The sequence below is a fragment of the Scedosporium apiospermum genome (genome assembly GCF_000732125.1).
Source record: "Scedosporium apiospermum strain IHEM 14462 chromosome Unknown SEQ_SAPIO_0087, whole genome shotgun sequence".
Taxonomy (NCBI): domain Eukaryota; kingdom Fungi; phylum Ascomycota; class Sordariomycetes; order Microascales; family Microascaceae; genus Scedosporium; species Scedosporium apiospermum.
In genome coordinates this window covers 781052-841999 of record NW_015971788.1, presented here as the reverse complement: position 1 = coordinate 841999, position 60948 = coordinate 781052, and the positions used below count along the sequence as shown (strand labels likewise).

Below are 60948 nucleotides of genomic sequence, written 5' to 3'. Positions count from 1 at the left end.
TGTTCGCCAAATCCAGCATACCACCTCAACCTGGCCTGCCTGACCTCCCCCCTCCATCTCCACCACACCCCTCTCGTCGCGTCGTTGCTTCGCACCTAGGGCGGACGGACTCGTCCTCTACTCGATATCCCCACCTTCCAGCGTTAAACTGAGAGTCGCGAGGGTTGCGGGACGTGGTGGGCGCTTCAATTTTAACGCTCCTTCATTCATTCCCTTCTCCAACCTTTACCTAGTAACTTCCTCATAAAAGTTTCTTTCGTCCCCTCCCTCGCCGCTTCTTTTTAACCCCTTGTCACGTTTCCTCTTCATTACCTTTCCGTATGAATACTGTTACCCGCCTGCTGCCTTGACTTTGTCCACGACGGTAAATCCAGGTACAAAATAACCCACCCTTGTTTCCTGACTACCCTCCCGACTCCCCTCAACCAAGGCATGCCTGCACATTGCAGAGACATGCCGGTCAACTACTACGAAGGGCTTCGTTGTAGTATCAGATAAGGATCCTGTTCCTGGAACCATGGGATCACCGTTTACCGACGAGGAGAAGGTAGGTTAGGCCTTAAGGGTTTTTGCTGGTTTCTTCCTTTCTGAAGTTCTCTTCTCCTCTGACTCATTGGCTTTCCTACACAGCGATTTCTCCTCGCCGAGATGATCAAGGTTAGCAAAGTGGATGTCCATGCTCTCGTAGAGTTTGTCAAGGCCAATCGCGTGGAGCAAAAATGGTATTCCATCCAGGTCCCAACGGGTAAGTGTCAGACAAAACCCCTTCTTCTGTCTTCATTGCTTCCATCACCTCGTAGTGAAGGAGAGTAGTAGGTCTTAACTGGAGATATTGTTGCAGGCCGGAACCTCGAGCAATGCTTTCAAGCTGCGGAGAGCATGTTTGGGGCGCCCATCTCCCCACCGAGCCTTCTGCGAGAAACGCCCTCGACCCAACAGATGCCGTCTTCCTCCTCCACGACAGCTCTCGCCCCTCACCCTTCCCTCCCCACGGTGCCGCAACCACCAGAAGCATTCCCGACGGATTCCTCCCTACCTCCCATATCCGCAGTAACTCCCGGAGTAGCAGTGCCGCCGAATCGAAGCTCGACTCCTCAGCATGTCCCCATTCAGCCGCGGCCCCCGACCACTATTAACGGCGTTCCAAACCTAGCGTCTTCCCTCTCCGCAGAACCGCCCGCAAAGCGGCGTCGCGGCCGACCGCCTCGTCCGAAGACGCTCCATAACCGATCTGGGGCTGGCGGCACGAAGTCTCTCCCACCTCTGGCGCCGCTGCCCCCGTCGTCGACTGCGTCCCAACATCTCTCAACGCCGACACCGATTGCGCCGTTAGCAGAGAGCAGCACCCAGCGCACTCTTTCGCCTGCCTATAGTGTGTCCGCTGGAGCGAATTTCGAGGGCCTATCGGCGCCAAGAGGGCAGAAACGCGGTCCACCGGTCAAGGATGATGAACAGCAGCACGTATGTGCCCATCCCCGCTTCATACCCCCTCTAGGTGACACGGCACCTCTGACACCTTTATCGAAGAGCACGTCAGAAGCTGCAGCGAGCGCCCTGGGCGCGCAGAGCATGTCGTCAACCCCAAGACCAGATAGTACACCCGGTCCGCAGCGTGAATGGCCGCTGCAACCGGACGAGGACAGGAGCAACAGGTTGCAGACTCTGGCAAGACAGGCCACCACGCCGCCACCGCCGAGCACGACTCAATCGCAGCAAGGGGCGAGTCCGTTAAGCGCAGCGAAAGCGACACCCGTGAGGACGTGATGGGATGAATGTGGGTGGCGGGAGAGGTTTCTTTGGCATTTACGACAACGACAGTTTTGTTTTGCGACGAGGCCCGAAGATCATTGTAACGACTACACAGAAAGTACGCGACATCCGAAAGATTTGTCTATTCGAAAGGGAGAATTCTTCTTCTTCTTCTTTACAAGATTTCACCTTTTTTTGGCCCAGAGCCGCATTGGAGGAGGATAACATACATACATGAGACGACAGCAACGCGAGCATATACCCCTGAATGTTTTCGAACGACGTTTCTAAACGCAACCCATCTTGAGCTCCTGGCGCAGGTCGTCTGTTATCAAGGAACTCGAAAACCCTCGACAAAAAACACTCGAAACGACCTCTTTCCCGACCTGGGTACGCCATACTGCTTCTTAATCTCTAGCGAGACAGAGGTGATACAGCCATACTTGAAGGGCGATGTTGATCGCCACGGCATGACGAGCAGGAATTGTAACACTACCTTTTATTTCTCTTTTCACGAGCAAAGCCCGGCGTTTGTTCCGAGCCGCGAAGACATAACTTTGATACTCTATTCCCCGGATGTTAGGCGCAGGTAGCGAAGGGACGGTTTTCTTTCGATTTTTCCCTCTTATGTTTTGTGAAGTGGAGCTTTTTATGTTTCCTTTTTTTTTCTATGGGGGAGTAGGCGTTTTTGTTCCATCACTTGTGTATGACTATTGTACATGTAGCTATGTACGGAATAAGAGGCGGAGAAGGGGGGTGATGGGTGGGATTCGGTATGGAGGATAGAGATGTACAGTAGATGAGAAGAAACGGAAAGAAACTATTCAGTAATGATGGAATGGTCCTTACATGTGTATGCCTGCTTCTCTCCAGTTGTCGTCTGTGTGCGCACTCTCCGTGTTCTCCGAGTAATCCTCGAGATTGAAATTTCGAGATGTTGGGTATTGTGCGAGCTGCCAAGGCATCTAGAGCATTGGTGTACCTTGTTCATTCACAATCTATATTGACTCAATACGGGAGAAAGAATCTTTAGATTAGAAACGATGGATTTCAACACCTATTTATTTCGAGAGCACTTTTTCGTGTCTTCCCAAACCAGACCAGACCTATCCGATCAACCTCCCCCACCAGAAAACCAACAAGGGAAAAAAAAAATATCCACCATCCGCAAATATTACTCCTTGAAAGACAAAACAATCTTCTCCAAAGCATCAACAAGCAAATCCGCATGCCTCTCCTGGAACGTCAACATCGGCCTCAACCGAATAGCCTCCTTACCCGACCCACCAATATTAATGCCAAACTTCTTCGCCCTTACCAGGAACTCGTCGCGCCTGGGGTTATCGAAGGCGATGAACGTGCCGCGGTCCTTGCCGCGGAGGTTCTCGAACTGGCCGGGGTACTTGGCGGCTAGAGCCTCGAGCTTGCCGTAGAGGTAGTTGCCGACGCGGGCGGTGTGGGCGACGAGATCGAGACGCTCGATCTCCTCGATGATGGCGCGGAAGATAATGGCGCGGGCCGGGTCGCCCATCCAGGTGTTGAACTGGCGGTAGGGCTTGTTGGGGCGGAGCTCGGGGTTGCCGAAGTAGTAGCCGGCAGTCTGGGCCTTCTTGGAGAAGGTGACCATGTCCGGGGGCTCGGGGAGGTCCCAGTGCTCGTGGGCCCAGAACTTGCCCGTGGCGCCGACGCCGGTCTGCACCTCGTCGACGATGAGGAGCACGTTGTGCTTGCGCGTCAGCGCGCGGAGCTTGCGGAAGAAATCGGGAGAAGCGTGATTATCGCCGCCCTCGGATTGGATGGGCTCGACGATGACGGCCGCGGGGGGGTTATGGTACGTCTTGATGAGGTGTTCAACCTCGTCCAGCGACGCCTGCTCGGCGGCTCGGTTCTCCTCGACGTGCTTCTCGAGCGGGTACTTCAGCTGGGGGAAGGTGGCCTGGGGCCAGTCGAAGGCGGGGATGTCGACCTTGTGGATGGGCTTGGACCGCGTCGTCGACAGCGTGCCAAAGAGTCGGCCGTGGAAGGCCGTCTTGAAGGAGAGGATGGAGAGGTTGGAGGTTCCGGGCGCTTGGTTCTGCATGGCGCTGTTGAGCTCCTCCTCGGTGAACTCGACGTGGTGGCCGCCGCGCTCGTGGGCGCGGCGCCACATGAAGGCGGCCTTGTAGGCAGTCTCGTTGGCGTCGGAGCCCGCCATGGCGGTGAAGACTTGGTTGAGCCCCTTGGGGGCCACCTTGAGGATGCCCGTCTTGAGGATGTGGGCCCAGTCGTGCGGGGGGAAGGTACCGAGGGCGGGGCGGTTGACGAGACCGTTGATCGCCTCGTGGGACTGGGCGGCCTTGATGAGGGCAGGGTTGTTGTAGCCGACGGGAATCGAGGCAATCTGGGCGTATCTGTATGCTCATGTGTCAATGGGTTTTCCTTTCGTTTCTTTTCTTCTTTCTTTTTCCCCTTTCAACAAGCCACAAGGTCGCCGGCCCCGTCAACAAACTTACACGTCCAAAAGCAAGTTTCCATCACGATCAGCAATGAAATTGCCAAAAGACTTGTCGTAATCCGTCAACAAAGACAAGGCACGAGTATCAAAGACCTCGTTCAGCTGTTCAATCTCCTTCTTCGACTGGGGCCCGGGAATGTCGGTCTTGACGACCGGCGCCTCGGGCTCGCCCTGGTAGAAGGGAGCGGCGTTGGATGGGGCAGCCATTCTGGTGACGGCGGTAGTGCTGAGCAACCTCGACTGGCGGGCGATGACGGGGAGCGGGCGGAGGGTTAGAGCGGGGGTCGCGATCTTGGAGGGGCAGATGAAACGGGACGCCGCGCGGAGAGCCATTGTGTAGGTGGGAGAAGAGAGGAAAGGAACCTTATATACTAAGCTGGGCGTTAGGCTTCAAGCTCCCTTTTGAGTGGCTGTCCCTTGGATATCTACGGCGGACTTACTCGGGGAAGAGGGGTACGGGACGCTAGAGGGGGGGGGCCAGGCTCTAGAAAAAAGGTTCGATACCTTATGATCCGAGTCTGGTAGTCCGAGTCTGATAGCCGAAATTGTTGTGGATTGGGTGGTGTTGCGGCTGGGTTAGAGTCTCGAAGGATGCGGACTAGCTTTCCGACGGAGGCCGGGGGAAGAGAAACATGCACAGAAGCCAACCCAATTGATCAATTCAGATTAGGTACTGAAAAGCCAAAAGGGGACCAGTAGAGAGGAGAAGCTTTCAGTCTGGTTGGGGGTAAGGTGACAGTGGGCTGGATTGACACGATAATGAGGGTGGGAACAAGTGTCTGATATGTGATGAGAGGGGCCGTGGAGTCGAGGAAGGCGTTCCCCGGCCGCGGAGCTCAGTCAGGTCGGGGTACGGTACAATTGAGGGCAGGTGAGGGGCACTGTGGGGTCCGGGTTGTGGCGGCATTGACCGGAGCTACAAAGCTACAAGAGACAAAGCTACAACCATTTGATGGCTTTTGATTCCGTCTGTGTGACGCCATCTGGATTGATCCATCGTCGATTCGTTCTTGCAGTAATCCGCGAGTACTTCGATCATCCCAGCAGCTTCGCCTTGTAGCTTTGTACACTAGCTTTGTAGCTTTGTCACATTGTCCCTTGTAGCTTGTAGCTTATCAAACGGGCGCTCCTCCCGTATTATACCAGCTACTGGCAGCTAGTGCAAGCATGTCTGGACACATTCTTGCCATTTCCGGAAGTTTTTGTGGACACAGCTGGGTTGGGCGCGAGGACACTACTTTCGTACTAGGTCCAGCCCTTCGCCTTCGATGGCAAATCGCCAATGTCAATTGACCAGTGGGAGCACGAGGAATAACAAAGTACCCGAGTCCCAATGTTCCTGATCCTTCGTGCCAATCTCCAAGTCTAGATCTCAACGTATCATTACAGTACGTGAATGTCAGAGGAGTACGTCCCCCAGTACGTCCCCGCATGCGCTGTCACGGGGACCATCCTTCAATCCAAAGTGCATGCAGCTATGACAGGATAGGCAGTACATGTACAGTCGCAGAGCCGCCCCCTCTCCGATGCGCCTCCGAACCGACCCCTCATCAACATCTCTCCACCCTTTTGTCCATGATCGATATCTCGAATCCACCTTTTCTAGAAACTCGATGCGAGGTTGGTTCCTCGTCTCCGATCGGTCCGAGTGTACGACAACGGTCCCCTAACACGGCTGAAACCCAGGCCGGACATCGTGACTATCTTACTCGCCCCTCGATAAATCGGAGTGTCATATCGAACATTCGATTACGAGATTGTATTCAGGGACCCAGCTGTGCTCGCATTACGCTAGTGCGCCCTGAGATCCATCACAATTACACGTTCCTGGTTTCTAGCTTGGCCCGACCGGCTCATAGCCGGCCATCGGAACCGGCAGGGGAACCGGGAGTCTGCGAAGGTACGAACTTTAGTCAGCCTCGGAGATCTCCAACACGAGCTACTACTAAGTGGACAGCCAGAAAGGGAGTGAGAGGTCTGGTGGTAAATTGAGAAGATTTTTGGAATCTAGCATCTTCAGTTTTAAACCTTCACTCAGTTCCTAAGTGCTACACTTGCCGGGTATCATTCGCTTGTAGCTCACAGGCAAGCCTCCTAAGATCATCATCGCTCCTTCCCCTCAACGGCCCTTCTCCCTGTGTCTCTGCCTCTCCCTTTCCTTCTCCTTCTCCACCTTCCTCCTCTCCATAAACTCCTCCATACCAACATGAATCCTCAACCCCTTCACCTCCATAGAACTATACCCCGCCTTCAGCTCCGCCGAGGTCATCCCCCTCACCAGCGTCGTAAATACTTCCATAGCCAGGCCCTTGGCCCACGGACACCGCCCAACCCCGCGGTAATACGCCCGCTTCGCCGAGTCCCTCGGCAAACCCTCCGCCCGCGCCCGGCAGAAGCGGACGTAGCACATCCACAACCACGCGCTCGATGACGAACCGACCGCTTCACTGGTGTCAAAGAGTGCCCGTGAAAAGGCGGCTGCCGCAGAGTACGTCGAGCCGCTAGCGCCAAGTTCGTGGGTGATGGCGCACACGCGGAGAGCTATGCTGTCTTGGTTTCCAATGAGGACTTGGTCATTGAGAACGTTGCGGAATTCGTCGTCGATGCGGAGGGTAGAGGCGACCCAGTCGAAGAGCGCGAGGAAGTTGACGTTGGTTGGGAAGAGTTGGATGCACCGTCTGAATTGGTCGCTAAGATACACTCGCCGATATGGCCTAAAACGAATCAAAAACGGCCGGGTCAGCAGGAGAGGACGAATATAAAAACCAAGGTAAGAGCGTAAAGAAGTAAAACTCAGTTGTCAAACAACTTACCCCATAGTCGTGTGGCGATACAAAAGCATCGAGGCGAACTCGAGGAGCTCTTCATGCTGAGAGCATTCCCCGTGGCCATGAATCAGGAGCCTCTCCGAGTGCTTCCAGATGATATCCATCGCCGCAGAAATGCTCCCTTGTTTCTCAGACTTTGGTTCTGAACTAGCATCTGAGGAGAGGTATTCGGCGAGTGCGAGAAGCTTGGCGTTGACGACGAACCCATAAATGTCATCCCGAACAAACGCATTCTCAGATTCCATCCTGAGCTCCTGCTTCTTCTTCAGCACAAATGTTAGAGGAAGATTTGAATCCCCCTCGTCAGGGATGAGGCATAACCGGCTCAACACGGTAGATGTCTCAGCCTCATTCATGAATTCGATCCAAGCCCATGTGAACCAGAGCTGGCGCGTGGATTCCAAACCTGTGGGCTGGCTAAGCTGGGTGGCTGAGGATAGGACCTTTTTCGCCAAATCAAAGTTGCCGTTGGCCCACTCGAAGAGTCCGTATAAGTTATAAAGCCCGATGTTCTGTGAATACTGCTTGATGAGGGTTCTCGCGGCTTTTCTAACCGAGCCTGCGTCCGCGATCCACTCCAGTGCCAGACAATATCCTGCCAACTCCTCGTAGCCCGCCACCACGAGCGTTTTCAGCGTCAACAGTACCCACGAAAACTCAACCGGGAGCTCGTCCTTATTAACGCCTTTAAACGAATGAAGAAGCGAGCAAATGTGCTTGGGTGCGACTGCCGCCGTTATGGCTTTCTTGAGGAATTCTGGCGGTGATCTTGTAGTTGAGTCGTCTCCCTCGGGGTACTTTCGAGGCTCGGCATGGGATACCAGGTGCTCGAAAGCGAAATCCCTCTGTGAGAGATGGGCATCGGTCTTCCAAGCTCTCTTGGACGAGAGGGGCGGAAACTCGCAAAATGTAAGGTATGCATCCAGGAGCTCCCCCTTGAGCTCAGCCAGAAGATTACCAGGGATGATAAAGGGTAATCCCTCCAAGTCGGAGTACATGATAAGCCTAAAGGGATCCTCCAAATTATCTTCGTCTAGCGTCCGGGCGGGCATTCTCGACCTCCTCGATCTGTACAGCTCCTCCACTGCCCAAGCCTTGTAGGCATCTCTGGATGGAGTCCCCTGTGGACCAGGGTCGGGTGCCGCGGGCTCGGGAACATTCGAGTCGTCGCCGTTCGTGGTGATGAAATAATTCCATCCCCTGGCATCTGGTTCACCTAGCCTCGGAACCTCCGACTCCCAAAATGTCTGAAAACTTTCAGGAACGGGGCCGGAAGGGTTAGGAAACTCGGGACCTCTTAGATTCAACTCGAGGAGCGCCTGCCAAGCTGCCACAGACAGTTCTCTGTAGCCGCAATCATAGAAGAATCTCGTAGCTCGTAAGAAAACGTAGATGAGCTCGCTGTAGAGTGCCTTCTGTTTAACCCTTATAACCTCCTCTGCGACTTTCCCACTTAGCAGCGCTAAACGGTCAAGAAAAATCTTCTTGACCGTACCGTACTGGAAGGACGCGATGTTCGAGAGCTTATAATCGAGATATAATCTCCAGAGCAGAAAGCTGCCATCCACCTCCTTCTGGATCTTCTTCCAATGCGCATCCTGCACAGGCACATCCCAGACCTTGGCGCCTTCTCGCACCTGGCCTACGAGTAGCTGTTCCTTTTGGAAGGGATTCTTAACCTGGGCCAATGCTTTTTCGTACATGGAAAGTTTGATCTCCGCGAAGCTCTTTACCTCATCGATTGGGATGTCTTGGCCACTCCCACCGGCCTTCATGAGAAGGTCTTGGTGATTTATGAGCTCTATCCAGGCGGGGATGTCGTCCGGCTTGTCCTTTACTCGACGAGTGAGCTCGATTGACCTCTCCTTGAGAGGATCAAGTTCCACTACCGTGTCCTCCTCCTCCTCCTCCTCCTCGGCTGATGATTCTAATTCGGTATCGCCGCCTGATGCGCCAGCGGCCTTCGCTTTCCCTTCTATGGACCTGTAATCGGGTCCATGTTCGCATTCATCCTCCTCTGATTCTCTCCCACCTCTCTTCTTCCTCTTCGGAGGCCTAAGAGAAATGAAGTCTTCACTAGGCCCATCAGCCTCAGCCACCGCTCTCTTACTCGCCCTGAGCATCCGCGGCTGGACCTGACGCAGCCTAGTCCTGAAAGCATTCTTATCACGCAACGAAACGCCGTAAAACTCCCCGGGCCGACGAATGCTAAACTGCTCAAGAGGTCCATCGCGGTGAATGTACAGATACCCGTCGGAACCCAAAACAGCCTCGCGGTTCGGACGACGGAACTGTAGCAGCTTGTACCTGTCAACGCCGAATTTCCGAACCATGGGATCCCCCCGCTTATCGATGATGAAGAAATCCGAACCCAAGTCCTTGGTTGGTTGTTGCTGGGCGGCGTGAGAACGGCCGCCGTCAAGATCGTCTCTCCGTCTCACTTCCGGCTCCCTGGTCGTCGGACCTTCGGACCTCTCCCTAGTCCTGGCCCTCTTAGGACTCGGGCTCCTTGATGTGGTTCTCGACCTTTTGTCTCCATGGCGATGGCTACGGTGGTGATGGCGGTGATGCTTGCTAGGGCGATGGCTAGGCCGTTTTACATCATCCTCTTTGGTTTTGGAAGACGCTGGCGCGGGGGTCGGCTCGGCGGGTTTAGGCTTGAAGGATGAGAATTTCGGGACGGTGGGCTTCTTGTCGTCTCTTCCCGACATGTCTAGCTCGAGGGGGGTGAGGGTGTGGGCGGGAATGCATGTGGGGTGGCATCAAATTTCAAGGCTGTTTATGGATCTTCATTGCAGTGTGCGGTTGTGAGTGAGCTGGAGCTGAGTTGCGGCGTCAGCTGGTTCGTGATGTGGCTTGAGATTTCAGGTGCCATTGTCATCGAGTCAATTTTAGTGGATCAAGATTCTGGCTGCCCTGCAATTGAGGTCCCAGCGTCGCTTGACTCAGCAGCACTGAGCAATTGATCCCGCATCAGAGGAACTTTGACAGTATCAAACAGCACGACCAGTCCATAAACCCATCGATTTTAAGGATGGTGAAGCATCAATAAGATCAGTGAAACGAGTTAGTATCGGCATTAACATCAACTATTACCAAAATTAATCCTCTCCCGATTGCTGCTTTGCTTTATCACCCTCTTCTCCCTTCAGGACGCCACCAAGTGATTGCCAGGCAACACGGCTGATAATACCGCGCACCAGGTAAGGATACAGCAGGGTACGCGCCTCAACCCGATCGAATTTAGCCAGGACTCCAGGAGAAAGAAACATCGAATTCTAGCTGTTATCTGCTCATAAATGGCTCTGGTTCTCCCCGACTCTTTTTGTTCCACGTTGCCCGCTCCTTCTGCAACGGGAAACATCGACGCCATTCGCTGCAACTTTCAATTTTTTTTCTCTTCTATTGTCTTTTTTTCATCTCCACTGCTTGTCCGCATGCCTCCACAGCTGAAGCGTGCAGCTCAATGTCACGCGGTGTGTCGTACCGGCACGTCAGCCAGTGGCAGCGTGTGATTTGTGCAGGCCGGAATGGAGATGGATCCGGGCCATGCACAATGGTGGAGGGTCGCTCATGTGTCCCCTGCGTGACATCATTCAGGGTTAAGTGGTGGGCATCCTGATCAAGATATAACCATGAAGGATTCCGAGTGTACTCGGAGGCGGTAAAGTTGGCGTCGTGATTGATTGCAGGATCGAGGCCGCCAATGGTGGACCCTGATAGGAAACGATCTACAAAATATCTCCAAGGATCTGGACCTTGGTTCTTGGGGAACCCTACTTTTTAGACTTTCACGCTTGCGACCAGGCAAAGCAGGAAGGGAAGGGATCACACCTCCAAGGTACGCAGTATAGAGAGCGGGCTGGGGCTAATATCGTCATGCCGCCTGAGCACGAAAACCGGCTGTCAAGTTGGCGGTCTGGTCTGGATGTTCATTGCCCTGCTCCCAACTTCATTTGCCTGTGGAGCACCTAGTAAGATGGCGTGAGGGAGGTTTGGACAGAGGTTGCGCCAAGAATTCCCACAGCCGGTAAGACGTGCTCCGTATATGTCGAGCAAATGCTAGCGCATATTAGGCCCATCGGGTTCGGGACTAAAGCAAGGAAGGTATCAATGGAAGACATTAGACCCGTCGATAATAAAACTTGTGGGGTTTATGAGACGGCGGCGCTGTAAACTGCTCGAGCTATTCGGACGGCTGACCAGATGGAAATTTCTCAATCGTACAATGTTGGTATGAACTTCGTAGCGTACATATCGGCGTTGCAGTTGGCTGGCTGACCTTCGGGAAGTTTTTGCCTGGTAGAACGGCGCGGTACCAAACATTACGAGGACTGGACCAGGACACCGTCGCATCAACGATGAAATCGAGGTTGACATCGCTGGCTTGGATTCATCTAATGAAGCCCTTTTTTAATATTTCGGCCAATCTTTCGGGAAGCCCAGTGATCAGATTCTGGAGAGTAAGGAGGTCACAATGCCTTGAGTCTGGGTCTATTCTCAATGAGGGCGTTAAGTCAGTGATCCTCACGAGGAATGTAGTTCTGGCGAGTCCATACCTTGGAAATATTCTCAAGATAGGTGATCTAGCTGCGTATGAACGCTTGAAACTGCGACTGCTTCCCGTGCTGCATTTGGTTTCGGGCATCGGCCGCCCCTCCAGTAATGGCGTCCACGATCGGCTGATCGCCATCGATGACAGGGAGGTTAGCACCAAGTACCATACTATGTAAGTCCTCCACGACCAGCGCTAAGCCCGTCTATAATGGGGCTGCTAGGCCACCCCCCCATTGAAGCAAAAAAAAAAAAAATTAAATAAATAAAATAAAATAAAATAAAGATTCTCGCACAGAATCTGAAAGCCCGGAGAAACAGATATGGTGGATCATACTGGATATTCGGGCGTGGCTGTCGGGTGTCGAACCTGCCCTGGCTTTCCTCTTAGTGAAGGGACTCACTCAGTACTATACTTCTGCACAAACCACTGCTCCTATTCGATATAATGTTCCTTCCACACAAAATCGGGGATCACTTGGTACTAGCGGGAAGTCACAATCTTGAAGATAGCAGATGGCGGTCTTGGCTGGAGTATACGCAAAGGTGCTTTTATTGGGCGAATCCAGAAGTTTCAGGGATCAACTTCGATGTTGTCTACTAATATGAAGGACCTCGGTATTTGAGGGAGAGGAGAGGACATTTATCAAGTGTAATTATTAGTGTATCTTTCATGCTGAATATGGACAGGACCAGACGGTGTCGTTTCGGCTGGTCCTTCTCATTGCCAAGCTGCTTTATCCACCATCGCCCCCACTGTTCCTCGCACAAAAACTGGTTTAACGTGTTAAGACCCCAGACGAGGGAGGGTCCCTCTATTCTCTGAGTCTAGACCCGTGCTGACCCTGCGTTCTCCGAGCTATCCCATGTCAATGTCCCAATGACGAGAACAATTGTCCTGTCCTTCATTTCCTTCACCTTTCCGCCACAATTCGTAAATTCTCACCTCTTCCATACCTTGCTTGGGCTGCCTTCCAGCTTCTGACCACATCGGCAAAAGCTAGACGGAGGCTACACGGAAGTGCGGTTTCTCCAAAGCCCAAGCCGACGCCTTAAAACATCAATCAAGGAGACCGACCGCCTCACTCCCTAGGCCACGACCGCGGCGATTCGTCAAAGGCACAGCCGACGCCTCGCCCTTCCCTCGCCCTCACCCCTGTGTAATCCCGACCGTTCAACGATAACCGAGCGCGATCCTTTCCTTCCTTTGTGTTACTTGTGTCGCCCAATAGTCGAGGTATCTCGAGTAGCTCAACCTTGATGGAACGTATCGCGACACGATCGAGCTAAGACGTAGTCGTTGTGCCGCCGCCTATGTCCCAACTAGTAACCGAGTATCTGTATGCATACCTTGTCTACCTCGATTTGATCCGGTTCCACCTGTCTTCCATGATACTGGCATAGCTCAAGGGGGCCCAGCACCCACCTCCCCTTTCTCGTCGTCTACCACGTCTGCCTACCACTACCTCCATAAGCGAACCCGACCAGCAGCGATTACCCGCTCCAATATCACCAAACTATCCGATCCGCTCCGTCAACGACTGAGACTGCCCTCTTCAGCTTCTGACTTCCTTATATACGTCGAGTATTCCATAACTCTATATACCCGCCATGGAGGAGTCTAATCACGGCGCCTCGGTGCCGACCTCACCCATAGCCCAGCGTCGACAGCACACCCGGAACCTCCACAGGCACAATTCGTCCGGGGACACGGAACAAACACCACTCCTAACCGTAACCCGATCGCGGAGGTTACAGAGCGGCTATGTCTCGCCGCGACAGAATAGCGCGCATCCTACTTTTACAAGAAACCAAAGCTACGCCGGTAAGACCTACGAACCGAACAACCTCGACCAAGTTGCTGCCGTGTGCGATGGAACACGAACTAAACATAGTGTGCTCGAGTAGGTGGGAGTATAAGAAGTGTCAAACACCACAGCAGACACCCGTCGTGGGGCCAGCGCCTCATCCAAGCCCTCTCCGACCGGCAGGAGTCGACAAACGAGACCAAGAGCACCGGATACGCCGACGAACGCGTGTGGTACGATCAGTTTACCTCGACCGACTGGGTCCACGACAACATCGCCGACGCCCACCGAGTCAAGGCTCTCCGGAGCCGGAGAGACCTCTGGGGCCGGATATTTGCTACTTGGGACGCATCTCAGGGCTGGATCCTGAGTGCGTTGAGCGGCTTTCTGATAGCCGTTGCTGCCTATATTGTCAACGTGTCGGAGTCGACCGCGTTTGACTGGAAGGATGGGTACTGCACGAAGGGCTTCTTTATTAGTGAGGCGGTGAGTCAACTCTCGAGGCGGATACGGATGCCCCAAACCGCGCTCTTTTAGCTAATCCCTCCATAGAAATGCTGCCCTCACGGCCCTTGCACGGCCTGGAGGACATGGTCAGAGGCCCTTCGAGCCCATCCGTTTGGGGAGCTTTGGACGGAGTTTGCCATATATCTTGCTCTCGCCATTTTCTTTTCTTGTGCGGCATGTGCGTTGACGCTCACCACTAAAACCATCGTTCCTTCTGCGTATCAACTATCGACCCTCGACGAGAACCTCGCGGCCGACAGCCCACCGAGAATGGCCAACAGCGACGAAGTACACAGCCCTAGGCAGGTAATTGAGGCCAAGGAATCTCCGCCCATGGTGTACTACTCGGCCGCCGGAAGCGGTGTTGCCGAAGTGCGCGTCATTCTCAGTGGTTTCGTCTTGCACGGCTTCCTCGGCCTCAAGACTCTCCTTGTGAAGACGGCAGCCCTGATCTTTGCCGTTGCATCTGGCCTCAGCTTGGGTAAGGAAGGCCCCTATGTTCATATTGCGGCTTGTGTCGGCAACATTGCCTGCCGTCTGTTCTCAAAGTACGACCATAACGATGCCAAGCGCCGAGAGGTGCTCTCTGCTGCTGCCTCCGCCGGTGTTGCCGTCGCTTTCGGCGCCCCGCTCGGAGGTGTCCTCTTTGGTCTCGAGGAAGTGTCATACTACTTCCCCGCCAAGACGCTTTTCCGAAGCTTCTTCTGCTGCATCATTGCGTGCCTGACGCTCAAGTTTCTAAACCCCTACGGCACACATAAGATTGTCATGTTCCAGGTACGCTACTCCGTCGACTGGGAGTGGTTCGAGCTGGGCAGCTTCATCATGGTTGGCATCATCTGCGGCGCCGTGGGTGCGTTTTTCATCAAAGCCTCCAAATACTGGGCCAAGTCGTTTAGGAGAATCAAGATCATCAAGAACTACCCCATGCTCGAGGTGGCCCTCGTGGCCCTCGTGACGGGTCTCATGAGCTACTGGAACGTCTTTACTCATCTCCCCGTCGCCAAGCTGCTCCTCAATGCCGCTGCTCCGTGCGACCCCGACGACGCGGATAGGGACCAGCTTGGCCTCTGCCCTTCGAGGATCGAAGAGATCCCTCCCGTGGTGGCGAGTCTTTTCGCGGCGTTCCTCATCAAGGGCTTCCTGACCACCATCACTTTCGGTATCAAGGTCCCCGCGGGTATCTACATGCCGTCCATGGTCGTCGGCGGTCTGTTGGGACGGCTCATCGGACACATGGTGCAGTGGGTTGTCTTTCGGTTTCCCGACGTGCCCATCTGGGCGGCGTGCGCGAGGAGCGGAGAGGGCACGTGTATCCAGCCGGGCGTGTATGGACTCATCGCGGCGGGGTCGATGATGTGTGGTGTTACGCGGTTGTCGTTGACCCTTGCTGTTATTCTGTTTGAGCTTACTGGAAGTCTTGATTATGTGTTGCCGTTTTCGCTTGCTATTCTTGTGGCGAAGTGGACGGCCGATGGTATTGAGCCGAACAGTATTTATGTAAGTTTTCTTTCTGGACTTTGACATCTTCGATATCGGTTCGTTTCGTTAACATTGACCCCTCCTTGCAGGATCTACTCACAAACATGAACTCGTACCCCTTCCTTGACATCAAGCACAAACCCATCTTCACATCCGACCTCGCGACCATCGTCCCCCGCGTCCGCCGCGAGCGCGTCATCGACATCACCAACTCGCCCCTCGTGCCCGCCACCGACCTCCGCTCCAAGCTGACGGTGCTGCACCGCGCCGGCGAGCTCGATGGCGGCTTGCCCATCCTGAGGAACGACGTTCTTGTGGGCCTCATCCCCGCGCCGGATCTCGAGTACGCTTTGGACAACTTGCCGGATGAGGAGACGAGTTTGTGTCTGATGGCGAATGTGCCGAGGATTGATGAGGATGATGGGGAGGTTGATCCGACCGACTTTACGCCTTACATTGATCCGGTGAGTTACTTTCTTTTAAACGCCCATATTTGCGAACGTGTGCAGTTGTGGTTCTGATATTGTCGTAGGCTCCTGTTGCGCTGGATATTCACAGTCCGATGGACTTGGTATATGAGTGTTTCTCAAAGTTGGGGTTGCGGTATATATGCGTACTCCGGGATGGCAAGTACGCGGGAATGGTAAGTTGTGAAAGTGAACATCCCGCGATAAGTATGAGTACTGATGATGCATTGCAGACCCACAAGAAATCTTTTGTCAAGTATATGAGAGAGCTTCTCCAAGAGCAACATGGGGGAAGTTAACCCCTTGGCCCGACCTAGTCGTTTCGTTTTCGTTCTTTTACTATACTATACACCTGCCGCGGGCAGAAGTGGCCTACACCAAAACCACACAGCCGAACTTATTTTCGCATTAACCCTCACATCGACGACGACGAAACTAATACGACAAACGGAGGTTCCTGACAATGCCTCGAAAGCGGCCGTTCGCGTATTGGAGAGGAATTGAGAGATTGCTAGTATATATATATATATTTTTTCTTCTTGCATTAGATGGCGACATTTGGATTAGCTCTCTTGCATTTTTTTGATATCGAAGATGGATAGTTGACAAACATAATAGCGGAGAGAGTGAAAGAGGAGGACAAGTTGCATATCTCTATTTCTTTTTTTTTTCCTCTTTTTTTTCAGTATATTCTATTCCCTACTTTGTTTTGATAGGATGGATCTGTTAGATATAAGGAACATTGAAGGCTGTGAGGGAGGCATTGTCATTGAACATTGTTTTTGCCGTAGGAGGTTTATAAACTACGACCCAAGTGGACGGGTTACATTGGACTGAAATATAATCTGGAACTGATACAGTAAGACGGTGTCAATTGAATAGGGAGAATGTCATGGCAGTTGTTGATGTCGGGCTCATCTTCTCATTCCTTGGCAATGGGTCGATACTATTACGAAGTAAGACGAGCTGGAAACCGTATTCCAACACATGGGGCGGATTCCCTTTGGGACAAATCAAAAAGTCGGGCAGGAACACGGCACGAAGCAAGGGTCCAAATATATCCTCCCACGCAGTGACGACATGGGATCAACCCGAACCAAAGATGGGTCGACAGCTGAGCTTTTAGTTGATGGGGGCGTGCGGATCTGTACTTTGTTACAACCAAGAACGGGCGGGAGCTGCCTGGCATCGTCATCACTGATCCTTGCAGCGTTTTCCCCTTGTGCGCGATGGAATGGATGGAATGTTGGCTGTTTCAATCTTACCTTCTGGAGGCCGCCAGGACAGGACAGCCTCTTGTCTTGATTTATGTAGATCTAGACCCACCCAAACCCCTCGACCCTTTTTAGTTTCCTAACCTACCAATACTGTCAGTCATTAAGAAACATTTCAGTTGCCTCTAACCTTGCAGCTCTAGCGACCATTTCCGCCCTCTGAGCCACGCGCTAAAAAGCTGTCTCCTTGATCTGGTTCGACAACTCGGGGGGTTTTTACCCCTCCTTGGGAGCTATTCCTTGGCTGGGCTGCTGAAAGCCAAGTCGTCCTGGAGTGGGGGTGTGTTTTAGGTTTCTGCGAGTTCTTTTTTGAAGTGTTTCTATTCGTTTTTTCAGTCTCTACTTCGTATTAACTGAGGCGTTATCCATGTTGAAGGGGGTTCTAAGGTCGGCGATTGCCCTCAAGTAAGAAGCATCCTGGATCGCTCCTTCTCTATCTGCAGCTACCCCTCAATCTCCTAAAGCTCTCCAGCTGAACTTCACGACGACCAACTCTCAAGACCCTCTGCCTGACCCCACCTTGCCCAAGTTCAATACCATTCACACCTACCTACTACGGCTGCCACTACTTCATACTCTCTCATACATTTAACAAACCCCTTTTCCCAAGACTCCAAACTATCCTCTCCTTACATAGCCTGCAAAATATCCCGGCCCTCTGCACAAGCTAGAAAAGATCAGAAAAACTCAATTCCCTTCTGTAACTCTCAGATTCGACTCCAAAATGGCTTCCTCACTCCTGCCCGACCCCGCCCAGCTCGCTGGCGGCGGCAACAGCGAAACCATCCGCGTCGTCGACTCCCTCAACCAAACGCTCCTCACCCACCTCAAAACCATCTTCGCGGCCCGCAGCGGCGGCACGGATCAGCCCTGGACGGCCGAGCAGCTCTCGGCCTTTTGCACGGAGATCCAGCGCGAGGGCGGCGCCGCCATACCAACGAGCCTTCTCGCAGCTTCTGAAGAAGGAGGAGGGGGACTCGATTTTGAAGGGTTCGTCAAGTACATGACGTCGTCGGCCACGGCGTTGACGGCTCCGCCTAAAGAAGAGGATTTGTCGTGGCCGCTTGCGGCGTATTTTATTAGCTCGAGCCATAATACGTACCTTACGGGAAATCAACTGTCGAGCGATTCGAGTACGGCGGCGTATAAGAATGTGTTGTTGAGGGGGTGTAGGTGCATCGAGGTGGATGTGTGGGATGGGGATGATTCTGATAGTGAGGATTCTAGTAGTGATGAGGAGAAGGAGGCGGCGGAGGGGGGTGAGTTGAAAAAGAAGAAGAAGAAGCAGAGTACGTTTGAAATGTTGAAGAGTAAGCTGAAGGGAGAGACGCAGAAGGCGGATGAGAAAATTACCCAACCCAGGGAGCCTGTCGCAGCGACGCAAGAGGGAAGTAAAAAGGTGAAGAATGACGGGATCCCAGCACTCAAGCCCGGCGCCGTCGAGCCGAGAGTTCTGCACGGCTACACGCTAACCAAGGAAATCACCTTCCGAGACGTCTGCGTCGCCATTCGCGACTCCGCCTTCAAGGTCTCCGACCTACCCGTAATTGTCAGTCTCGAGGTTCACTGCACCCCTGAGCAGCAAGATCGCATGGTCGAGATCATGGAGCACGCTTTCAAGGGTATGCTCGTGCCCATCCCCGAGGGCGAACCGACCGAACTCCCCGCTCCACAGGATCTGCGCAACAAGATCATCGTAAAAGTCAAGTACGCCCCCCCACCCGGCGCTTCCCCTGAACAACAGCAACAACTCCTGGAAGACGATTACCAGGACCGTCTACCCCAGGGCGGTAGCGCCGCCGCCAAGGGCACTGCTGCCGCCGCTGCTGCTAAGCCATCCAAAATCACGCAGGCGCTGAGCAACATGGGCTTCTACTCCCGCGGCGTCTCGTTCAAGAGCCTAACGCAAGCCGAAGCGACGATGCCGACGCACATTTTCTCGTTGTCGGAGAAGAAGGTGGCGGAGGTGCACGGGAAGCAGGCGGAGAAGCTGTTCGAGCATAATTTGCATTATATGATGAGGACGTATCCGCACGGGTTGAGGATCGGGTCGTCGAATTTGGATCCGGCGCCGTTTTGGAGGAAGGGGATTCAGGTCGTGGCGTTGAATTGGCAGAATTGGGATGAGGGGATGATGTTGAACGAGGGCATGTTTGCGGGGACTCATGGATATGTGTTGAAGCCTGAGGGTGAGTATCAAGCCGAGCCTTTTCTTTCTTTTATACCTACTTCTTTCTCCCCTTTTACGCGAGGCCATTTCCGAGCATCATCAACTCACAGAGACTCTTTTCACAGGCTACCGCATGAAGAAGCCCGACGGAAGCAAGCCTCCCCCGCCCACCTACCAAACCCTCGACCTCTCCATTGAAGTCCTCGCCGGTCAAAACATTCCTCTGCCCCCGGACGACGAACATGCCAGGAGCTTCCGCCCTTACGTAAAAGTCGAGATCCACGTCGAATCGCCCGAAGAGCGCCGCGGCAAGATCCGACCCTCCGCCGAGGCTGGCCAGGAAGCCGAAGGCGAGTACAAGGCGCGCACGAAGACGAACAAGGGAACTGAGCCGGACTTTAAGGGCGAGGTGCTCAAGTTCGTGCGGGTTCCGGGCGTGGTACCCGAGCTTACGTTTGTGAGGTTCACGGTGAGGGATGACGAGTTTGGGAGGGATGATTTGGCGGCTTGGGCTTGCGTTAGGTTGGATCGGGTGAGGGCGGGGTATAGGTTTTTGCATTTGTTGGATTGTAGGGGGAGGTTGACGAAAGGGGTTTTGCTGGTCAAGGTGACGAAGGTTCTTGTTAAGTGATTTGGGGGGCGGAACCAAGGCGGGGTGCGTTGTCCGGAGTTAGCGGGGTGAGATTCGGGGTCGGGAGATCGGGAGGGGCCGGCGATAGGGCCGGGTGCGGGGCGCGGGAACTTGAATAGAGTCTTGACGGGTTTGATGGACCAAACAGGGTTACGTTATTATGCGCATAATTGCTTACAGTTTAGCATAATGGAAGTGCAATTCTACTCTCAGTTGATCACTTGGACGAGATATAATCTTCTTAGCTCTCGTTGTTCTCTTATGCCTACAGTGGTGTAATCGATCGCTGGGCTTCACCAATGTCAAGTCGGGGCAATCGAATGTCAAAAGGAGAGAAAGAGAAAAAAAAATCGCGGAGACGAAAACCCTCCAACTGCCACTAGTCGGGGTATATTTTAGCCTGCAACATCCGCTTGTGAGATGCAAGTGTCTTCTTCGAGTTGGAGATGCTCTCTTGTGTTGAAATGGCTGTTTCTGGCAGTATGTGACGTCATGGCGAAGGGATTGACAGGTTTGAATCCGCATTCGGAATGCCGCCTAGGAAACATGTTCGCTTCCGACGCCCTTATTTTCTCTTACTCAAACGTTGAACAAAGTGGGCATAGACGACCTCCCCTAACGGTTTCGCCGTGGCATCGGCCGGCGTATCGCCTATCTCGACGTCCTGGAAGTCGAATGTCATTCCAACAGTCGTGTTTTCGAGGGCCCATCTACATCCAGAGCGATTGGGGATCGAGCCGTGCAACCAGCATGCGTGGTCTTCAGCTCTCCAAAGAAGGAAAACCAATCACATCCTTCTCGAGACAACCTGCCTTTTGATGGGGCTTTGCCCAGCCCTGCATCTCAGATCAGCGCCAGCCCGTTTAGGAAAAACAAGTCTGGGATGCACTGCGAATCCATGGAAGAGGATTACGGCCGAGCCCGTTGCATGTCGGATGGGAGAGGAGCTCTGGATCGATAATCGTGGCATTGAGACTTGGGCTTGCCAGGTTTTTGGTCTTACGTGGACCTGGTGGAGCATCTAATCGTACAACATTGCCCTGTACGAAGGAGAGAGTACCAGTAGGAGGTGTACAGCAAAAAAGTGATACTTCACGCTTCGTAGACAATGACGACGGCTGTCAATCGGAATCAGAGACAGGGGACGAAAAATGTATCTTTCAGAAGAATCATCGGGAATGGAGACTCCTGTCCATCCCTTTCCTATTTGATAGGCACTGTGCCTTGGTTGGAGCCTCGCTAGTATTGATGATTTACACCTTTCCCGTTGATTTACAGAGCCGAGATCGAATAACCTTGATTTTCTCGATCTTTCTTTTCTCATTGTAACAAGAAGATTCATTGTATGTACCTCCATCAAAAGATCAATACGAGGACAATGGAGGGTACAAAAGAAGAAAATCAGCTTACGCAGTACTTCGTACGAGGTAAAGAAAATTGGGGCGGATGACGACGCATCTTGAGCCATGGAGTGTTTCAGCTTGGCGGTACGGGGCCAGCTTCGACCGGTGTCAGTTCGTCCCCATTCGGGAGAGGGAGGCGCAGCAAAGTGTTGGAAAATAATGTCCGATTTTTTTGTAGAAGGGCCTGTTACCGGCTCTTCAAATCTTTGTTGTGCATTCTTGTTTTCTGTCTTCGGCTGAAGCGCCTTTGCTACAGGGACGGAACAGCCGAGAAACCCTGCGTTATTTCGGATGGGGGGAGTGTGCACATTTTCTGAGGGATCGGATGGAAAGGCATTTGATGGGAGCCAAAGGGCTGAGATGGGCCTTTACGAAGTGCAGTGTTTGAATGGGAGAAAGGGGGTCTGAGGAGCAGGAGGCAATTGAGTTTCCACGGCTCTTCGATAATAATAGCACAGCGTAAAAATGCCTGGTCTAAAGTGCTCAGTAGTATGGTACAACCAAGCTCCTGGTCCTTGGCTAAAGATCAGGAATATGAATGTTGTCTCCATAGAAATGAAATAGTAATAATCCTTAATCCTTAATCCTCGTATCCTCCACTTGTAGGACCCTGGAACCTCGAATCCCAGCCGGCTGGCGTTTAAAACAAGACAAGAATGATTCCAAAGACATTAACAAGCCACACCGTTGTGGCCCAGTAATGCCTGACTGTGGGGAATCAAATGGGGAATCAAAGGGGACAAAGGGGGAAAAGCAGGCGCCAGCCCGACCAGCCAAACCGGGCCGCAGGGGGTGTGCAGTGGTGTGCAGTGGTGTGCAGTGGACAGACCGTTTCGGAGTTGAGGCTTGGCCTGCACATCTTTTTTTTTTTGGCAGGCGCGGCCGCCGCTCCGCATCTGCATCAATGATCCATTGAATAATACATACTTGAAGGAGCTTATCCCCTAGGTTTCCACTTCGTTGGTAAACGTTTCTACTCTCTACTCTCTACTCTCTTTTGAAACTGTTGCCATTTTTCTTACCCTCTTTTAATACTTTTTCTTTTCTCTCGTTTTACGTACTTTGAGAATATCGAGCATCTACTCCGACAAGCCAGACGATCTCCTAACAACGTATCTACGAAGCACAAGCCTACTCCTAAAGGCAATACCCGAATTCGGGCTCCAGGACGAAGATGCACTTCTCGCCCAGCACATGGGCAACCGCCCTCCTCTCCCTCTCCTTCTCGTCTCTCACATCCGCCGCAGCAACCAGATCCTCCCCACAAGACCACGCCCAATTACAAGCACGGCAATCAACCGCCACAGCATGCAACAACTCCCCCGAACTCTGCTCCCGCAACTACAACAACATCACCCACCTCGGCGCCCACGACTCTTCCTTCCTCCGCGACGAATCCACCGACAACTCCATAGCCGGCAACCAATTCTTCAACGCCACCGAGGCACTCAACGCGGGTTTCCGTCTCTTGCAGGCCCAGGTCCACAATGAGAACGGTACCTTGCGGCTCTGCCACTCGAGCTGCACCCTCCTGGACGCGGGACCGCTCGAGAACTGGCTTGAGAAGATTACCTTCTGGATGAACAACAACCCCAATGAGGTCGTGACGGTGCTGCTCGTTAACTCGGATGATGTGGGTGTCGAACAGTTCGGTGCGGCGTTTACAGGCTCCGGGCTGGGCAAGTTTGGATATACCCCCCAGGCCTCGGGTTCATGGCCGACGCTGTCGACTATGATTTCCAACGGCCAGAGGCTCGTCGCCTTCGTCACAGGAATCACGGCCAGCGCAACCTACCCTTACCTCCTAAACGAATTTGACTACGTCTTCGAGACCCCCTTCGAGGTCACCAGCTCGTCCGGCTTCAACTGCACCCTCGACCGGCCCAAGAGCATCGGCTCGGCGGCGACGGCGGTGTCGCGCGGCATGCTCTCGCTCGCGAATCACTTCCTATACAAGGACCTCGGAGCCTTCGGCATCATGGTCCCCGACGTCGATCAGATCGCGAACACGAACAACCCGGCGACCACGGGCATCGGCATGCTCGGCACGCACGCGACGCAGTGTCGGAGGGAGTGGGGCGTCAGGCCCAATTTTATCCTCGTCGACTTCTTTGACAAGGGCCCCGCTATTGGCATCGCGGATGTTATGAACGATCTTACGCAGGCTGCTGTTGGAAGGGAGACGAACTTTAAGGCGTCAGGGAGTGTTGTGGGGACGAGGGGTGTTGGTGGGTTGGCTTTGGCGTTGGCATTGATTGCATCTGTTTTCTTGCTGTAAAGGTGGTTGGTTAATGGAAACCGGACACTAAAATTGGAATTGAATAGAAAGGACGGGATCATATTTTTTCTTTTTTTTTTTTCTCTTTTTGGGGTCAGGATACTACATTTGTTGGATTTTAATCGATTGCATTTTTCTTTCTTACGCAATTACTTGGGATCTAAATTGCATCTGGGACTGGAAAGATAAACATGAGAGGGGATGTGGTTTATGTCAGCCCTGGTGCATGCCGTGGAACATATTGATAGGCGCATCTGCCTGGAGGATGGAACATAGATTTCATAATATCACAAAGAAACATTGAAGCATTCTATCATTTACGGGCTTAGCTCCTGCTCCCCCTTGCGAGAAGCATCGACAATTACACGAATGCTTGGTTTCTGCGCGTGTTCTACATTGCTGTTCGAGACTCTCACTCTGCTCTACTCATCATGGAGATTCAGGGTGCTGTCCAGCAAGCGGATTCGGCGTTGGCCCACGGCCGAATAAACTTCCTCCACTTCCCTACGGAGATCCGACTCTTCATCTACCACCACGCGCTGGTTGAGCCTCCTCGATGGCGAAAACGTCACATCCCACCATGTCCCTACGCGCCCACCTCTACCAAAGTCACAGAACATCCCCCCTTCATCATGCACAACAGCACCTACCGCTATCCAGAAGGCCCCAACTTCCAGCAAGCAGACTACATCCCCATGTGCTCCTGCGCGAAACGACACAGCCTCAACCTCCTGCTCGTCTCCCGGCAGGTCAACGCCGAGGCGGCCCCCATTTTCTGGACTGAAAACATCTTCCACTTTTGGACCGGCCACGTCTTTGCGCGAAACGTGGGACAACAGCTTCGCGACGCGTATAGAAAGCAGCTCCGGCACGTAGTCGTTATGCGCCTAACGGACATGGAGGATTATCGCCACCGTCCTGGTTCTATTCAGTACGGGAAGGGATACGGTTCGTTTTGGGAGACGGTGCTGCAGTGCGAGGGGCTTGTGACGCTCGAGACGTCGATCGACACGTTTGCCGAGGTCTACGAGCCCCTGGACACGTACACGCGGTACGTGCAGGCGGTGGTGACGAAGTTGACGAGGCTTGAGAATTTCAGACTGTCCGTCTTGAAGGGGTATCGTTTTGTCGAGTCAGAGTTGACCAAGGTGGCGGGGTTCGATTCTGACGAGCGTCCGGCCATCATTTGGCGGATGTTTGTGGATTTGCCTTTCCGTAAGGGCGGTCCTATGAGCCTTGAAGAGGTCAGGGCTGTCTTTAGAAGCTTCTTTACTGACCGTTCGTCTATATATGACGTGGAGGGCGTTCTATGTCAAGAACTCGACATCGTTTATATGACGCAGGCTACTGATTGGACAGACATTTCCTCTGACGACTATCCAATGGAGATTGTCGAGCGATTTATCGACGATGCGTCAGTCACCATCGCGTTTGACGATGGCACTGAGGTCGAGGTTGAGCTCATGGGATTACCTATATCGAAGAAGGTGGAGGCTGCCAGGAACTGAGAGAGGGATTCGAATGTGAGCCTAACCGTTGAAAAGCGATGAGATCCTCACAAGAGGAAGAGACTACGACACGGCCTTGATGTCTACGGGAAGGAAACCTGAAGCCACAGGAGTTGTAGGGGCTATTGGAGGCCCTTCTTGGAGCGGCTGAGGTTTTCTGACAGGTGGCGAATGAGCCTAGCATTGATTCAGATAACTTGGGGTCAAGATTGTACGAGGGCAAGTGGGCTGGTGAGGAAGCGCAATGCGGCGGGCCTTTTCTCACGTCTTAATACCCATCCGGTTCGGCGAAACTCTAATGACCAATCCGACCCCGTCGGTCCAAGTCTGCTCCGGACCTGGTCCCCGCAATGCCGAAAGTATAATTGACGATCTTGGCAGCCAGAAACCGCACTCAGTCTTAATCTTACTTCGTGCTCCTGGACAGTCGGACAACGGAAAGGGTTATGGATACTCCAAGATGTGAGGCTACAATCCATATCAAAACTGTCATGTGTTTGTTTGGGGGGGGATACGAAGGGGAAACGAAGAGGAGAGCAGGACACATGTTTCGGAGGCTACAAAGTTAGTGAGCTTATTTTCCTCAAACGACACGTCTCCTTCCTTCCCACAACGGCTTCAAGGACTTGAAAGAGGGGAAAATGCGTCGTTGAGAGAAACAATGTCAAAATTGGTCTTGGCAACAGCCAAGAAGCAAGGCTCTTTCTGGATTCAACATTCAAAGACGTCGCAATGCCTTCGTTTTCTTCGATGACTAAGCGCGAACGAGGAATTTAAGTATATATAACAAGCCGGACATCCTGGGATCTCCCGGGTTTGCAGGAACGGCGGTAGCGGAATCCCTTCTTTGGATGCTTCAATGGATTATTATTAGAAAAAGAATCCCAAAAAAAACCGAACTTCAGATAATAGCAATCTCTCTCACCATCAAGGAGCAGAGAGGATCAACAAGCAATACACCAAAGTCAAGAACGTCACGATTTCGTGTCTACCATGTCAGTAGCTCGAGGCACTGTGCTCGGCAAGTTGCATCATAACACAATCAGGACAGCACTCTTGACAACTAAGAGCACTCAGCAGCAGCGACAGCAGCGACTCTGCTACTCCATCTTGACGAAACGACACGAAGCTCGATTGCCGACGCGACGATTCGAAGCAGCCATGGCTACTACCAAAGTAGATTACTCGACGCTAAAGACTCCGGAGTTGTGCTACGCCGACTTCTGCTTGCTTCCGGTATGGGGAAACTGGACCTTGGGGTTTAGCGTGCTGGGTTGGCGGTTTTACGAACTTTGTTATCGCTAACTGATGGGTGGGTATGTTCAGCTTGGGACGGGCTCGCCCTCGGTCTCGAGGGAGATTGCGGATGTACAGAAGCTCATTCGTTCGAGTGGGTTGAAGTATTGCATGCACTCGGCCGGCACGACTGTTGGTATGTTTCTGGTTCTTTTTGCGTCGGCTGGTGTAGACGAAAGAAAGCTTGGCTAACAATTGATGTCTTTTTCTTTTAGAGGGTTCTTGGGATGAGGTCATGAACATTATCGGAAAGGCTCACGCCCTCGTTCACCAGGCCGGTGTTAGCCGCATCCAGACTTCGATGCGTGTTGGATCTCGGTGAGTGCTGGTCCCTTACATAAAAGTGGTCGTATGAAACGGGGAGTTGCCTAACTGCTAGACAGAACGGACAAGATCCAGCATTTCGAGGACAAGGTGAACAAGGTCGAGGAGATTTTGGCCAAGGAGAAGTGATGAGCCGGGAGTCCATTACTCCATATGGTTGCTAAGGGATTGTTGAGGAGTGGATCTTGAGGGGTTACGTTATTATTAGTGGGATTGGGGTTGTTTCCTTTAGCTTCAGTCCCCCAGATTACAGACGCCACCACTACTACACTTCACTATTCCTAACGAGCACCAGACGAGCCTGGGGTTGCGTGCTCGTTTAATTTGACAGATAGAAAAGTATGGGGGCCTGCCGGTATTGGCTTTTGTAGAAACGAGAAACGACAACATAATGGATTGTCTTTGGCGAAGAAGGCATCGGTTTGCGAAGTAATTGCAACAAACTCAAGCCCTCCAGTGATGCAGTCCCCGAATCAATTGATCAATTCCGTGATTCGTTCCCGAGTGTCAAGAAGCCAGGGTCAAACGTGGACGCTGTGTGCACAGACCAGGGTTGCAGATTAGTTTCCAGATTAAGCAGGCGACAAGCTGGACAAGTCGAGCTGTTGCTTTTTTCCATCCCATTTCTGCGCACTTCCATCGGCCCGCCCCCCTTAAAAGCCAGCTTGAGCTCTCCCGATCAATCTTCAACACTCGTTCCGATCGTCAGTCACAACCCCCGCGACTATGGCGAGTTTTCTGGATAACCTCCGGGGCAAGTCCTCTGAGGATGCGGTTCCCAAGGCCGACTCTGGTATGTACACGTCTTACGATGAACCCACCCCTAACACATCTGCGTGACAATCCAAATGGACACGCGCCATGCGTCGGAGGGCTTCGAAACATCGAAGAATACCAGGCTTGTATATGTTTACGTATGCTGATGCGTCGTCGCTCGATACACAGACTTCGCAGACTTTGGCGACGCCCCAGTCGTCGCCGAAGACACCTCCCCCGCTCCCCCAGGCGCCGCCGACGGGCTCAGGACCACCCCCTCAGGCAAGCCCTACACGAAATGGTACAACGTGCACGAGCGCCACTCCCTCAGCGAGTTCCGCCTCGAAGGCTACATCCTCGGCATCATCGCCGTGCTCCTCGTCTTCCACCTTATCGGCTCTCGGCGTAACCGATCCAAGGCCAAGAACTTCATGGCGAAGCACCTGCCCGTGCTGCGTCGCGAGTTCGCGCAGGTCGGGTTCGGCGGCGAGAGCCAGATTCGGGAGAAGTCGCTCTTCGAGTTCGAGTCGTATGCTACGGGTCGCCAGAACGTGGCCTTTGTCGATATCAACTTGGTTATGAAGAAGCGCTTTAACCCCATTCTTGGTGCTGCTGAGTTTGTCCTCGGCTCGCTTTTCGAATCCGTCCCTGCCCCAAAGGATGCTGTCGATGCTGCTTTGTATCCCTTCGATGGGAAGGAGTCGAAGACTGTGCCAACGATTCCTGGCTCCAATGAGCTCAAGGTTGAGAAGTCGGCTTATGATGGCTTTGTCTGGGCCGTTGTCAACAAGAACAATATGCAGGCTATTCGTGATGAGCGATATGATGCCTCGATTACCTTTACCAAGGATAACTCGAAGCTTCCTCCCTGGTTGACTGTCATGAGCGAGAGCGCTGAAATTACCGACGTTCTTCTTACTCCCGAGCTTATCAAGGCTGCTGAGAAAGCTGGAGATCTCCTTGAGTATCTCATCATCACCGACCAGCCCGTTACTAAGCCTACGACGTAAGTTTCTCTCTCTCCCTTTCTATTCGCTCTAGCTGTCGTTTGCTGCGTAAACGTTCTTCATCAAAAAACGAGTACCCAGTTGGTCTCTAACACCAAGCTTGACAGCCTCGACGAGACGACCCCCCGCAAGCGCATCTTCCTCCGCTACCGCCTCCCCTCCAGTGACAGGGAATACGACGACATCCTCCCCCTCTTCTCCTACTTCCTCCGCCTCCCCGACCTCCTCGTCAAGCAGGCCCACTTCCGCCCTGAGGTCCTTCGCAAGATCCGCGTCATCCGCGAGGAGGCCATCGCCCAGATCAAGAAGGCCGACGAGGAGCTCAAGGCCGAGGAGCGCAACACCGAGCGCGAACGCGCCAAGAAGGCGAAGCGCGACGAGCAGCTCAAGGGCATGGATGCTAAGACGCAGAAGAAGTTTTTGGAGAAGGAGCGGGAGAAGGAGTTTAAGAGGAGTCAGAAGAAGGGGACCGTTCGTGCTTGAAGGGGGTTCCCTCTTCCTTTTTTTTTTTTTTTTTTTTTTTTTTTGTTTTGGGGCATGAATTCTCCTTGTATAATTTGGAGGGCTGGACGGTTGGTGGCAGGGGACTAAATAAGGACTCGGAAGCATTTGGTGGCTCTTTTTCATCATTATGACTATTGCTTTGGAAGTTGTGTAAAGGAGCGATAATGATGAGGATGCTGAGATTGCCCCTTGGGAGGGTTTTGGTCGGTTTTGTATGTGTAGTTTAGTGTATGAGTTCTCAAGAAAACGGGGCCCACGAAACTAGCTAATTTGAACCAGGTATGTAATGCATAGGATGCTGTATTAGTGATTGGTTGCGTTGCGTTGCTGTCTCAGTCGAGTCTGTCATACGAAGTAGTTCCGTACGTATATTTGGTTCAGTACGACCGTTTCATCCGAATGTTCCCGTGCCGGTCGGTAGGCTTCCGGTCAGTCCGGAGGAGAACCCGTCTTAGACCAGTCATCAGGGTCAAGTCTTCCGGTGTCAGTTCTCCTCTCCTAGCTGTAATATGTCCGAACCCTCATTTTTACGCCCCCAGGCGGCTTCAGATGCTAGGAGTATTCTGGAACTTCACTTCCCTAGGTGCCGCCAAAGTGGTATGCTGACGAACTTCTCCTCTCCCTGGCCACGTTCCCAACTGATCCATTCGTCCAAGCACCTATGCCGCAGCTCTTCTCCAATGAGGAGAGAGTGAATTCCGCAACTCCAAGTCTTCTGAAATTAACCTTTTCAGTGGACAGACATCCCTTTTCTGGTGAATATCAGAAGCAGTGTTGATTTTGGTTTGTCCCCCCCGTAGTCCAGACTCTGCAAATATAGATCAAACGAGCCTGTGGACATCTGAACTTTAACTTAGTGCAAATAGCCATGAAAAGTCCTCCGTAAAACATTTGTTCCTCCCTTCTGTGAAATCAGCCTGACCAGGACTTACATAGGTTGACAGTGTGATCCATCCCTGTGGTTCCGGCGGGTAAGATCCGGAGTCTCGGTCGCGGTTGCCCGGTCAACAAAACCCCTGCAAATCATCATCCAGCACAGAGCTAATAATAGACCCAACTTCAACCTCACCTCACCACCAAACACTCAAGCACCAAAGAAAAATCCACTCTCAAATCCAAAATTTTGGTTATATATAAACCTCCTAACCTCGTGAATTGCGATACCCAAGGAACCCACTTTTAGACACGATACGGGAACAAGATGTCGCGGGCCGGCACAGTGCGGCAATACGGCAAGCAGACGAAGCGGTCTCGCGCCGAGAGGTTATTCGCAGAGCTACCACAAAGTCCCGTGAACAAGATAGGCGGAGAGAAGAAGGTTGCTGTACTCCGCGGTGGGGAAATCGACGAACTTTCCGAGCTGGTGGCGGCCGTGAGGATTCGGGACGGAGAAGAGGATCCGAGTGAAGCGGATGATGCACAAAGCGACGGGTCCGCGCCGAAACAACTAGAAGAAGAAGCGGCTCAGATTACGGAGGAGACCAACAAAGAGATAAGAGAAGAAACAGACACAGAAACGGAATCAAAATCAGTAGAAGACGAAACATCCCACACCCAAGAAACATCAGGCATAACGGAAGGAGTCGAGGACGGCCTACGAATATTAACTTGGGACGACGTCTGTCCCTTCGGCGACAAGATCGAAAAGATCGCGGAAGCTTCTTACGCAGAAGTCTACCGCGTCACAAACCCCCGCGGCACCAGCATCATCAAAGTGATCCGCCTCAAGTCACCAATCCGCGCACAAACAAAAGCCCAAGAGCGCTCGGGTCTCGTGGACGAGGAGCCGCATGACGAGGATGACCTGATCGGCGAGCTGAGGATATCGGAGTGGCTTGCTGACATCCCCGGGTTCGTCGTGTACAAGGACAGGTATATCGTCAGGGGGAAGGCACCGAAGACCCTAGTGGAAACGCACCAGGGGTTTCATCGGAGGATGAAGAGAAAGGATCCGGATAGGTTGCAGTTTTATCCGTCGCCGAGCCGGTATCTGGAGGATACGAAGTTTTTGGTCGTTGAGTTGGGGGATGCGGGGACGGCGTTGGAGGATTTTGGGTTGGAGAGTGTGGATCAGTTGTGGGATATATTTTTGCTGGTGGCTATTGCTCTTGCGCGGGCGGAGGATCTCATCCTCTTCGAGGTACGATATGCCTTTGGGAAATTCCCGTTTTCCTCCCCTTTGGACAAAAGTTTACTAACTCACCTCCAGCACCGGGATCTACACGAGGGCAACCTCTGCATCCGCCAAGCTAACCCGCCAAGATCCCGGGATGAATCCCTCCCAGACGTCCACTTCGGCTACTCGGGCCTCGACATCACCATCCTCGACTACGGCCTCTCCCGCGCCGAAGACGAAGACGACAGCACCACGCCCCCCGTAGCCTACGATCTCGAAAAGGACCTATCCCTCTTCACGAGCACCCACGCAGACCAATGCCGCGTCTACCGCCAAATGCGCTCCTTCCTCCTCCGCGGCGACCGCAAATGCCTCCCCGCCTCCCAGCACACGAAACCCTACGCCCCCGCATTCGACGGCGACCCCATTTCGTGGACGGTCTTCGCGCCGTACACCAACGTGCTCTGGTTGGCCTACATCTACGAGTATCTCGTGGCGCACTTTAGCGGCGAGAGGAAGGAACTGACGCGGTTCAAGAGGTTGACGAAGGAGATGTGGACGCATTTGAATCCGGGGGCGAAGGCGGGGACTCCGTGTTTTGGGAGCGCCGGGGATGTGGTGAGGTTTGCGGTCGAGGCTGGGTGGATTTTGGAAAGTCATGTTGTTGGGGATGGGTCGACTTTTGTGGAGAGGGAGGATAGTATTGTTGTGGAGGAGGAGGGGGGGTCTGCGGCGAGGTTGAGACGGTCGCCGAGACAGAGGAGGGTGGATTGATGATGCCTTTTGAGAGGGGAGAGAGCGCGGTTGGTGATTTTCTTATGATTGGACTTATACCCACTTGCGTTTCATTTTTTTTAGCATGACTATAGACATATTTTGCATTCCTGCATCTTGTTTTAACATCATATCTAGACTTTCTTAGGATACACCGTACTAATAATGTCCATTGACAATTGACTTATTACTCCTCGGCTCAAGACAAGTCCTTGGTCTGAATTGATGGAACTCAACATTCCGAGAGAAAACTCCACTCCATACGCCAAAGACTAGCCTCAGATACCAAGGTCTGATAGTTCGATGTGAAATAGCGAGGCAACTGGGCTCAGCAACAGCTTAACCTGGGATACTTAGCACCAGGAGGGGAGTGAGAGGAGCGACATTGAGTGGATGTTGACTCTTGTAAAGTATGAGAGGGGGGATCAGCGGAAACGCAATAACCCATGGGAACAGCAAGACGCCACGAGGTCAAATACTGCCGGTTCCTGACGAAGAATGTTGAGCATATTCGTGCTAATAATACAGGCAACCCACTATTAGTGGGGCGCCTGAGAAGATCACTGATCGATCCATTGTTGCGAAGAGCCCCCAGAGAGGGCTTGGACTGGCCTGCCCCTCGGGACGCAGGAACCGACTAGCCCCGGGAATAAGGTCGGTAGAGCCAGCCAGGCGTCCACAGGTGGAACGGGCACAGGGCGTCGAGACGCAGGGTCGTTAACCCGAAGGGGCTCTAGTCGCGGTGACGGCGACGGGCACGGTGAAAAATAGGAAGGTGATTACTCTACTCCAGAGATTCACTTAAGTGATCGCGGGGTAGAAGAATCAAGGAAGCATCGCGTTGACTTCCAAGAATGGGGCCTTGCCGCTCAAGCGAAGAACGGAAGAGCCTTATCTTCGATCATTACGCACGTCGAACTCGATCCTGGGTCAATCTCCGAGGTCCCTCGTGTGATCCATGATTCCACTGTCGACTGCAGGATCCCTGAAGAACTGGGGTAAATTGGGGAGGGTTGGATCCCCCGGCAAAGATGCCGTATTTGGCGGGTTTGACGAAGTTAATTACCGTGTTATTACCTCGAAAAGCTCAGTACCAGAGGAACGAAATCCTGAATTTCAGCAGTGGCAGCAATTTCCAGCAGGGGTGGCAGCGCAGCAGCTGGGCCGATTCCAGGCTAGCTCATGTGGTGTTAGGAGGTTACTTGACCCTTCTGCGGAGAGGACGTGCTGATCCAGGTACCCAACTATTGATGAGCATCGATCAAAGGCAGCCCGACATCAGCCAAGCCGAGGCTAAAAGCCGCCGCCAAGTCCGAAAACAAGTCGAGTTTGTCAGGTGCTTGAATGTTCTTTTCCCAGCAAACTCCACTTGGAGAGCTTTAGCACATGTTCAACTGACCTGACTTTTTCTCTCTTTCTCTCTTTTGGATTGATTTCCGACTTGCAGGCGCGGCGGATTGCAAGTGTACGAAGTACTCCGTAGTGTACTCATATGTGCCAGGCGGTGCTGGCTTGTCTCTCTTTTCCCTCATCCACCTCGGCCAAACGATATGAGACGCTTTGCAAGCTCCACACATTCGTAAATGGAGCTTTAATCTCCATTTTGTTCTTTTCTCTCTCTTTTTCTTCCTCCCTCTCTATCTCACCGCCCTCCTCTCCCTTCTCTCTCTCCCTCTTGCTTCGCCGGAGAAAAAAAGAGGCCTAAACCAAAATTGTCGGCTAATGGTGTAAATCCCGACAACAACGCCTACCTGGGAGACCCCAAAAAATAACAACATCAAAAAAAAAGGGATCTCCAAAACAAAAAAAAAAAAACACAATGGCGTCACAAGACGATTCCTCCCACTCAGCAACCCTGAGCCCAACCACCACGGCCGCGACCCCCTCCGCCGATGGCTTCCCGACCCACTTCCTCCCCTCGTCGATATCCTCCATGGCGTCCCCCAGGACCCCGAAGCGCGCCTCGGCCATGACGAAGACGTACATCACCAAGACATACCAGCAGGCGTCCACGCTGTTCCTGACGCGTCGTTTGCCCGAGGCCCTCACCACCCTGTTACCCCTCATCACGCCGCCCAGGTCCGGAGACGATGGTTCGGTCAAGGGGGGCCCGCCGGCCGAGCTGGCCCCGATTGCGAGGGCGCCGAGGAATACGCGGATCAAGGTGTGGAGCTTGTATTTGACCATTTTGAACGCGGTGCTGGAGATGGAGCCCGATGAGGGGAAGGATGCCTTTGGGACGCAGGAGTGGAGGGTGTTGTGTAATAAGGTGCGGGATGGAGACGTGTGGGAGGAGGTTGTGCAGAATGGATATCATGGCGTCGAGGGGGACGTTGATTCCGACGTCGTCATCAACCTGTAAGGCGGCATTTCCTCGTCCGCTTCTTCTCATACTCTTGTGGAGCTCTTTTTTGCTAACTGATTCGGTCTAGTGCTACGTTATTGCTTGCCCACGCCCGCACCCAGAACCTCAACCAGAAGAGACTCGAGACCTACCTCGCCACCTGCAACACCCCGAACCTCGACATCTCCCACCGCTTCAATGGCCCCCGCACACCAACCAACCGATACATGTCCCCAGCACGAGGGGCCGTCAGCGGCGCCGACACCCCCCGCGACCTCAACGCGCGTGTCAAAATACTCGAGCTCTACACGCTGCACGTCCTCCTCCGCAACAACGAGTGGGAATACGCCCGAGAATTCATCAGCGTGAGCTCCGTCCTCGACGAAGAGCGCCGCGAGGCCTTCCTGCAAGCCCTCGAGAGCCTCCAAGAGGAACAGCAAGAGGCCGAAAGGCGCGAGCGCGAGGAGCGGGAGAGGCAGCAGGAGGAGCTGAGGCGGGATATCGAGGAGGCGCGGAGGCTGCGCGCTGAGAATGAGAAGATGGAGCAGCGGAGGTTGCAGGAGGAGAGGGAGCGGAAAGCGGCTGCTAGTGAGGTCGATTACGGCATAGAGGAGTCGCCGAAGCCTCTGCAGAAAGCCAAGCCGCGGAATAACATCAAGTCGGCGTTGTCGAAGACGAATAATAATAATAACAACAGGAGACCGGGTCCTGTTGCGTCGCAGCCGCTTACCCTTGGCGATCGAGCTACTCTCATGTTGCAACGGTTCCAGGGCATGCTTGATCACCTAAGCGCGACGTTCCATACGAACCCTATCTTCCTACTAAGGTTGATGGCTTTTGTCTTGGGTCTTATTTTCATGTTTTCGAGCCGCGCTATCCGTGAGAGGGTGAAGAGGATAATGGCCGCCGCTTGGGGGAAGGTGAAGGCGACGGCGGGGATGGGTGTCAAGGTCAGTTATGTATGAGGTCGGGGCGGATGGGAGGACAACTCAGTTTGAAAATGGGCTGGCCGCTATGATAACCGCTCTTGGGGTTTACAGATGTTTTAAAGATTTACATATTCCTTTTGTGTTATTACTACAGCTTCTTGGTATTATTATTGTTTGTTTGGCATTTTTTTTTTTGGCGTATGGGAAGGAGGGAGGAGTGGATTGGAGAAGCTATCATGCATATGAAGATCTCAATAATTAAATTGCATTATGACCTTGCTTAACTACTGTTTCTTGTCGTTGTATGGCCCCTCGCCCTCGAGTTGTTGAGCCGTAGTGACTATTTCAGAAGGACCTGGATGGAGAGAGGATCCGAAGCTTTGCGGAACGATTCTAAGGCCCTGCTGTGGATTGTGAATGTTTCGAAATAGTATCTGTGACCGGACTTCTTTACGCGAATCGGTCGAAAGGGGACGGGGGTGGCGGATATTCTGTTGCGAGCATATGCCCCTCCCTGGAGCCTCGGAGGTCTGTTTTCGCCGGTCCAACGAGGGGAGCCTAAGAACATCTAACTCATCATCGTCATCTCACACTCTCATAACATTAGGGCGCCACCGCTACTACCATTGAACGAAACTTGAAAACCGTACTCTAAATTTTTTGACACTTATATGGTAGTATACCGACAATCTATAAGACGCCTATGCACAAAGCCCACGCAGTCCAAAACCTATGCCGAGAAGGACGAAACCAAAAAAAGCCGACAAGAAAACCTCCAACTCCGCATAAAGGCAAAAACCAAGAATGCCCAGACCCGGGCAACACCGATGTTAGTAATTTGCCGCCCGATTCGTTTTCTTCTGGTAGAATAACTAGATTTCGCAAAAAAAGCTCGTTAGCATCCGACTAAACAAATCGAACTTCAAAAAGAAGAGGAGGTAGAAAACGTACATCTGTCCTGGAACTTCCCAGATTTATAATCTTCGGACACCCATCCCTATCCTTCTCCAACCGCGTACACTCGAAGCAGTAAAACGCGTCGGAGATGCCCTCGCCGCCGCACACGACGCACTTGTTCTGGTAGTTGCCGAAGGAGCACTCGTCGCAGATGCGGACGAGGGTGGTGGGGCGGACGTAGGAGTCGCAGACGGGGCATTTGCCGTCGCATTTGTCGCAGACGCGGCCGATGGCGATGCCGGGTTGTTTGCGGCACATTACGAGGTCGCTGGAAAAGGACAAACAGGTTAGTATCAAAAAAAATCAGCTTTGATATGGACGGGAGGCCGAGGTTGCGGGACTTACGGATGATGGCGAGACATGGCTGCGGGCTAGAGGGAGGTTCGTGCGCTGGCGTGGTTTGCGCGGAGATTGTGGTAGGAATTGGGAGTGTGGTTGTGGTTGTTGAGGTGTAGGTCGAGTTCCCATGTGAGTGTGTGATGCGAGGTTGAGGTTGGTAGAGCTGCTGAAGTCTTCGGGGTGGCGGTTGCTTTGTCAGCGATCCAGGGTCCGGGGGATAGTGGGTTGTACCACTGTACCTTGAGGCTTCAGAGTTGCGGTTTCGCCCCGCATTCAGAACAGCCTGGAATGACCAGCAGGCAGAGCCGCACAGACCAGAACAAGCTCCCTGAAGCTTCCATTTCGCATTTGAAATCTTGCCTTCGCCTCACACGACACACTGAACAGTTTTCCGGGGGATTCGTTGATGTTGCAGACACGTTCCGATCAGCTTCTTGTATTATTAAGCTGTCTGTAGAAAGCTCCTGCCGATTTACGGGAAGTTTACCATCGGTTTCGTCACCAACGGCCCTCCGTCTCTTCGACCATTTTTCTGCGCAAGGGCCAGATCATCACCTGCAGCTCGCGCGGCAAGCCTTTTTTTTTTTTTTTTGTCCCATCGACCATGTCCACCGAGATAATATCCGGTGCCCCAGCTCTAGAGGAGACACCCAAACCCGAAATTGACACCAACAACCTCAAGCGAAAAGCATCATCTAGCCCCCCTGCCGAACCCGACTCCCCGAAGCGCCCCAAGACCGAAACGCCGAGCGATAAGCTCCAACCCCCCACCCCGACCAGAACCTCGCCCGAAGCCAAAGCAAGCGATGCGGACAGAAAGGATCGCAGCGCCGTTTCTATCGAGGAGGCTCGCGCGCGCGTGGCGCGGGAAGAAAAGAGCCGGGGGAGACGACTGTTCGGCGGGCTCCTCGGGACACTGAACCAACGGGGGATGACGGCGCAGCAGCAGAAGAGGTTGGAGATTGAGAAGAAGCAGCAGGAGAGGTTGAAGCAGCAGAGGGTTGCGGCGCTGGAGGCGCAGGCGGGGAGGAAGTCGAAGATTGAGGAGAGGAGGAAGGTGTCGGAGATTCACTGGAAGGAGCTGGTGGTGAGTTTTACATTCCCACGAGGCGCTCGGTTTGTGGGGCACAGTTATTTAGACAGAAAGTTCTAACTACTGGTTACTAGCTGAGGGAGCAGCATAGAGCTCTGAGGCAACGGGCGAGGGTATTGCATACAAAGACGCTGCCGTCAATTGTAAGTCTTTGTCGCTCATGCTAGCCGGCTTGACAACATATTTTTTTTTCTCTTTAGGCTATATTTGGCTGACTGATCTTTTTACTAGCAATGGAAACCTTGGAGATACACCGAAGCCCAGAAGGAGATTATCCGAGAGCAGAAAGAGGAGGCCGAAGAGAAAATCAAGAGAGACCTCGAGGAATTCCAACTAAAGAAAGAAGCCCATGCGCGGAAATTCAACCTACCACCGCCTCCGAGACGCGAAGAGCCCCAGGAGGCCAAGGCACCCCGGGAAACGCCCGCCGAGAAGGAAGCTGATGAGACGTCCACCGTAATAGCGAAGCATGTCGGGTCTGCCGCCGCCGTCACCGAGGAGCCCAAGGAGGCTCGTTCGGATGTTGATAAGGAGCAGAATGATGAGTCGGGGGACGTTATGATGGAGTCGGGTGAGGACGTTGTCATTTACTGAGCGATGGTGTTTGTTTTCCTTACTTCTTCTTCTTCTTCGGCTTTCACCCTGTACGGGTTACCGGTTGCTGGTGGCATCACTCGCACTCCCTCTTTTCTTAATTCCTTGTTTTTCCTTTTTCTATTCTCTGCTTTCCCGGATGTTTTTGTGGTTTTAATAGTTTGCCCCTCGTGTTTCGAGTGATATCCCCCAGCATTGCATAGGCGCATGGTTTTATCTCTGTTTTGATCGTTGTTTGCGTGTAACTACGAGGATGAAGGTGGCTTTGATTTCTTTCTGTTTCTTATGACAAACGGCCTTTGTTAAACGCGAATTCGCGGGCAGTTCTACAATTGTAGCCATTGCTCAAACTTAGTAATAGAGCATGTGCTTCAGACAAACAGCATCATTCGTGTCTGACCCTACTTGGAACTGCCAGACGAATACCCGACCCCGCGGACACTGGACACGCAACGCATCAAAGGGGGGTGGTGAAACAAGTTTGGTCTCCAGCTCGGGCACCTCGCTAGCACCTCTCACATGAAAAAGACACCTCTCCCATTAAATTCAAACTCAGCCCCCTCCTCCAACCAAGATCCACGAAACCCAAAAAGAAAACCAATCACCAACCTCTATTCCCACCATGTGCAGCCACACTAAAAGAAGCAAGCAATAAGTCCACAAGGAGGAGGAGGGGCCAGAGAGAGGGGGTGGTCAAGCGGTGTGCTAAACAGGCTTTGAGGATCTGATCAATTGATGTCTATCTGAACAAGCGGCGAAAAAAGGCTCCCTCGGAGGAGCTTGGGAAGCGGGGGTGAACCATGAAATTTGCCACCCAGGGGTCTTGACGTGAGCTTGAAAGAGGGGAAGGATTGGGAAGCTGAATGGGTGGTGGTCGCCACCCGGAGATCAATTGATCAAATTGATGGATCATCTTGGCCTAATTCGTCGTGTCGCCGAGGCATGATTTGGTTTGTGTTACTTGTTAGTCCGGAGCTATTTGCATGCGGATGCGGGGGACGCGGGGGTGGAGGGAGGAACACAGAAACACAAGCTAAAGCTCCAAGGGGGCAGGGTGAGAGCTAAGGGGAGCGTGAGCTCCGTCGCTATAGCAAATTGAACTATAAATCCCCCGAGCTATCTTGCTGTCCATGACTCTGACACTCCTCTTCAATCCTCCCCTCCCCTCATCTACATATCCCATCCTCCTTTACACTTTTCCTCATACACACTCAAATTGCAATTCTAGTCTCACATATAAAACCACCTCTATTGAAATAAAACTGCAAAACAATGGTTGACAAGATAGTCCCCAACGATCCCCGAGTCCAAAGCCACACCGCCCTCATCCGCGGCAAAACCTACCACTACCTCCTCGCCAACCCCCCCACCTCCCCACCAGTCGACACCGTCCTCCTCCTCCACGGCTTCCCCGACCTCAGTCTCGGCTGGCGCTACCAGATCCCCGCCCTCCTAGCCCTCAACCTCCGCGTCATCGTCCCCGACAACCTAGGCTACGGCGGCACCGACGCCCCCGTTGAGCCCGAGCGCTACTCCCTCAAGAACCTCTCCGACGACGTCGCCGAGCTCGTCAAGCACGTGTGCGGACCCAACGTCCCCGTCATCGTCGGCGGGCACGATTGGGGCGCGGGGTTGGCGTGGAGGGTCGCGCTTTGGCATCCCAAGATCGTGAAGGCGGTGTTTTGCGCTTGCGTGCCGTATGGACCGCCCAAGGAGAAGTGGGTGCCGTTGGATGTTATTATCAAGGCGGGAAAGTTGCAGAATTTCAGGTATCAGCTGCAATTCCAAGGCGAGGATGTCGAGAAGCAAATTCAGGGCAAGGAGAAGATTAAGCAGTTCTTGAATGCCATGTTCGGCGGGAAGACTCCCGATGGGGAGTCCGGGTTCTCGACCCGGGACGGCGTCCTTTTTGATATCATCGAGAAAGTGGGGCAGTCGCCACTCGTTACCCCTGAGGAGATCGACTTTTACGCCGAGCAGTTTGCGAGGAACGGTCTGCATGGTCCGTTGAATTGGTATAGGACCGGCGAGCTCAGCTACAAGGAGGAGGTACCGCTGCTGAAGAAGGGCCTCAAGGGTCTTCGCATCAATATTCCTAGCTTATTCATCGCCGCTTCGAAGGATCAGGCGCTACCGCCGGCGATGGCGCAGAGCATGGGTGAACACTTTGACCGGCTGACGAAGGTCGAGGTCGATGCGAGCCACTGGGTGTTGTGGCAAGGGGCGGAGGAGGTGAACCGGCACCTGAAGGACTGGCTGCAGACGGCGGTCTGGAACCCCCGCCGGCCGTCCCTTTGAAGGGGCTTGGGAACACGGCGATTGATTCTCTTGGTATTTGGATTAAATAGGGCGTTGGAGCACCTATTTGGAAGCGTTTAAGGTGTAGGGCTAGTTTATATACTGGAGTTAAACAATGAATCATGATTAATTGTTATAAGGTCACATCGGAGTGTTATCCATCGGTGTTATATGCGTCCAGATAGCCATGCCCTCAAGGTCCTGCCCGCACTGGTATATCGTAGTTTACCTCGAGGAGGGTAGTGTTCTCAGCCTGTCGGTATTCAGCCTGTCGGTATTCACCTCTCGGCCGTCTCAGTTCCGTCTCCCTAGGTGTTACTTGCCGCTACCCGAGTCTGCTGGCTGGGGTCGACGCGCGTGGCTGGGCAGTGGTTACTCTGGCCCTCCGCCTGAAAGAACTCATGGCATGAGATCCTCTGTGTGATTGGTGAGAGATCGAAGTCTTATGTACCACCTCTTCACTTGAGATTGAATTTCTGACCGCTGATCACAGGCGCGCCAGTCTTTGCCTTCTTATTAGGTTTACCGCACATGGCGCATGCTTCTGGAAGTTAGCTAACTTGGTTTCCATGCCGGTTTTAAGAGGTAGGAATGATTACTCACCATCTTTCTGATATGCGCAAGACTGGCAGTACGTAAAGCCTTGAGATACCTTGGTCTTGCATTTTGAGCAGGAACTCGCATACTGAGCATAAGGATTCTTGGCAGATTTCGAAAGTAGTTTGCTCTGAAATTTATGTTAGAGAGGAGACGAATAAAATAAATGGGGAGCTGGGGGACCAACCTTGGTAACACCAGCGTTTGCTAGCGTCACGCTCTTCTTATCTGCTCCCTTGGATGAGGAAGCCGGAGAACCGTAGTACATCTCGCTCTTCTTCTTGACCTCCGGGGTCGCGAGGGTTGTCCCCTTGGTGAGCTTCTGGCACTTGGAGCAGACCATGATTGCGGTGGCGGCTTTCGTGAGGCTGATGATGTAAGGCTTGATGGAGTTGCTGGTAAAATCTGAACTGAGCAAGTCAAGCTCACTCTGGGACTAGTAGCTTGTGAGAGTGTTTGTAAGGCACAGTTAGAATGCTACGTAGTTCATGGGTTGCTGTGTGAATTAAGCTGATAAGGCGGTGTGAGAGTGAAGGATGGATGTTGTGTGTTGGTTGAGGCTCGGCTGTTTGACAATGGTTGATATTGAGAAGATCTCAGGCCTCTTCGGGGGTCTTTCCAGCACTTTGCAGCCGCCGTGGGATATTCTTAGTAACCCCAGCCACAAATATCTCCAAGCTAAGCTTTACATAGTGCAAGTGTGGGATGATGTGCATCCTGTACTGTGCGGTGCTGCCGGCGTCCCAAGTCTTGCTTGTATATTTCGTACTTCGCAGTGTACGAAGTACAAAGTACACTATTACCTCATTGCCAGGCCTCGTATAATAAACTCCGACTGTACATGTGCTTGGCTGGATTGGGCTAGTTGCACCGACGCTTTCAAGTTATTTCCCACCTCAGCCACTGCTTTCGCATCATCAGCCCAACGGCTCCTTCGGAATCGTCACACTGGCATTCGGGCTGAAAGGGAAGAAGGAAAAGAAATCAATTGATGCCTGCTAGAAACAAGCTTGCAAAATCCACGCCTTAAGTTTCACCGTTTAAAGCACTGGGAGCGAATACAGATAAAGAGAGAGAATGTTATCTCAGCAATTTTCTTTAGAGAGGTACCTTGACCTCCTGCTTCGTTCATGAAGTTTATATTGGAGGAAAGTGGGCTGCCCACCTGTAACATGCCCCAGCCACAGGTGCAAACACAAGCTTGCAGCTGGGATGCCAGGCTGACACAGTTGTTGTCATCTCCAATACTGTCTAACACTTGTCCAATACTGTCAACCTGTTGCTTTGGGCAAGTAGTGTACAGTGCTCCCAGCCCGGCTCGACGGTGCTACGGTGCTACGTAGACTCCGTCTTGGTTTCTTGGTCTTTGCAAGTTTTACAGTTTACCCCTGTCTTCCAAAAAACCCAATGATTCTTGACCATTCATTCACACCACGTAACTTCGCACTCCTTGTAGGCAACGTCTGCGCCAGAAAAGGAGGCTGTGCTGGGCTGGCCGCGACAAATGAATTCGGAAATATCGAACCCTTTGTCAATCATCCGCATCCGCATCCGCCTTCGAGACTTCTGAAAGAATCTCCCATCCCCGAACACGTAATTCAACTTCACTAATGTTTCTGGAGCGAACTGCTACTACGACGCTAAGCTGAGCTGACGAACTTCGTTCCGTCCCTCGAAAACTTTCCCATTCGTTTCGTGCGCACCTTGACATCTGAAAGCGAAAGAAGGAAAAAAAAAGGACTACGCAGCTTTTTTGATGATTTTCACCCTTCCCCTTCGCTCATCATCTCGAAACCCCCCCCCCCTTTGTCGAGCCCCTCCGAATCTGTTTACCCGCCCAATGAAACATCTCGCTGGCTGAGTTGCAACAGAGCTCGAAAGCATTCCAACAATTCGAACGTCCCTCGTTATCCGCATGCAGCCCATTAATCCTAATTCATCATCGCAATCGAGCCTGTCCTGATCGAACCGAACCCCCGTATCCGTCATCCTAATCCTCGCAGCCCCCGAGGGCTTCCCCTTCCGCCATGTCGGACAGACCTACGCGTGGGCGGCCCCAGCACTCGCGGAACAGTCTCATAGATCTAGAAAACGAACAACCTGTATATTACACCGGCCAGCGCTCCGACCTTAATGACGATGACCTCCTTCGATCTTATACCACCGACCACGACCCCCAAAGTCGCCCATCCGTTTCATATGATGACTTTGTAGGAGGAGCAGGAGGAAGAGGAGGAGTGGGAGGCGGCGGTGGCGGCGGCTTCAGAAACCAGTATTCGACTGGTGCATCACCTCCTCAACAACAAGCCGGTGTCGTCGGCGCTAACACAGGTCCCTACCAACTAAACCGCTACGAGAGCAGTCAGTCATCAGGGCTGGGTAACTACCAGCGGTACGCCGATGACTTCGACGACTATCCCACCGATGCCGACTCGTACTACCAACAAGGCGGCACCGTACCGCCCTCGACTGGCCCGACCGCGGCCCGGCAGAACGCGCGACAACGGAATAGCGTTCTCGGGCTCGGTGGCGGCTTCTTCGGTCGAGTGAAGAATCGGTTAGGCATGGGCCAAGGGTACTCGGAGATGGACCTACCTTTAACGGAACAGGCCAGCACAAGGGTGGACTCTGGCAATCTTGATCAAAGGAGTACGACGAAAAAGGAAAGCAAGTTTGATCTGGGCAATTTCAAGTTCGGCTTTGGAAGATCGAAACCCGATCCGGCGACCTTGGGACCCCGTATAATATATCTCAACAACCCGCCGGCGAACGCGGCGAACAAATACGTCGACAACCACATCTCGACGGCAAAATACAACGTTGCGACCTTCCTCCCGAAATTCCTCTTCGAACAGTTCTCCAAAGTCGCCAACATCTTCTTCTTGTTCACCGCTGCGCTACAGCAGATCCCAGGACTGTCGCCCACGAATCAATACACGACCATTGCGCCCCTTATCATTGTGCTGCTGGTGTCGGCTGGTAAGGAGTTGGTGGAAGATTACAAGAGGAGACAAGCCGACAAGGGCCTCAACATGTCCAGAGCCCGCGTCCTGCGGGGGTCTGAGTTTGCCGAAACGAAGTGGATCAATGTGGCCGTAGGCGACATTATCAGAGTCGAATCCGAGGAGCCATTCCCTGCCGATTTAGTTCTTCTCGCCAGTTCCGAGCCTGAAGGTCTCTGCTATATTGAAACGGCGAACCTCGACGGCGAAACCAATCTGAAGATCAAGCAAGGCCTGCCGGAAACTTCGACTATGGTTAGCACGAGCGAGCTCTCCCGCCTAGGTGGGCGGATCAAGTCGGAACAACCCAACAGCAGCCTGTACACGTATGAAGCTACGATTACGATGCAGACCGGCGGTGGTGAAAAGGAACTCCCTCTCAACCCCGAGCAGCTTCTCCTCCGCGGCGCTACCCTGAGGAATACCCCCTGGATCCACGGCGTCGTCGTCTTTACCGGTCACGAGACGAAGCTTATGCGCAATGCCACGGCGGCACCGATTAAGCGCACCAAGGTCGAGAAGAAACTCAATCTCCTCGTTCTTCTCCTGGTCGGCATTCTCTTGGTTCTCAGCATCATCTCAACCATTGGCGACTTGGTGAGCCGTAGGATCGACTTTGACTCTCTGTCGTACCTCATGCTGGAGCCCATCAGCGATGCCGGCCAGATTGTCAGGGCTATCCTGAAGGACATGGTCACATATTGGGTTCTCTTCTCATCTCTCGTTCCTATTTCCCTCTTCGTCACGGTCGAAATCGTCAAGCTTTGGCACGGTCTGCTCATTAACGATGACCTGGACATGTACTACGACCAGACGGACACGCCGGCCAACTGCAGGACGTCCAGCTTGGTGGAGGAACTCGGCATGGTCGAATACGTATTCTCTGACAAGACTGGCACGCTTACCTGCAATATGATGGAGTTTAAGCAGTGTAGTATTGCCGGAATCCAGTACGCCGATGAGGTGCCCGAAGACCGGAGAGCGACGATCCAGGACGGCGTCGAGGTTGGAATCCACGACTTTAAGACACTTCGGCAGAACCTAGAGAACCAGCACGAGACGGCTGCCGCCATCGACCACTTCCTTGCACTCTTGGCCACCTGCCATACAGTCATTCCCGAGCGAGAGGAGGAAAAGGGTGGCAAGATCAAGTACCAGGCCGCTTCGCCCGACGAGGGTGCATTGGTAGCCGGTGCCGTGGAGCTCGGCTACACTTTCACGGCACGGAAACCCAAGTCGGTTATTATCGAGGCGGGTGGCCGGGAGCTGGAGTACGAGCTCCTAGCCGTGTGCGAGTTCAACTCTACCCGAAAGCGAATGTCAACCATCTACCGGTGCCCCGACGGCAAGATTCGGTGTTACTGCAAGGGAGCCGATACCGTTATTCTTGAGCGCCTCAACGACAATAACCCCCACGTCGAGGTCACGCTGAGGCACCTTGAGGAGTACGCGTCGGAAGGTCTTCGGACGCTTTGTCTAGCCATGCGAGAGATTCCCGAGCCGGAGTTCCAGGAATGGTACCGGGTATTTGACCAGGCCCAGACCACCGTCGGCGGCAACCGTGCCGAGGAGCTGGACAAGGCCGCCGAGATTATTGAGCACGACTTTTTCCTACTTGGAGCCACGGCCATCGAGGATCGTCTCCAAGACGGCGTGCCGGAAACGATTCATACCCTCCAGCAGGCGGGCATCAAAGTGTGGGTGTTGACAGGCGACAGGCAGGAGACGGCCATCAACATCGGCATGAGCTGCAAGCTTCTCAGCGAGGACATGATGCTGCTGATCGTAAACGAAGAATCGGCCGAGGCGACGCGCGAAAACATCACGAAGAAGATCGAGGCCATCCGAACGCAAGGCGACGGAACGATCGAGCTCGAGACGCTGGCGCTTATCATCGACGGCAAATCCCTTACGTACGCGCTCGAAAAGGACCTAGAAAAACTCTTCCTCGACCTCGCCGTCATGTGCAAGGCCGTCATTTGCTGTCGCGTGTCGCCGCTCCAAAAGGCGCTCGTGGTGAAACTCGTCAAGCGGTATCAGAAGGAGTCGATCCTCCTCGCTATCGGCGACGGTGCGAACGACGTGTCGATGATCCAGGCGGCGCACATCGGCGTCGGTATTAGCGGCGTCGAGGGTCTGCAGGCGGCGAGGAGCGCTGATGTGGCGATTGCGCAGTTTAGGTATTTGAGGAAGTTGCTGCTTGTGCATGGGGCATGGAGCTATCAGCGGGTTAGCAAGACGATTTTGTTTTCTTTTTATAAGAACATTACTCTGTACATGACGCAGTTCTGGGTAAGTTTTGATTGGCACAGTTTTTCTTGCTTGGATTCCTTTTCTTCTAACACCCACATAGTACACTTTCCAAAACGTGTTCTCCGGACAAGTCATTTACGAATCATGGACACTATCTTTCTACAACGTGTTCTACACGGTCCTCCCTCCCCTGGCCCTAGGTATCCTCGACCAGTTCATCTCGGCGCGTCTCCTCGACCGCTACCCGCAACTCTACCAGATGGGCCAGCGCAACGAGTTCTTCCGGCTCAAAGTTTTCGTGCAATGGGTCGGCAACGCCGTCTACCACTCGATCATCCTGTACATTTTCGGCGAGCTCATCTGGTACAACGACCTCGTCCTCGGCGACGGCAAGATCGCGGGCCATTGGGTCTGGGGCACGGCCCTCTACGGCGCCGTGCTCCTGACGGTCCTCGGCAAGGCGGCGCTCATCACGTCCAACTGGACAAAGTACCACGTTCTGGCCATCCCCGGGTCCATGGCGATCTGGTGGGTGTTTATCGCCGTGTATGGTATCGTGGCGCCCATGGCAAACGTATCGAGGGAGTACACGGGGGTTATACCCAAGCTGTACGGGAATCCGGTCTTCTGGTTGCAGACTGTGGTGTTGGCGATTATGTGTTTGATGAGGGACATTGCTTGGAAGTTTGCTAAGCGGATGTATTTCCCGCGGACGTATCATCATATTCAGGAGATACAGAAGTATAACATTCAGGACTACAGGCCACGGTGAGCCCCCCCTCCTCCCTTTCCCTCTCTCTCTCTCACATCCACAGCATGAAGCTAATATATTTTTTTCTTTTTTAGAATGGAGCAGTTCCAAAAGGCCATCCGCAAGGTCCGACAGGTCCAGCGCATGCGCAAACAAAGAGGCTACGCCTTTTCGCAGGCGGAAGAAGGCCAGACGAAGCTTATCCAGGCGTACGACACGACGCAACACCGTGGTCGGTACGGAGAGATGGCGAGCTCGCGGCCGGGGGCGGCGGGACATCCCTTTTAGGAGTGGGGAGGTAGTTTATTCCTTCTTTTACACACCGTTCCTCGCCTTTTTCAACAAATTTTCATCTCGCATTTCTTTTTTTTTTTTTTTTTTTGACCCTATGAAGTGTATGGATTATAAACTATGAGAGGGAAACATTATTTTCTTGTCTCCGGTGCCTTTTAGTTTTCTTTCCTTCTTTTACCGATTTATTGTTTTGAGGGTGGAGGGGTTTCTTCTCTGTATGTATGGAACGTATGTATTTTTCTTCTTTTTTTTTTTTTTTCCCCTTTTCTCTTCTCGGTTTGGGAAAGGGTGGGGACAGAGATATTCCGCCTTTTATGTATGAAAAAAAAAGAAAGATTAAAGATTTTATGGCCTCTTGAGATTTCTTTTGCCTTTTGAACTCTTTTTTTTGGCGTGCTATGCTTCGAGGGATGGGTATCGTTGGGTATCCGTTTTCTCTCTCGGGGATCTCCCGCGTTCTAGCGAGGATACATAGTAGAGGGATGATGTGCTGTGATACGTCGAATGAGTTGTCCGAGGAGGAATGTTCATGAAATGTTGGATGTTGGAGCGTTTTGGCTTGTGTTGTTTTCTCGGCTCGGGAATGGAGGAATGTGCGGGAGGGGAAAAAGAGCATGAATGCAGAACAAAAAAGAGATCAAATGGGAGAACAAACCATGACGTTTTCATGCTGTATACAACAGTGCTACGCTACTCTTCTCCTATATTCTCATGAACTCTCCCCCCTTCTTAAAGCTGAGCAGAAGAGGACTAGTAAGAACCCTCCTTTGAGAAAATAACACGAAGATGATGGATGATATGCACTCTCTCTCTTCGCACAGGCTTCTAGAGTTACAGTTACACCAATAAAACCCAACAGCCCCCATCCCAACTAAGGCAAAGCGTTTCTTCCTCTCACCTCTTCTCTTCATGCGCCCCAGAATTTCTGTTTAATAATACCAAACATCAATCTTGGCCCTCTTTTCTCAGCCAGCTTGTCTATTACCCCGCAAAATAGAATAGAATAACTGGCCCCTCCACTCATATTTTCCCCCCCTTTCCCCCTCGCCGAGATTAAGTTATGACTACCTCACGGCGCACGGAAGCCCGTGTTTGTCGGCGCAGGGGAAAAGCTGGGATCAAAAAAACGCGGGGGTGGTAGCATTGACCAGACTTAGGGGGGAAGCAGGGAAACACCAAACAAGGAAACTATTAAGACCAACGGATTGATGGGATTCTTTTCTCTTCCGTCTCTTTTTCTAATGTCGCTATTCACATGACCCTCCCTGGCGGCGCTGCGACCTCGCTGCAGGATATAAGAAAGGAAAGAAAGACGAAATAGCTAAGAGGACATCTTTCTTCCTCTTACCAGATTATTAATCCAAAGTAAAACGAGGCGACGGAAGAGGGAAGCCAAAGGAGGAGAGGAAAAATGAGGCTTGTACCGAGGTATCATTGAGATGTCTAGCTCCTCCCCCGAACCTCCTGCTCCTATCGACAAGCAAAAGCATATCCGCAACACCCGAATTGATCCCCCAATTCTCAGTTCCCAATTTTCCTACGACATCAATTAACGCCTCTTTGGACTCCTTGAAAAAGCATAGTTTTGAAACTAGCACAGTCTACAAAAAAGAATCTGTTACACTTGACGACGGCATCAATCTCTCAGTCCCCCCCAGATTCTTGGCGCCCGAACTAGTAGTAACCCGCCCATCAGCGTCTTGACCCCCGGCCCCAAACAAAAAAAGGGGGTCGCATTACCCCGGATTTTTTTTTATTTCCTTTTTGGCCAAAAACGCCCAAAACTTAGTCCCAACATCCAGGGAGTTCGAAAAGAGGTCAGCTGGGCAAGGAACAATCAACCTCTCCCCCCCTCTTTTCTTCGCCTTTGTTCTATTGCCTCAATGTTTCGAATTATATGGCCCCCTTTATACGGGTGGCATTGCCATCTTAATCCCAGGAAATAAGACACATACTATGTTCACCGTTAAAATACGTACACCGAATCCTCCTTGGTCAAGTGGGGGGGACGCAAAAGACATCCACCTCCTGCAATCTTGACAACCTCCACCTCCTCCCGTCCTGCATCCTCTTCATCCCCCGTCCGCCCAGGCCCCAGACATCCCAATTGCCGTTACCCCACGCAGCAAAAAACCAACACACGGCCCAATGGCCTATGCGGCGCTAGGGGAATTGAACAACATTGGCGTTTTGCTTTTGCTAGTGCCCGGAGTAGCATGTTCTCGTGACCTCATGACTCGTGCCACTTTACTTCAGAGAATGCTGTGTTTCTTCTTCATTTGAGCCGAGGCTTCATTGTATATATGGTATATATGATGTATGTATGTATGTGTGTATATGTATGCATGCAGTAATAGTAACAACTCATCCCTTTCCCCAAGGAGGAAAAGGCAAAGTGACATCCCCCTGTCTTCTCGCCAATATTTTTGTAAAACATTCCCAGACCTCCCTTGGCTTCCTCCTCTGGCCCTCCCATGATTATACAGTAGGTAATAAGTCATAAAGTCGTGAACCCATGGCAAGGGGCATCCCCACTCACCCTTCCTTTCTCCACGTTTTAGTCGTCCCTGATTCCCACCCCACACCCCCCCTGACGAAACCAACCCCGCAGTTTTTGTTTTGTGACTGGCTAGCCATGGCCGTAGCAGGAGTAGTGTAGATCTTGTAAGCTAGAAACAGCGAGCAGCAGCAGCAGCAGCCAACGCGCACGGTTCCCCCTTAATTCGTTCATCGACTGACCATTGGCGTCACCAGCTCGATGCTCTTGGGCCTTGAGTAACCACCTGGCCGACGAGACGGGAGCGGGCGATCCACCCCGCTGGAACTGTAGTGACCAGCGTACCCACCACTAGCCATGCCCATCCCCGACGAGGCGTACCCCATTTTCCCGTACGCACTGTCGTAGGTCGACGAGAACCCCCCACGTGGATAGGTCGTCTCCGGGCTTGCCGCGCTGCGCGTGAATGGCCAGAGGCTGGATCCTACTCCACCACCAGCACTACCTGTCGTCGGTGACGGCGGGCTGCCCGACCGGATGGTAAGTGACCGAAGAGCCGAGATTGCTGCTGTTGCGTCACCCGGCATCACTGGCGAGGACGCAAAGTACGTTGACGTAGGTCTAGAGGGGCAGGCGCGCGGGATGATGTCTTTGGGTTCGCGGTATTGTCCCGAGTTGTATAATGATGTGGATGAGTTGGTAGATTGTTGTTGGTAGCCCGTGCTTCTCGCCCCATGGGGTGGAATGTGCTGGAATGAGTTTTCGTCATATTCGCGGCATCTGTGAGGCGTATTGGTCATTTGGTTCTCTCCTGCTGGGGGGTTGTGCATGGGGTAATAATACATACGCTTCTGAGCAGTAAAGGCATCGGTCGTCGGCGGGCAGGAACTGCTTTTCGCAAGCCATACTACCACGGTACATAATTAGCTTGGAAAATAAAATAAAATAAAATAAAAAAAAAGACAACGAAAAAATGTAGGGAAAAAAAAGATCTCTAGGCGCTGTGGCGGCCTGCAGGAACAGCGCTACCATCGTCCTATCGCCCCGAACCATTCGTCGAACCTTTCGGCTCATGAGAGCACAACGGCGATCCCCGTTCACAATTTCCGGTCACGTCGCAGGTCAGGTGGTGATGCACGACGACGGATGGGGTAATATGGCCCCAACAAGTGACCCGCCTCTGAACTTGGCCTGCGTGAGGAGAGAGAAGAATGACTACTCTTTCGCTATTTCCTCGGGAATTGGTGTGCATACCATACCGACCTCCTTTGGCGGGAACAGTGGATGACGGCTAGCCATAGCGCAAAGGATGGAGAGGAGAGGCAAAAGGAAAAGAACCCCGGGGGGGGATTAAAATTATTGAAAAAAAAAAAAAAAAAAAAAAAAAAAAAAAAGGGTCATGAAAAGGGTAAGAAGAAAGAAAATCAACGGAAACTTACCAGTACTGGGGAAAGGTATCTCGACCGTCCCCGTCATCAGCGTACTCGTAATATTCCCTTTCCCTTTCCTTGGGGCTCTTCCCGAGTTTGTAGTTCGATTGGTCCCTCGACTTCTTAGATGAGCTGCCGGAACTTCGCTGTCGATGCGAGGAGCTCGTGGCTTTCCTCACGTCCGTCAGGGATGTGTTCGCGGAGAGGCCTTGGCCGGATTTCCTCCGGCTGTGGTGTGTGCTCGGCATGTTGGTGTAGTTGAAGTGTGTGTTTTGTGAATTAGAGAGCGTAAAAGTGAAGAGAGAGAGAGAGAGATGTTGAGTTCCGTGTTAGCCAGGCGGCCCTGGATCAAGCAATGTTCAAGTACCAGCCAAGGTATGGAGAGAGCGGGCGGTAAAGGAAGGCCTTGCTGAATAAGGCAGAAAGAAGAGAGACAGAAAAATGAGAACAGATGGGGAGATAAAGTATTATGTTGCTTCCAGTCTGGAGCTGTGGGGTTAACGTCTGTCTTTTTCGTTGTCCCACAAGCTCTATAAGCGAGCTAAATAGTCGATCGGGGTCGTTCCCACTGAGGAGAACGGCTAGACGAGGGGGGTATGAGCTTGAAAAGAGTCAGGGGGTGTTATCGATTCAAGCCCAAGATCCCCGCTTGGATGTGGATCAATCCGAAAAGAAATACAAGGGCAAAGGGTGAGGAAGAAAAAAAAATTTTTTTTCTTCTTTCAATCGCGATAATCTCCTAGATTAGGTGCGCGTGCGTACAGCCGATTCTCGGGTAGGCTGCTCAAGGTGGCGAAAAAGAGTCTGCTCAATTTGGGGAGTGGTCACAGTGGTGGTGTGGTGTTTGGTGAACTTCCTTCCCAATGAAGCGATGCTGACCGGCGGTTAATCGGGGCTCCGAGCTGAATTGGAAATAGAAAGCAGGTACGCAGCAAATCTTTTCTCGTCTTTTGTTTTCTCTTCTTTCCTAATCCGCTGCGCCTTCTCGAGAAACTGGAATTCTCTATCGTTTGATCCTTGGCTATTGGTCGAACCAGGGAGTCAAATTGAAATTTGACAGGAAAATGTAGGGAGTGTGAGTGGGACGAGAGGCGCGAAGTACGAAGTAATGCGAAAAGAATTAACGAATTGGCTGTGGCGTAGCCTTATAATTCCCTTGAGAATGAGCTGCCCACTGTTTGTTTGGCACGACGAGCAGGAACCTCTTGCCAAGAAATCCGGGGGAGTCCAGAGCTCTAAAATACTCTAATAAGAATGCGCAGGGCGGCGGCGGGAGGGGCTGCTTCGCAGAGGGCAACCCGGAGAATAGCTTGAGAAATCGGGGTTAAGGTCTTTTTGAACAAATCAATCAATCAAATTTCGGCGAGACCTGGATGGCTTCGACAAGAACGAGAATAGCCCCGACAACCTCTTTGGCAGATTGGGTCTGGTCAGAGATGGCGCCAGAACTCGTACACAAACTGGGGCTTTGATGTACAAGTGTACGAAGTACCTATCAGGGTCGGCAAGCAGTTCCGGGTTGGTCGGGTGGGCGCAGTCAGCGTCAGGCGGGCGGGCAGGTGATAAGAAATAAGGACCAAAAGAGGAAGAAGGTCTGACGCCTGGCTCCTGAGGCTTGGATTGGGGCCTTGTCTTTTTTTTGTAGTCTGTCCAAACTTGGTATGGAAAGTAGAGGGGTACGAGGGACAAAAGGCGGCGTCGATGGTGTAATCCAATGGAATGGATGGAATGGGTGAATTGGAACGCGTCGACAGAACAGGGAAAAAAAAAACCGGGCGGGGGCTTGTGACTTTTGTCCGCGCCTCCTGTGTGGGAGCTGAGAGGGAGAATGAGCAGGTTTGGGTTGTCGACTTGACGGTTGTGAGTCGGTTTTGGGACTTTGGGACTTTTAGGAGTGAGCTCGTTTTCTTTGGGGGCTTAGTTCTTTACAGCAGATCTTCTCGGGTGTTGTCAGCGCTTGTCGGTCGAATGGCGTTAGTTGCGTCACCGATGGTGTAAGTGTGGTGACTGGTCCACCGATGAGCAGTGATCAGTGGCAATGGCGACAGTGAGGGACAGACCGCCAGCACCTTGAGGGGCTCTCAAAAAGCTTGGAGGGCCCGGGCGGATACTGAAACAGGTGAGAGACAAAAGTAATGTGCTGCACAAATTGATTGATTGGATTGCCCAAGGAGGAATTGGGTCGCGAACTAGGATCGACAGACAGGTGGTGTCGAAGTTATATATCTGTTTCGCGAAAGGGGACCGTTTCTTTGTGTTTCGACCGGTTCGTTGCAATTGTGAATATTATTCACAACAGACTGAAGATCCCCAAATTGCCTGGGGGGGATTGATGTCTAAGAATATGAATCCCGGTGTATGGGGGATATGATCGGTTTAAGGAGAAACAAATATGTGAAGAAAAATTTAGAAAAATAAAGCAAAACCCCGACTCCTACTATATCCGGTGACTTCGACTTCGTATACGAAAACTCGAGCCAGCTGTGGAACGAGTTAGACAATCAATTTGCGAAACGGAGGAATCGAACTATTTAGCTGCGGGTTGGACTGATCGAGATCTGGGCGACGGGCGTGGGATCAGGGAAGAGCAGGGAGAGCACTTACATGGAGCAGGTGGGAGGCCAAGGTGGGAGGCAGAGGGTGTGAGAGTGGGAGTGACTTGGAGTGAGTGGGAGCGCGGGTGGGGAGTAGCTCCAGAGGGCAAAAACGTGGTTCCTGACCCGATTCTTGACTGGCTTCTCTGGCTTCTCTTGCTTCTTTCGCTCTCCGCTTTTCTCAAGTAAACTCTGGCAAGGTTCAGGCAGGAACACGCCCTGGGTCTAGGGCTGGACAAGTCCAAAAAAAAAAAATTTTTTTTTTCCTTGTCTCGACTGTTGGAACGTCTCAAAAGAAACGAACCAGGAATAAATTTTGAAAATGAAAATAAAAAAGAGAGTTGCCCAAGACTGTATCACCGGCCAGACACCGGAGGAGCAAGGCCCAATAAATGTATTCGAGGAACCAGCCACGAGAGATTCGATTCCGACCAGTACTTCGAAACCTTGATGAGGAAACGATAGACTCACAGCTCCAGCAGTCTCCAGTCTCCAGTCTCCAGATAACAAAAGAACTGGTCAAGCGTGAGTCGATCGTCAATTCCGAAAGCGGAGAGGCGCTGGAGAGTTTGTGTGAGGCCAATGAAAATGTACAACGAGCGAAGAGTCGGGATCTTTCTCACACGCCCCTCGTGAATTTAGGCATGTGGAGCACCTATGAAGTAGTGCCAGAGGCTGCTTCGTACTTGGCGCACACCACTTAGACAAAGAGGTGGCCTATCTTTGGAAAAAAAAGAAATATGATTTGGCTGGACCCGATCGGCAGGAAGCTCTTCTCGGCGCTGGCTCGATCTCGGGAATTTTGGGGAACCGATGCTCGGGTTAAACCAGAGAATCTCGGTGAAAATTGAAGAAGGCAATAAAAACAAGAGAAAGAATGTTCCCCTCAATCTGTTGTTTATGACGTGTGGGGTGTGAAGAACAACTCGCATATGATGAGCCTGTTTTGTTTCGGCAATCGAGCTCTCTCCGTGGACTCCGGTTTTCTTAGATCAGGCTTCAATGGCTCTCCTTCTTGTCCACTTTGTCATCTCTTAGGGTCCGTTGGTTGTCCCTCGACAGCAAGGCGGCGAAGCGAGCTTGTTCGCCAAAGCTTCAATAACGTGTGTGGCCCTGGCGGGCTTGGCTCGTCAGTTGGTGGGGTTCGGTGTTATTATCAGGCTTCCAGGCCCTCACCGTCAAGGAAACTCTCGCTGAACCGTACCGTAAGTACAGAAATAGAACCTCTGAGCTAGCAGCGGGCACCGCTCCACACTTATATTGGAACAAAGTTTGGTTGAAGAAGCAGTGACAAGAGGGGCAGTGAATATATAATCAAGATGTGGGTCGACAGGGAGCGTCGTACAATTGTACAGAGTAGGGCAGACCGTTAACAAACTGGGATGCCTTGGAGCTGCACTGTAATTTGAACCTGAGTGAGTCTAGTCTTGGTCAGAGGAGCAAAAAGAATTCAAAAGAACGTCGTAGTGTCGTAGTGTTGAATTTAAACGGCATGAAGATTGAAAGACTCGAGGGGGATGTGGACTCTTCTTGTAGCAGCCGAACTGGAGTTCGATGTTCCTTTCTGGGGAGAGGAGAGAGTCTTGGATAAATCATCAATCGATGCCCGCCTTCCACCATACTTGGCCCTTCGTTTCTTAGGGAAGCCGCCAACGGACCAGAGCCTAGCCATTTCCATCTTGGGATTCTGCCCAAAATCCGATAACAGCGTCTCGACGACGATGCAGCTGGTCTAAAACGAATTAATCCATATAATTGAATGCCCAATAGTCCGCCCTCGACTATAGTCCAAAGGTCAGTCCAGCACTTGCTACGCTGTTTACTGCTAGGCTGGCTTTGGTTTCATCCACCTGGTATGAAAGATAGTAAAAAGATAGTAGACACCCCACCCAGCATATCTCGGGATATATTGACCTCCGCCGAGTGAAACGCCCATCCCCGCTCCACGTCCACGCCCGGTGAGGAGGCGGCCGGGGATGGGCAAGCGGGCAAACAGGCGGGATTGTGACCAAGGATAGAAACAAAGGGGAGGGGGCTCTTTACCGGACGAACACATATGCAAGAAACATACATATAACAATGCAGATGCAAAGGCATTGATGAAATAGTATATCGAAATATTATTGATTTGCTCTGTTGATGAGGGGGGTCAAGTGGCATCAACGATGATCCCCCCTGCACCTTCTTCTGCAAATAGTAGTCGGAAGAAGCAGCCGACCTCGTACCAGCATGGTCGACAAATGCATGTGTGCAGGTGGCAGAGATCAATTGATTCGACAGGAGGGGGTAGCACGCTTGCGACTCTTTGGCTGGACTCCGTGCGGCAAGCATCAATGGTGCATATGCATTTTCGATAATACCTAGCCGTTGGGGCAGGTAACCATGATGATGCAGATTGATCAGTGTGAGGACTGCGTGAGGGGAAGAGCTTGGCTCGGTTACTCAGAAGTAGACTCTACCCGCCATCAATTGATTAATGAGCGCTTCATCTAGACCCCACGACTTCTCGTCAACATCAATGATGATGCCAAACATGATACTAAACGAGGCATGTCTCATCATAGTGCCCCCATCAGTGGAAGGTCACATCTTGGTCACTCAGTAGCAGGAAAGACGAGCACGACGTACGGACCAGATGCCAGCGTTGTCATTTCGCCTCCATCTCCACATACAGGTAGACACCCTTCCATCCCTCACTCTGATCTCACTTCATAACAGCATCAAATACCAAGAGAGCATACCCCTCGAGAGTTGAAGCCTAGCACCTACCTGGTCAAGTCGGAAGATTTTGAGTGTGACTGCAGAAAATTCCAGCAGGAGCATTACTTTTAACTAGAACTGTTAAGGTTATTACTATGTGGAGCGCTAGCAAAGTGCCTGAGTCTAGCCCCTCAGACCAAGAGGAGAGGAGACTGAGGTCTAGCATGAGGAAATGGGGGCCAAGAAGCAAGTTAGCAAGTTACAGTTTCGAGGCTCTCCTGGTTATAACGTCATTACTTCCTCATCCAAGATGGGATCATCGTTGGATCGTCATTGAGTTCCTGAACCCCACTCCGCGCTGTGGTGATCTCGAAAAAGACCGTTGAACATTTCCCGTGATCTTGCGCGTATTCGGTCTAATCGGTCGGCACGCAATTTTGCGGCTGGCTTGCTCCACTACGAACCCTGGGCTCTCTTTTCTTTTTTTCTGATTTCTTTTTCCTCCCTTTCTTCCTTCTTGCATCCACCGGCTTCGATCTAGCTGCGTCTACGCTCTCCAGAAAGCTAGAGAATCGCAATAGACTCAGTTTCCCTCGAGACCCAAGCATCGAACGGCGTGCGGTGCTAATGTCCAATCCTTCTTTCATACTAGACTGTGTTCGATGTTTCATGCGTCCTTGCCCTGTGCACGAACGCATCAATCTTAAATTTCATTTCCTACCAGTTACTTCATCGTCTTGGATAGTCTGTCCCGTGCCTTGCGCAGTGACACCCTCTTGGACTGACTGTCTTTCGTCCCCCCGCACCAGTAGCCACGTTACCCACTTCGCATACGCGGGGGCACCAACTTGGAGCCAATAATTATCATCATAAAGGACCATTGATTAATCGCTATCTCTGCACCCCATTCCCAGGCGATTACTATTTGCCATTCTCGATATCGTCCTTTTTAGCCCCCGGTCATTGTTCGAAACTAGATTCGAGAGCTACGAAGTAATAGGTTAGTACGGCCTCATCTAGAGATGGCCTCTCTTCACGATATTTCGTGAAATTGGTTTGAAAGAGAGAGAGAGAGAGAAAATGAGAATGAGACGGTCCAGCCGTTCCCCGCATCTCTCTCCCTTCCCTATCTCAACGTCTGCTTCTCCATTACTCCATCTATCCCTGTGATTGTGAGACCCTCCCCAGCCGCACCGACCATCCATGGGAGAACCCTGCGGCTCCCCTTTCCCAATTGAGCGGGCAACAGCATTGAGAGTGGGCTGCTTCAGCTCTCCTGCAGAAAATCGTGCGCCGGCCGTCATTTTTGCTCTTGGTTTCCCGCCCCTCCCGGCACACGTTCCTCGACGCTCCCCGCCAACAAAAAAAAAAAAAAAAAAAAAAAAAAAAAAAAAACTTGACCCCCATTGAACAGTTACCAAGGATCCATTGGATCCAGTTGCACAACCGGTGCGCATTACCCCAGTTTGCACCGTGGTTTACGTGGAATGTCTGAGAGGATGCATCGAGACTGCCATGCAGGGCGTACGGAAGTGATATATTCCCCTCCTCAGGACTATGGAGACTGCTCTCGTCATCAAAGGGCCTTCGGGATTCCGCGTCTCCGACTACGTAACTATCACCGAAGCTTCCGTGGACCGGTTGATAATCGTATTGAACCGCTCTGGGGCAGTGTCGAAGTCAAAATGGAAGTGATCCGTCCTGGAGTCGTTTCAGAGGAGCCCAGCTTCAACAAAAGGTCGCGCCCATGACGGTGAATATCCACTCTGCATCCCCCTCATCGATTGCGTCAACCCGGTCCACGCGTGGGACACCGAGTTTTCCGTGTTTTGACGTCAACGACAGCACTGTTAGGGCCCAGGAACTGAAACATTCTAGGTTTTCCTCTGTTGCGAGGCCACAAAAAATTATTATAATAAAATAAAATAAATAAAAACTTGAGAAGGAAAAAAAGGAAAAATTATCATGTACAAGACGCATTAAAACTTTTTAGTCCCCGATCCCCGCAACCGTCGTCAGAGCCGCACCCTCACAAAAAAACCCATCACCATCCAATAGCGACGACAGGATTCGGCACCACCTCCACACAAGCTGACCACGTTCCTTTGGAATCATCCCAATTTGTGGCCTCAGACCTCTCTAGACCCCCCCATAAAATTGTCCAGGTCAAAAAACTTTATAAGTACCTGCTCCATAGGATCAACGCAACCTTGGGACCGGGTGGGGCCCGTAGCTCCAAAGATGCCCTGCCCGCTCCGTCACGTCCAGGGTTGAGGGTGTCTGCCGCAACCACGCCCATTCCTGGTTCCACGAGACTGGCGCAGGAACGAGGATGAGCTGGCCCATTGGAACGGGACGGCCGTCTGACCGCGCATCATGTTCTAGCTGAGGGGCCAAGGGGAGTGGCGAAGGAATGATTTTTCATTTCCTGTTCTTTCCGGCTGCGACTTCTTTCCATGTGGCTCTCTTTGGACTTGTAGATTGGCTGTTGGAGTTGGGGACTCTTTTTGTCTTACAAATTCGAGATCTCTGCTCCCCACGCCGTTGAACAGGGCTCCGTTGTCATGGCCCGGAATCGTTCGGGTAGCAGTATGGTGGGGTCGGCAGTCGAAACTCTCCTTCGTATGTAATGCACCTTTTCTGACGCGCATTTGCTCGTATTCTACGAAGTATGTCCCGAGAGATAGGGCTCCTAGGCGAGTGGCTTTACGCAGCTTGCGACCCTCGGGCAAAATGTGTGGACTCTCGATATTCTCCTACCCCGCCACACAACGGCGACGTTGGAATGGGTAGCCATTGCTCTTTTGCCTTTCTGAGTGGGAATGTGTTCCCATCATCAACGAATAATCGCCTATATTTACACAGCTGTGTAAAGCTTTCACGGTGACAGGGCGTTGAGCACGCGCTCCGTTGACCGACCACTGAGGCTCTTAAGGCTAGGATACATAAGCCATTCACTCATTTTCCATGGTAGATCCGACCACTTATACGACGTGGAGTTTGGGTGGGTTTGCCATCCTCAAACCGTCTCGCCGTTCCATACGCAATTCAGATCCCATGTCCCAACCTTCTCCCCAAAGTTCTAGTTGACATTTTCAAGGACTCTTGTTTCTGCGTACATGATCGCACTACGCGCTTCCTGCTATCGAAGAGCGGTGGAGAACAGCCTCGAATTTGGGGGTTGCAGCGGAGAGCTGACCAGCTCCCGTGGATTTACGCCCGATACGCCAAGGTCAGCTCAGAAGAGAGTTATATTCCTCCGGCTGAAGAAGGCCCTCTCCGACTCTTTTCGGAGGAGTGCACACGAGCAACTTAGCCTCCTTGACACGATTAAGTCGTCGAAGCAGCTGATCGTGGAGCGAAACCCCCACGCCATAAGATGAGAGCAGAGACATCCCGAATCAAGAGGAGACAACTCGCCGATTCTCCCGTTTGTGCCGGTCTAGTCGCCAGACTACTGTCGTCATTGCACCACACCTACCTCTCTCACAGGTCCTTTTACACCGCAGCGTCAAAGTGCTCCATTCATATGATTGAAGTCCTTCCGCAACAGATATGAAGGAGGTCATCATCATCACCACCTGCGACAGATTGAGGCAAAACGACTAATGCGGAACGGCAAGATCACGGAATACTCCACCAAGCTTATCTCACTCGGCACGTGCCCATCCAAGTGACGCCGTGACAGCGGCCTATCTCCCTGGCTCCCTGTCCTATTGCCAAGTTTCCTGATCCTTCAATCTCGGTCAGATGGACCTGCAGGTGGTCGATTGGGGAAAACAGGGGGGATACTCCCGCTCATATGTCGCCATTCAGCCATCTGTCGAGGCAAGCGGTTGGTGGAGATAGAGAGATGCAGGGTGCGCGATATGCTAGCGGCCGGCAGCAGCGTCGAGGATTCCCCAGCTACAACGCCGTGATGGACGCCTAGATGTCCTCGTGACAGTTGGGCTGCGTTTGTAGCGCCCCCGCAGATTGGGTGGGCTTTTATCTGCATAACCTGTGAGTCCGGCTGTTGGATTGATATGTGGAGCGCTGCCAGTCAGGCTTTGGAATGTTGGATCGAGAGGGACCCTGCTTCGCGTGCGGCTTGATAATACGTGCAATCCTCGGCTAGGTCAGGTACGTACTCTTTCGACCGATTCAGGAGATATCACGCAATATTGCGGGGACCGAAGACTTCAATGCTCTCTCCCAGCCGCAGTCTCGGCGGACATAGGGATGACTCCTGGGGCTGTATTCATCCAGACATGTTTGAGATGCACGCCCACCTGAGATATTCGCACACCTATATCCCCGGCGAGGGAGGTGTTCTACTTCATAACGGACAATCTGCAACCGCGGCC

At 52.4% G+C, this 60948-nt stretch overlaps 14 protein-coding genes and 3 pseudogenes across 14 annotated transcripts; 12 read left to right on the top strand and 5 right to left on the bottom strand.

Moving 5' to 3' along the window:
* Positions 1 to 517: 517 nt before the first annotated feature.
* On the top strand, positions 518 to 1764 carry SAPIO_CDS2937 (uncharacterized protein; the record flags this gene model as incomplete). The annotated part of the gene is made up of 4 exons (XM_016785838.1): positions 518 to 547; positions 631 to 745; positions 842 to 1461; positions 1528 to 1764. The coding sequence occupies 4 exons, from the start codon at positions 518 to 520 to the stop codon at positions 1762 to 1764; spliced, it is 1002 nt and encodes a 333-aa protein (XP_016644620.1).
* A 1159-nt stretch (positions 1765 to 2923) lies between these two features.
* On the bottom strand, positions 2924 to 4576 carry SAPIO_CDS2936 (4-aminobutyrate aminotransferase; the record flags this gene model as incomplete). The annotated part of the gene is made up of 2 exons (XM_016785837.1): positions 2924 to 4139; positions 4242 to 4576. The coding sequence occupies 2 exons, from the start codon at positions 4574 to 4576 to the stop codon at positions 2924 to 2926; spliced, it is 1551 nt and encodes a 516-aa protein (XP_016644619.1).
* A 1786-nt stretch (positions 4577 to 6362) lies between these two features.
* Positions 6363 to 9782, bottom strand: SAPIO_CDS2935 (uncharacterized protein; the record flags this gene model as incomplete). The annotated part of the gene is made up of 2 exons (XM_016785836.1): positions 6363 to 6957; positions 7057 to 9782. The coding sequence occupies 2 exons, from the start codon at positions 9780 to 9782 to the stop codon at positions 6363 to 6365; spliced, it is 3321 nt and encodes a 1106-aa protein (XP_016644618.1).
* Positions 9783 to 13236: 3454 nt separating this feature from the next.
* On the top strand, positions 13237 to 16188 carry SAPIO_CDS2934 (Uncharacterized protein; the record flags this gene model as incomplete). Its single annotated transcript, XM_016785835.1, has 6 exons — positions 13237 to 13491; positions 13587 to 13919; positions 13986 to 15440; positions 15512 to 15886; positions 15955 to 16065; positions 16123 to 16188. The coding sequence occupies 6 exons, from the start codon at positions 13237 to 13239 to the stop codon at positions 16186 to 16188; spliced, it is 2595 nt and encodes an 864-aa protein (XP_016644617.1).
* Positions 16189 to 17887: 1699 nt separating this feature from the next.
* SAPIO_CDS2933 (1-phosphatidylinositol-4,5-bisphosphate phosphodiesterase gamma-2) lies at positions 17888 to 19964 on the top strand (the record flags this gene model as incomplete). The annotated part of the gene is made up of 2 exons (XM_016785834.1): positions 17888 to 19352; positions 19459 to 19964. The coding sequence occupies 2 exons, from the start codon at positions 17888 to 17890 to the stop codon at positions 19962 to 19964; spliced, it is 1971 nt and encodes a 656-aa protein (XP_016644616.1).
* A 2577-nt stretch (positions 19965 to 22541) lies between these two features.
* Positions 22542 to 23645, top strand: SAPIO_CDS2932 (annotated as a pseudogene; the record flags this gene model as incomplete).
* A 431-nt stretch (positions 23646 to 24076) lies between these two features.
* On the top strand, positions 24077 to 25153 carry SAPIO_CDS2931 (annotated as a pseudogene; the record flags this gene model as incomplete).
* A 1161-nt stretch (positions 25154 to 26314) lies between these two features.
* SAPIO_CDS2930 (uncharacterized protein) lies at positions 26315 to 26902 on the top strand (the record flags this gene model as incomplete). The annotated part of the gene is made up of 4 exons (XM_016785833.1): positions 26315 to 26389; positions 26480 to 26585; positions 26665 to 26767; positions 26833 to 26902. 4 exons carry the CDS (start codon positions 26315 to 26317, stop codon positions 26900 to 26902), a joined length of 354 nt encoding a protein of 117 aa, XP_016644615.1.
* A 597-nt stretch (positions 26903 to 27499) lies between these two features.
* SAPIO_CDS2929 (uncharacterized protein) lies at positions 27500 to 29019 on the top strand (the record flags this gene model as incomplete). The annotated part of the gene is made up of 3 exons (XM_016785832.1): positions 27500 to 27566; positions 27719 to 28535; positions 28644 to 29019. The coding sequence occupies 3 exons, from the start codon at positions 27500 to 27502 to the stop codon at positions 29017 to 29019; spliced, it is 1260 nt and encodes a 419-aa protein (XP_016644614.1).
* A 1222-nt stretch (positions 29020 to 30241) lies between these two features.
* Positions 30242 to 31930, top strand: SAPIO_CDS2928 (Protein kinase-like domain; the record flags this gene model as incomplete). The annotated part of the gene is made up of 2 exons (XM_016785831.1): positions 30242 to 31180; positions 31250 to 31930. The coding sequence occupies 2 exons, from the start codon at positions 30242 to 30244 to the stop codon at positions 31928 to 31930; spliced, it is 1620 nt and encodes a 539-aa protein (XP_016644613.1).
* A 1819-nt stretch (positions 31931 to 33749) lies between these two features.
* Positions 33750 to 35239, top strand: SAPIO_CDS2927 (uncharacterized protein; the record flags this gene model as incomplete). Its single annotated transcript, XM_016785830.1, has 2 exons — positions 33750 to 34288; positions 34363 to 35239. 2 exons carry the CDS (start codon positions 33750 to 33752, stop codon positions 35237 to 35239), a joined length of 1416 nt encoding a protein of 471 aa, XP_016644612.1.
* A 794-nt stretch (positions 35240 to 36033) lies between these two features.
* Positions 36034 to 36522, bottom strand: SAPIO_CDS2926 (uncharacterized protein; the record flags this gene model as incomplete). Its single annotated transcript, XM_016785829.1, has 3 exons — positions 36034 to 36075; positions 36155 to 36428; positions 36506 to 36522. 3 exons carry the CDS (start codon positions 36520 to 36522, stop codon positions 36034 to 36036), a joined length of 333 nt encoding a protein of 110 aa, XP_016644611.1.
* A 581-nt stretch (positions 36523 to 37103) lies between these two features.
* On the top strand, positions 37104 to 38186 carry SAPIO_CDS2925 (uncharacterized protein; the record flags this gene model as incomplete). The annotated part of the gene is made up of 3 exons (XM_016785828.1): positions 37104 to 37586; positions 37667 to 37735; positions 37824 to 38186. The coding sequence occupies 3 exons, from the start codon at positions 37104 to 37106 to the stop codon at positions 38184 to 38186; spliced, it is 915 nt and encodes a 304-aa protein (XP_016644610.1).
* Positions 38187 to 39458: 1272 nt separating this feature from the next.
* On the top strand, positions 39459 to 40484 carry SAPIO_CDS2924 (annotated as a pseudogene; the record flags this gene model as incomplete).
* A 308-nt stretch (positions 40485 to 40792) lies between these two features.
* On the bottom strand, positions 40793 to 41424 carry SAPIO_CDS2923 (uncharacterized protein; the record flags this gene model as incomplete). The annotated part of the gene is made up of 4 exons (XM_016785827.1): positions 40793 to 40873; positions 41088 to 41109; positions 41171 to 41211; positions 41269 to 41424. 4 exons carry the CDS (start codon positions 41422 to 41424, stop codon positions 40793 to 40795), a joined length of 300 nt encoding a protein of 99 aa, XP_016644609.1.
* A 1684-nt stretch (positions 41425 to 43108) lies between these two features.
* On the top strand, positions 43109 to 47375 carry SAPIO_CDS2922 (putative phospholipid-transporting ATPase DRS2; the record flags this gene model as incomplete). Its single annotated transcript, XM_016785826.1, has 3 exons — positions 43109 to 46375; positions 46437 to 47104; positions 47183 to 47375. 3 exons carry the CDS (start codon positions 43109 to 43111, stop codon positions 47373 to 47375), a joined length of 4128 nt encoding a protein of 1375 aa, XP_016644608.1.
* A 2733-nt stretch (positions 47376 to 50108) lies between these two features.
* On the bottom strand, positions 50109 to 51556 carry SAPIO_CDS2921 (uncharacterized protein; the record flags this gene model as incomplete). Its single annotated transcript, XM_016785825.1, has 3 exons — positions 50109 to 50658; positions 50726 to 50785; positions 51318 to 51556. 3 exons carry the CDS (start codon positions 51554 to 51556, stop codon positions 50109 to 50111), a joined length of 849 nt encoding a protein of 282 aa, XP_016644607.1.
* Positions 51557 to 60948: the final 9392 nt, after the last annotated feature.